This window comes from Calonectris borealis, chromosome 8 (genome assembly GCF_964195595.1).
Source record: "Calonectris borealis chromosome 8, bCalBor7.hap1.2, whole genome shotgun sequence".
In the NCBI taxonomy this organism is placed as follows: domain Eukaryota; kingdom Metazoa; phylum Chordata; class Aves; order Procellariiformes; family Procellariidae; genus Calonectris; species Calonectris borealis.
The window spans coordinates 30,223,066-30,293,778 of NC_134319.1; the positions used below are offsets into that span (position 1 = coordinate 30,223,066).

The following is a 70,713-nucleotide window of genomic DNA, read 5'->3' on the forward strand; positions in this document are numbered from 1 at the left end:
TGAGACATTACCTGTCCTCAGAGTGGCTGGCAGAGACTTTCCATGGGGACGTCCTTGCATGTTCCCAAGAGCCACATGGGGAAAATTTGCAAAGGAGCGCCATTTCTTTGGGGTTTCTCATGGGAAGATGTAAGCTGGCCATTTCATGCGCCGCCCGAGGCTACGGGGAAGAGCTCTGACAAGGGTGAGAGAGGCTGCGGCTGGAATTTCAATGCACGGCTCCAGGAACCTGGATGCAGCACAAACATCCCAAACATTTTCAATGGATTTTATTTTGTTTAATAAAAAACACCAACCAAGCTTGCATGTATATCTTATATATATAAATATATACAGTATATATAAAACAAATGCATCTGGACAACGCCTTTCCCTGTGGCGCAAACTGTAAGGCATAGAAAGGAGTGTCCTAACAGTCCTATTCTTGGCACTACAGAGCGATCCCCCCACTACGCCCCCCCCTGCTCACACCCCCACGTTTTTCTCTCTTCTTTGGCTTTTCGAGGCAGCAGTGCCGGGAATACTCAAGAAAGCAATGGAGTGCTGCAAAGCCCAAGGAGGTCTTCCTCACGTCTCGGACTGGTCCAGGCAACCCTGGCAGGACGACCCCATCTCGTTACACTAACGGGCTTCTCGCAGACTTCTCGCGTTGCCTCTGCGGCACAAGGGACTGGAGGGATGAAGGGTCAGGCAGATACAATGGAAAGCGGTGACCAAACAACTTCTTCTTCTAGGGTGAGCTGGGGCAGAGGGGAGAGGAGCAAGCTTTGCATCTCAGCGTGATGGCAGGTGGGACACGTCCACAGGCTGAGATCGGCAGGTTTCTTTTTGCAGTCCCATACGAAAATGGAAACCATGAAGGGTGAGACTGTCCTTTACTGAAGAAGCTCGTAGTATATTGAGCAGAAGCAATAAACCTGACAATAACAAGAAAAAAAAATGGTGGCATTATCCCAAAAGGAAGGAGGAACCTTGTCACTCACGAGCGGTTCAGTTTGCTCCCAGTTTGGTCCCCATGTTCAGTTCTGGGTTAGGGTTGGCTTTTTTTCTTCTTTTTTTCTTTTTTTTTGTGTTTTTTTTTGTTTGAGGGTTTTTTTTTTTTCTTTCAGCACAAACAAGTTGCGAAGCAGGACGGGTGCTGTTGTATTTTCTCCTTCTGCAAGCCAGCTGCCTCCAGTCGTTAATTGACTGTGGGCACTTGATTCCTCTGTAAACTATATTCCTTTGCCTTCAGTCTCAGGTTGGCAATACTGTTGGCCATATTCATGCCCTGCGCCGGGCTGGCGTTGGTACACGTGGCGGAGTAGGTGGCCATGGCGCTGTGGGATGGAAAGAGAGAAACATCACGTTAGACGTGGTCTTCACACCATGCAGAGAGCAGACGCGCACCGCAGCGAGGTTAAACCCTGGGGTTTCCATATTGCAGGGATGTATTTCCTATGTGAGCAGGGAATTATCACTACTTTTTATTTAACACCCCTGTAAATCTCTCCGCTACAGTTCACTCACCCGGGGATAGCCAACGCCAAAGTTGGTTGAAGTCAATAGGAAAATTTCCATTTCCTATTTCCTAACCCAAAAGGTTTACAATGAGGTCAGGGTGCCCAGCCTGCCAGTTAAGACCATTGTCCTTAAAAGCACTCCCACTGGAAGCAATGTCTTTTTGATGAGAGCATGATGCTGGTTTTATTGCTTGTGAAATCACGTCACTTCTGAAACACATGTTACATTAAAGAAACACTCTGGGAAAAACCCATTTCAACAATTGTGATGCTTTCTGGTTTCAGCCTTTTGGAATGAAAATTTCCACATTTTTTCCCTCAAAACTTCAGCTGATCATATAGAGCATGCCTTAAAGGCTGAAGGGAAAAAAACCAAAACGTTTTTTCTCCCTTCACATCATGTCTTTATTCATGAAAAACATTACTTTTGGCAGCGGAGGATGAACAAAGATCTCAGAGTCCTTTCTTACCCTACCAAAAATTTGCAAATCTGCTTTCCAGACCACTAGAAAACTTGTTTAACCGATGCGTCCCAGGTTTCTGCGAAAAGCAACCCCTCCCACCCCAAAAAAGAGCAAACTATCTGACGTGTCGCATTTCCTATATGTGGGTCCACAGATCAAAACCAGTTGAAAAACACCGAGTGAACTAGAGACACCCATTTAACGCAGCCAGCATGTTCAGGAGGAAACCACAAATGGTCTCCTGGAGGCAAGCTCAGGTGTGGTGCTGACCCCTTCCAACCGCCTGCCTGGTGGCTCACGTCCGAGGCTCTGGGAAATGCTCTCCTCCACCCACAGCCCAAGAAATAAGATAGCTTGCTCTTTTCCTTTTTTCTTTTCCTTTTTTTTCTTTTTTTTTTTTCTTCCAAGTGCTGACCTCCGTGACTGGAAAAGCCTTTGCCACAGCAGATCTTCCTTCAGGGAGGTGGGTGTTTGCTGCACGCACAGATCCAGGCCGTGGGCGTGCATGCTCACCCCAAAGCGCTGGGGGTATCTCTGACTTTGCAGGGCAGAGCTGACCTGCCAGGAGTTTAAATGCAATTCAGCGCTGTCTGAATCCTCAGGCTTCCAGGAGATCCAGACCAGGCAACACTAGTAGGTCCCATCCCAGGCCAAATGACTCCTGTTTCTCACTTTAAAATCAGGGAAAAGAGCTTCTTCAGGGAGAAACTGTCGTCTCTGCATCAGCACCAGTGGAAACACTACAGCTTACACCCACGGAAATGACGGGGAAGATCCGTGGATATACAGCTGCTTACACCCATCCAGGAAAAAGCACTGAAAACTCTCCCCAGGAAAGCAAACATTCAGGACGCTCTGAGAGTCTCTAGCAGCTACTGGAAGGGTATGGAGGATGGACATTAAAATACACACATCAAAATACAGGTATATCCTTAAAAATATAGACTTATCCTTTTTAAATTTATTCTTTCAGAAGAACCCCAAACCTTTCAGATAAGAGAGCCACAGCAGTCCCGAGCAGAGGAGCTGGTGAGGAAGAGCAGCAGAGCTCCCCGTGCACCCCGGGGCTCAGGAGCGTTCCGCGCTGCCCAAGACGGGGTGCATCGGCTGCATTTCGCCGGGGTCCAGGACGCAATGGATCCGTGTGCCTGTACCTTTCCCCAGCCAGCCGTGCACCCTCCTCGGTTCGCTCTCTGTGGCTGACTTTGGGTTGGTGACTTTACCCTCTCCCCCGTAAGTCAGCAGCCACGCGAGAAGCCGAGTGCAGGGTCTATAGCTGATGGCCCCTAAAGCACCCATTCCCACCCACTTCCACAGGGTGCATCTCCCCATGGTTTTGTGCTGGAAGAAATGAGAAGAGCCTCAAGGATGGTCTAGCTTAGATAAAATAGGAGTTTTCAGTCTCGGGTGTAAACTGTCCCCGTTCATCAAAACCCACGTATAACTGCTGCCCAAGTCTGGTCTAAAACTCTGGGGTGCCTCCTGCTCTCAGCTCCCCAGAGGTGTGGGGAAAATTACTGTTTCCCAGTAAAATCTCTGCTAAACCAAAAATCTACAGAAACGCTCTCTTTTAGCAAGTTATTCCACAAGGACCAGCGCCCAAGAAGGCTGTCTCCAAACATCAGTATGGCTTGAAGGGTAGGTCCAGAGACTCTCTAGGGTCTAGTAAGGGTTGAAGTCACCCTGCTGCCCCCTCCCTCTTCCCCATTCAGGCACAAAAAGAGTCTCCTTCCTCTACTCAGCTGCCTGCTTTCATGAAACACAGAGGAACATCATGTTTCTGAGACCTAAAATCCTTCTTTCAAATATGGTTTTCAATGTGGAGTCAAAGGTTGTTGGAGTGGGAAGTGCAGGCTGACAGCGCGACTGCTAGTCTTGTTTTCTTAGGAACCTACGCTAAAAAATGTCTAAGCAAAACATTTCAACTTCAAAAAAATAATAGTATCTGCTTGGCTATCTGTGTGACACAGATCTGCAAATAGCTTTGGTTGACCTGTGGCTGAATGTATTTGGAGAATAAACACACTGATTGAAAACTTTCCCCAGATCTAAGAGTAAAAGCAGCACCAGCCAACGCAGCTCTCGGCCCTCTCCTGGACTAGCCGTTAACCAGGGGCTGGTACGGCAGCGCCGGGGAGATGGGGAGGGGGCAGAGGGCCACGCAAACACGCTGCACGGCTGTTTTTCACCAAGTGTCCGATACTTTAATAACCCTACTCAGTTCAAAGCCTTAGTGAGGCTGTGACAACCTGGCCCGGGTGCCATGTGATTGCTAAGAGATGCCCAGCAGGATTAGAAAGCCTGGGGAGCGTAAAGTGTCCGAGGGTCCCAACCACCCCACATTGCAGAAACCAGCTGCTCTGCTCCTCTGCCAATGCCTCCCACTCCTTGCAGGGCAGTGGGAGGGTGACAGTCCATCCTGGTTTGGCGTGTCAGACAGCGGGGATGGCTGTAAGCTGCAAATACCTTTGCTGAAATGTCTTGGCTTAAGTCAAGGAGAAGACATCAAGACAGTGAGGATGCGTCTTTGCACTATGGAGAGGCACAGCCAGGTCTGGACCTCAGGGGGAGAAAACCATCCCTAAGGCTTTCCCTTCTCCCTTGGTCTCCTCATTCGCACATCCCAGACGCCTTTGGGCTTCTCATTGCCCAGAGTGGCCCCAGACATCCCTTCCCAGTGTGCCCCTGGAAGTTACCTTTGCAGGGTCTTCTCCTAGAAGCCGTTATGAAGCCCCTCGTGTAAACAACATCTTGGGAGGGACGATCTATTTTTAAAAGTGTGAGAGGTAGAAATAAGCCACGAGCTTTCAAGCAGGCATCTTGAAATGGCTGCTTCAGAGCCAGTCTCAGCGGGGTGGGGAAGGACCTGTGCTTCTCTCCCCTGAACTCACCCACCCAAACTCCTCCCTAGGATGCAACACCGAGGAGCACTTCACAGAGAGAAAGCCTAAACCCCCAAAAGGGGATTTTGCCAGACAGCAGTCCTCAGATAAAATCCAAAGGATAAGGGCCATCTCTAAGAACAAACTGGTGGTCATCAAAAGCATCCTATTCATTATCTGGAGCAGGTGAACCTATGACTTGTTCTTCTGGGTGGATGAGGAGGACCCCGTGGCACTGAAGCAGCAAACTATCAGGGAAGCCACATGTTTGCGGACCTAACTGTGCAAACAATGTTTGGGGTGCCAGAAAGGGGTCCAGGTGACCGAGGAAGAGAGGTCCCGGGCCTGGTGTGACTCCTGGAAGCCAGTGGGAAGCTGGCTGTGATCAAGCCAGATGAACAGGAAGAAATCCAGCCAAAGGCTCCAAGGTCCTGACCAACAATGAAGCCACTATGCTAAAAAATACCCACCAACCTCATTTTTAACTGCCTACAAGCCAGCTGGTTCCCCACAAACCAATACATCCTGTGGATCTTGCACCCACACCCAGTTCCTGCTGGGCTGTGGATGGTATGGAGGAAGACAGGGAGGCCTGTGAAATGCACAGACATCCCAGATCCTTTAAGCAGACTGGGATTGCCACATCTGCACTTCTTTCCTGCCACCCCTTAAGCAGTGCTGGCCACAGGAGATGGACACTGAACACCAGTCTGCCACCAGAGACACCTGGTCCTTAGAGCGGGCAAACCACAGCACCACACAATGGCACCGGTCGTTCCCAACATGCTTGTGCTCTAGTGACTAGAAATTGCTCACCAGTTCAGTACTGACCATTGAGGGGAGGGTTGGGAGCAACATGCATGGAGTGAGTTCCCAGCCCTTCCTTGCATCCCAACCAGTGACTGCCATGGCACAGCCACAGAACTCCCTCTTCTGGTCACCGTGTGGTGGCTGAGCCTCCCCAAGTGCTCTGCCATCGCCTCCCCTGGAACTGTGTCCCATGGAAAGGTTTCCTCCTTGCTTTAAACTGGATGTGCTAGGGAAGCAAGTGCAATGCCTTCTATTTTCATGTATTTCTACCTGATCCTCTTTCAAAACTTTCTGAATTGCAGAGAGAGACCACGAAAAAAGAAGCCGCAACCTCCCACGGACCCAGCTCTTGGAGAGCCACGATGATGCTGAACCAAGCCCACTTTGCAAGCCTGGCAGTGAGATGGGGTGGGATGGGAACGGGTAAGGAAAACCAGTGGGGGGTCAAACCGCTGTATCCTCCAGTTGTCCCACGCGAATATAAACAGCCCATTAGAGCTATCTGAGGGCCACTCTCAGGCTGCTCTATACTATGCCAGAAACTCGTCAGCTCCAGAGGGGTTATTCACTCACCTGTAAGGCGAGGCGGTACCCCAGGAGAGATAGTCGGTGGGTCTCGGAGCTGGGCGAGGTACTATGGGCTGCTCCACGGCGGTCACGTCCCCTGAGTAGGATTTGAGCAGAGAGGCATTCTTGCTGGCCAGCATGGCCCTCTCGTTCCGGCGAAACTTGGCTCTCCGGTTTTGGAACCACACCTAGGATAGGAAGCACACAGACCCACCAACCATCACAACCAGCTCTGCTGCGACACTCACCCTTTCGCCACACCACCTCTGCCCTGCTGGGCAAGACAGGGCTCTGTAAAAGCAGGCTGCTTTGGCATGCCTGTCACTGGAAACTCTAATGACAAGACAATCCTTATGTCTGCCCTGATAAAGCTCTTGTGCGAGGAACTGGCTCAGTGAGGTCCCTACGGGACCAGGTCTGTCCTGTGCTGTAGGCAGCAAGGCCTGGGAGTGCTGTACAAGACATCATGTTCCATGGTCTGCTTTGACTTTCAGAAGGTGCAGGCTTGCAAGCTAAGAGCTGAGCAGCTCAAGATAATGTGAGCAGCCTGAGCGCAGGACATCCAACATCCTGGCCTCGAACGAACCATATGAACACATCTGACCGGGCAGGTGGTAAGTGTGATGGCAGATCAGGCCTGGCAGTCCTCCTCAAGGCATGGCACGCTTGGGACTGCAATACAGCATGACCCAGAAGCTTGGTGACCCTACTGTGCCATGCAGACCTCGAGGATTTCTACTGCCGTACTGGAATGGCCTGATGACCCCTCTCAGGTGAGGTGTGTCTGGATACAAGCTGTGGTGATTACCTGAACTCTGGCTTCAGTGAGGTTGACTCTGCGTGCAAGGTCTTCCCGTACAAAGGCATCGGGGTAGTGTGTCCTCTCAAAGACCCTCTCTAATGCCTGGAGCTGGCTGCTGTTGAAGGTAGTCCTGTTTCTTCTCTGCTTTCTTTTCTTCTTCTCTTCTGAGTTCAGCTGATCATCTAGGAGAGACAATTGGAGATGTGAAAGGCTAGAAAGCTAAGAGCCCACAGCAATGGGGTGAATAACCCCAACGGTTTCAAGACAGAAAGGGCTTAGGAAGGGGCTTGCACCATTTCAACATCACATCTTAATGGCGCCGTGTTAGTCCCCATGTAACAAGGAGGTGGAAAGCACATTGACCCCAAGCATTTATTTTCCAGCTCAACTGCTCAAGGCTTGTACCAGCTCTCTCAAGCTATCCCATGCCCCAGCTTCCTTGTCTCTAAAACAAAAAAAACCCCAAAGTCTAAAATGCATCTCCCCATTCCTGACAATCCTAGAAACCTTTTCTGACCATAAAGAATCGTGAACCCTTGTTCTCTTGGCTTCAAATTTCTAAGGACTGCCCTTACTGGGACATAATACAGGCCTCTGGGGTGAGCACGAGTCCTGCACCAGCTCTTACTGACTGTGAGAAGGTGTGCCCGTCTCTGAGTAAGGAAAGCGCAAGTAAACAGCTATTGCTCTGGGCTTGACTACAGCCAAGGTCATGCCGTTCACTGTACGCAGCTCCACTTGGCTTAAATGAAGACGGCATTCTCTTATCCCCCCTGCATCCAGACCGAGGGGCGTCAATTCGGGCAGAGATGGGGAGCTGTGAACAAAGAGGTGTCAGACAGTGGAAACGAAGCGTGACTGATAGGGGCCTGAACAAGAGACAAGCACAAAAGCCAGTTTCACTTGTATCCAAGCCAAGGGCATGGAAATACAGTCAGACAGACATGGACAGCATTGCAATTGGGAAGGAAAAACCCAGTAAGAGAGAGACTGAGCACAAGCACGTTGGATACTGTTGACTGAAGAACAGTTATGCACCCTCCAGCATCTCCCTGCCTTGCCCAAGCCAGCAAGGTGGTAAGCAACGAACTGTGCATCCCATAAGAGCACATACTGGTTTGTGCCCGGTTTGTATTTCCTCCAGCAATAAATCAGTACATCCATAGATCTGGAGTCACACTTCTCACTACTGCCCGTGCCTACGGTCACTGGAGCAACATCAGTGCTGAGATAACTATGAAATGGTTTTTCTTAGCAAATACCTGCTCTGCACCATCTCTCCTTTTTCCAGTGCTGTTGCACAGGCCAATGAAACAGCGATGGAGCTATCAATGTACGGGCACTCGCAGGTTCCGACAAGCAGTGAGCGATGGCTCCAGGGGTTTGAACGCTCTTTATTAGGACAAGCTGGAGGCTATGTCACTGCTTTTGCTTCTACCCTACCTGTACCGAAGTCTGTTCACTCATGACACCGATCACAGCACAGCAAACACTTCAGTGACCGTGGGAAGCCACACCGAAGGAAGCGGAGAGCGAGGCACCAGCCTGCAGGAGTGGGAGGCCCCTGCTGCCTCCGTAAAACAGCCCCGCTCAGGCTGCAGGGCTGGTATGCTGTCACCTTGCAAGCGTCCCTCTTCAAGCGCTCCAATATGCGTGGGGTCCCACCAAAACCATCAAGGCTTCTCATGCTCCTGCAGCCCCAGCCTCCCACGCTCCCAAGCACACCGGGCAGAGCCCCAGGTGGGCAATGTCAGCGTGATCCCACTGTCTTATGTGGAAGAACAGTAGTTACACCTGGGAGGATCTGAGCCAATATACATGTCAGCATGCATTAAAATATACTGATCATTGTATCTATAAAAATGGATGTGCTAGTGAATTATATTTTAAGTTAATCACTGCGCACCTTGGCCCGGATGACAGTCTCACCACTGAGAGTCCAAGGGCTTGACCTGCTGTATACAGTTGCAGAATACCCCCTCGACAGTCATTCCTTTTGCCATACACAAATACGACAGCTCCCCGCATCCTCCTGTTCTCGAGGGGGTATGTAAGGCACAGGGAGAAGCTGACAAGGAAATTAAAGTCTACAGTTGTTGTCCTCACCACCTGTTTGTGTTGCTTTTCACAGCCCATCTGGTAACGGTTACTGCACCTGAACGCCTTTGGAGCGAGGCCCATCCATTTGGGAACAAAAGGACATTCCTCTTAAATTAAAGTAGGTTTTTCAAATTCCTGCAGGTTTACAGCTCCTCCGTCCCCAATCCTTCTCCAACAGCCTGACAATCCCCAGCAGACTCCTTTCCAGCCTGGGGATTCCTGGGTGCAAAAAATACACCCTCGGTTTTCTTGTATCCGAGAGGAAGTGTTTGGAGACCAGATTTTAACAGGCACGTTGAATCGTAAAGCTGAGCTGGGAAGGGACTGGCAGAGGCAGGAACGTGCAAGAAAAACAAACACGTGCAGGAATCCCGGGGCATTAAAACAAGGCTACAGGTGAATCTATCCTGCTCAGGTGGTGGGAACCAAAGCAGTGAAGCAGAGGGATGGGATTTAAGCGCTGCTTGTGCAGAAGGCCATGCACGCATTTCTACCTGCTGGGGGGTTTAGCTCCGTCCCCGGGTCCGTCCCGTATAAAGAAGCAGAAAAGTCCTGCACGTTCCTCTCTTGACTCATCATCAAAGCCTTTACAAAAAGGGTCAGTAATTTCCCCCGGCTTTACTGGCGAGCTTCAACGTAGTTGTGCTGCCGTGCACCACACAACACAGCAAACAGCGAAGAACACGCCTCGGGGCACGATCGTCCCTTTGAATGGCAGAAACACTGCAAGGCCAGCTGCCGCAGAGGCCAATGTCAACTGGGTGTCTGGCTTCCTTCTGCGTTATCCATTTGATGCTATTTTCTAATCTAAACCCTGCCTACGTGGACTGGATGAACAAATCAATAAAAGCCTCTGAGACCCCTTGGGAATCCCCTCCAAGCCTTTGAAGCATCAGTTCCTGCCCAGAAGACGAGACCCGGCTAGAGGGAGCGCGAGCCCAAGGCCGTCTGGCCATTGCTCAGATCCTGCGTGACAGTTACACATGAGGAAGGGTGAGCACATCGCTCTGGGGAGCAAGAAGAAGGGCCAAAGCCTGTAAAACGCTGGAGAACAAGAATCCCTCCTGCCAAGCACGTTAACACAATTTGCCTGGTTTCCTCCCGGCATAAAGCGAGACACTGGTGATTCACAGCTCACCTCGTAATTACCGGACCCAAAAATAGCCGGGCCAAGAAACGGAAAGTTGCAGGCAGTGGCTGTGTCGCAGTGACTCACGGTCGGGTCACCGTTGGCTAACGCACCTCCAGCACCGGCTGGCGCCGAGCAGGGACGTGAGTCACCCCCTTTTTCCAGGACGCAGCTGGATGGAGGTGGCTCGACAGCAAAGCGCAACCTGTGACAGGGGTTTAGGATTTTGAGATCTCCTCTCACTGCACCTCTGGAACAGCACAACACCGCTAGATCCAAATGTCTACAGGAGTTACTTGGGTAGCAGAAAAGAAATAATAATAGCCGAGTTAGCCCAGAGCGCCGCTGGGTTGATCACTCCTTGCGTTTTGCCATGCAGACATGCCATATGTTGATTAAAAACTGCTAACGAGGGAACGCAGACACCTAAACCCCAGGTGTCTGCAAATGTCACCTTGCTCACAGCAGTCACCGGCTGCCTTCAACATGTCAGCAGGGTATTTTTTTTTTTTTTCTGCCATTATTTCTTTATCAGGAAACAACGCTGAACACTGAAAAATGGTATTCCTAAATAGTGTTGACAGCACTAGTGACTGGAGTCAGCAGAAACAGAGAGAAGAGGAAAACAGCTCTAAAGCTTCTTAGATGGGTCAGAAGTCTTTCATCAACATTCTTTTAATCAGAAATATTTTATTACAAGCAGCGTTCTCAAAAGCTGAGTTGCTTGCAAATACGTCCCCCAGAGAGAGCGAAACGCACGTTCTCCTCTCAGGAACCCGATGCTGGAAAATCTGGGAATTTAATTTCAAAATCCCAACCTTTCATGTTGGGCTGGGGGATTTTGTTTCCTGTTTCCACATTTGTGTTTTCCTGTGTTACTTCTACATTCACCCATGACACGCAAATCCTGGTGTCATACCCAAATGCACTTCTAGGACGCACCAAAGCATTTTTAATTGCTCCTAAATGATACAATATGAAATATCCTATTCTTTTTTCCCTTGCTCATCATGTATCCTCTTGCAACGAGGCAGATCCACGCTTGAAGACACTCTGATCTATGCTCCTTATTGCACAGCGGCTGTCCTCGTGTCTGTGACTATCACTCGGGTACCATCAGACGGCTCCTGCTGGGATGCCACATTGAAAATACAATGCATTAGAAAGCAAAATAGAGTTGAGAACTAAATGCCTACATACGAGTTACAAGATCAGTATTTTTTCCACTAATACTTGCAAGTGCAACATATTTTGGATTTCCAGTTTGCAGGAATGCTTGTGAATATTTGCTTTCATTCCAGGTCAGAACAAAAACTAATTTCCAGATGGGATTTACATTGTGTGGGCAGTTTTGAAAAGTTTTGACCAGTTCTATTAAGTCCAGAACCAACTATTACAGTACATTAATTGGATCCAAATTGAAAGTAAACAATTGGATTTAATTAAGTGAGGAACAGAGACATTTAACCGCAATATCATATACGGTAAGGCACGAAAGATTTGTCACATCAGTTATATAAACTGTAAACTGAGAAAGGATTCCAGGAAGAAAATAAGGAATCACACTATAATCACAGCCTTCAAAATAAGAAGTTACCGCTAAAGTTTGAACACAGATTAAAGAAAAAACAAGACAAATTATTTCACAGGGAAAAAAAAATAATCTAGAAACTAAAAACCTACAACTAAAACCACCTTTGAAACAAAAACCCAAAAATCTGCAAGCCAAAAGAAAGAGGAAGTTTTATTCAGAGTGGTGGAGAAAGAAAGGAAAAAGGAGAATAGAAGGGAGAGGAACTTTTTTTTGTTGGGTTTAAAGTTAAAATTTAAGAAGCTTGAGTAGAAATATTTCCGCGGGTCCCCCCTGGCTCCGGGCAGATTCCTCTTCCCAACATCAGCCGTCCAGACAGCTACAGCCCTTTGCAGGCTCATGTTCCAGTTTCATTCGCGCTCTGCTTTGCTTTCGATTCATTATATCCCTCCAAAATATTGCAACTCTTCGGTTGCAGGGCAGCTTTGTCAATTCACATCATAAAAAACAAAAAACAAAACCCAAACCCCAAAAGTTTAATCAAAGCTAAAACAAGGTGCCAGGAAGGGGAGCGGGAAGCAGGGACGGGGACATACAAAATCCACCTGATGACAAAGCCCTGCCCCAACCGATCTGAGACGGGTCGCTAGTGATTTTCCACTCGCGCGGGATGCTGGAGACGAGCCAGCGTGCCGCAGAGCAGGGCTGCCCGCGGGCAGGGGGTCCCACCACCATCGCTCACGCAAAGACGAGATCGCGCCCCATCTAAAACAGCCGAAAGACACCAACAGCGCTCGGCGCCGAGCCCGGCCAGAGCAAGGTTCACCCTAAATAAGCCGATCTCAACCTGAAAAGCCACTTTCCAGCCTGAAAACATCACTTTGGCAGAAAACAGGGAAAAGCCTCGCACCTCTATTTTCCCTCAGCTTGTTTTCCGTGTCTTTGACCAGGCTGGACGGCCAGGTCCATCACTGGTTTTGCAGCTTCCCTTCCCGAGCATCGCCTGAAAGGACCCCGGTCCTCCGGGCAGCAGGAGCCCATCACCCAGCAGCATCCGACCTCTTCACCAGATGTGAGCAGGGACAGAAGAGGGGCAAGGGGACCCACACAGATAAGATTTCGTGCTCAGAGCTGCCTGAAGTATCTTTCTAAAAGCTCTCAGGAGAGAACGAACTCCGGTTTATACGTATTTCCGTGCATGAAAAGTATTTTCAAATGGAAATAAGGTTTAACTTCAGGGTATGCAAATGCTACATGGAAAAGTTATAATTATCCTACACCAGACATCGCAAATGTAGGCAATATGGAATGAAGAAGACACTTAAAAGAAAACTAAATATGTTAAGGTAGGAGATGCCCATTAAGTCACATACTGAAGCTAGCCCTGACGAGCAGCGATACCAAGCCCAGCTGTACAACCGCGGTAACGGCAGGTTTGTATTTGTAATTACAGGTCAGACTACAGAGATTTTTGAACTATCATTTTTCTCCCATTACACAACACCGGCTGAGCTTTTTTCTAACCTCTGCTGTTTATTTGTTTTGGTTTTTTTTTCTGCACCATCTGTGCACAAGACCTCAAATTATTTCAATTATACAGAAAATTCAAGTATCTGAAGTTCCGCTCTTGTTAAGATCACCGGGAACACAAGGGGGAAGAAAAAAAAAAAAAAAGAAAAAACCCAAAGAAACAGATGCTATCTTCCTTCTAAAAGCCTTCATTTTTTATTATCTCGTAAACTAATCGGGTTCAATTTTTGCACATAAAAAATAACTTATTTTGTGCATAAGCATGGAACTTCAGAAAGGCAATACTGAATTTTTCACACAAACCCCAAGTTTTAATATTAAATGGAAAAGTGTGTGTATTTTCAGCGTTACCCGCGGGACTATGGCAGTTCCTCTCCGAAGTGTCTGCAATGTGGAACCTATCAGGATAATTTTTAGCTGACCGCATACAAACAATTACATATCATTACAGAGCTGTGAATAGCTTTTGCATGGATAGCGTGCCTACGGTCTGCCGTTGCACTCGGCTCTGCCTGCCAGACTAGGGGAACTCACTGAGGTCCTGTACAACCACGGCTTCACCAGCCGTGGTCCTCCACCAGGACAAGCGCTCAAGCAAAGGGACCTCCCGCCTGTGCCATGGCCAAAAGGTAATTTCCAGGTGGGCTTCAAGGCACAGCACCAGCCCACCAGGAACAAGGTCTTGCGGTTGTCGCCTTCCTGGTGGAGAGCCTGTAGACACCTCTGAGCTCCTGAAGACTAGTTTCTAGCATGCAAACAGTCTTCACCCGGACTTACTGGGCGCTGCAGGCACCTGAGTGCAGAGGCATCCCCCGGGCTCTGCTCTGCACTTTTGTGGGCCTGCAGAGCTGCGGATCAGGTCCCCCTGCAACCCCAACCTGCTCCACTCCGGACCCACAGACAGAGCAGCATGAGCTCCTCCCGAGCAGCTAAGGGCCCTATCCTACGGCAATGTAAGACAAAACTCCTTTTCAGGGTGGTTTCAGCTCTGGTGCTCTGCCTCTCATCTGGTGGGAACCTGCAGAGCACATGGGCAGTTATAGCAACTAAGACGTGCGTCCTCCCTAACCACGTCAACGTTCCCGCTTGCTGGAGTTGACAGAAGAAATGATGTTCAGGGGGAAAAAAAAAAAAGTAATTATGATCCAATGGAAATCCAGAGTCTCCCTGGAAAGACATGATGTTAAGTGTTAATTACTGGGAGAACAATATTTGCGGGGGCAAAAGTATACATCCTTCTCCATTGGTACAAAGCCATTGAAAGTCCCCCTAGATCCCACAGACCAGCCTGAGTTCTGCTGTAACAGCTCTGCTTTTATATTCGCTAGGGTTTTCCTTCTGGGCATCCTACAGCTCATAAGGCACATGGCTTAGTCCTGCTCTTCTAACAAGCCTTTCCGCTGGGTCTTGGGGTCAGAATGTTCCCATAATACAATAAGCGCTGTATGGATCTCATAAGCTCCAAGGCACAGTATGTTATGTGTTTGGAATTCCTTGTATGCTTTTATACTTTGTTTTACATATTGTAATTTTTATATGCATTACCACATTGATCCTTGGAAAATTAATTTAAAAAAAAAAAAACATAATCAAAAGCAAACACATATTTTAAAAGCCTGCCAGCGGCAAATCATGTTCTGTGAGACTGCACTTTGTAACTGACGAAGAGACCAAACCACCAGACCGTGGCGGCGATCCAGCGGGGTGGATTTACCAGGCTCGAGAGGGGACAGGATCCAAGGGGGCTGTAGTCCCCCCTCCCCAAGTCCCTCATTAGGGTAGCCTGATGCCGCAAAAGCATTGGACCCGTGACAGAGGAGCAGAAATGCAATCGCACAGCTCCACCAGCCAAACCCCACCACCATACCCAAAGGTATCATATCTAAAACGAGTCTGTGCTTCCCAGCACAGCACTCCTCCGCGATGACGTCCAGCCGCTGGTGCCAGTATGACCACCAGACCTTCCCTGGAGAGCTGGAGCACCTCAGCCTTCACAGCCCCATGCTTATTCTTCGGAAAGACCTGGGATCAGTGCGTTTGGCAGCACTGAACACTATAAACTCACGGCTTTGCAAGGTCAGGGGTATGACTTCCAACGCCCACATCCTCTTCCCATCAGCTCCCCTTCCCATGCCATGTGTCCTGATGTTTCATCTTAGGAACGGCATTCATGCAGCCAAGATCAAACTTCCTAACCTCCGCCCTGCTCCATCGGTATTTTCTCATTTCCAAAGCCGCCTCTCTACGCTCTTGGCCCCCTCCCTGCCCTAGCTCATTCCAGATAACATCTTTCTCCTCTCATCTCTGGCACCCTTTCTTGTCCTTTCTACAAAAGCTTGAAAAGCCGGGTTGTGTAGCGCTGCCCCTTTTAACTCTAACATGCAAGTGGTGTATATCCAAACCAGCACAACGGCTGAGAGTATTCTTCTTAAGAGTCAACACTGATCTTAGCTTGACCATGTAACGAGGACTTCCCATGCAGGAGCAGACTGGTGCACCAGGGAGGCCAGTATCCACGTCCACCTGGATGCCACCAGCTGCCTCAAAGACAGTGGCGATGACTGTCATGACAATTAGACAAGGACAGGTTATTAATCTATTTTCCACACTCATATTCCCCTGCAGTGAGCTCCATAGGGTTACACGTTATACAAAAGGCAAACAGTATTATTTCCACCTGCTTTCCTGTTGGATTTACCTGGTGTCCCCTTTTTCTTTATGTACAGAGGTGATCCACGGACCTATAGCTGGACATGAATCGCAAACAGGTATCACCTATGCCCCAGGTTTCAAGAATCAATATGCCCTTTGACGCCAAGCTGCTGGGACAAGACTTTATCAACAAAACCCAGAATGTGTTAGGGAGACTCCCTCATTGCAGGGACCAAGCATGGGGTGCATTTTGATTCCTTCCACAGAAAGGAGTCCCTAGGAGAGAGCAAAAACGATGCGGTGCTGGTGCCTGGGCCAGGGGTTAATGGGGTGTACTGGAGCCAGGAGTACAACACAGGCAATACTAGGGTTCTCCAGCCCTTCGGGATGGTACATTTCAGTCTTTTCAAGGTCTCTCTAGCCCTCAGAGTACTCCCTGAGACCAAAATAGATAGAAACCACTTCCACCCTCTTCCGATGGCCACGGATTCAGAAGGTTGAGCCTCCCTGTTAGTACCCTCATAGAAGGATACATCAGCCAGAAGCCACGAAGAGGGGACTCTGCAGTCCCCCTCCCACTGCACACCCACCTGAACTCTAGACAACACTGCTTTTATTAGATTTTCTCTTCTATTTAAAAAAAGTGGCAAAAAATCCTCATGAATTTCAGCTAGAAAAACCTTCTAACAGGGAAAATTAGAGCTACTTTTGCAAGGAGGAAAAAGGGAAAAAGGGAAAAAGGGAAGAAAGATGGGAAGAAAGACAGGGGAAAAAAAAAGAAGGGGGGAAAAAAAAAGAAGGGGGGAAAAAAAAAGAAGGGGGGAAAAAAAAAGAAGGGGGGGGAAAAGAGAAGGGGGGAAAAGAGAAGGGGGGAAAAGAGAAGGGGGGAAAAGAGAAGGGGGGAAAAGAGAAGGGGGGAAAAGAGAAGGGGGGAAAAGAGAAGGGGGGAAAAGAGAAGGGGGGAAAAGAGAAGGGGGGAAAAGAGAAGGGGGGAAAAGAGAAGGGGGGAAAAGAGAAGGGGGGAAAAGAGAAGGGGGGAAAAGAGAAGGGGGGAAAAGAGAAGGGGGGAAAAGAGAAGGGGGGAAAAGAGAAGGGGGGAAAAGAGAAGGGGGGAAAAGAGAAGGGGGGAAAAGAGAAGGGGGGAAAAGAGAAGGGGGGAAAAGAGAAGGGGGGAAAAGAGAAGGGGGGAAAAGAGAAGGGGGGAAAAGAGAAGGGGGGAAAAGAGAAGGGGGGAAAAGAGAAGGGGGGAAAAGAGAAGGGGGGAAAAGAGAAGGGGGGAAAAGAGAAGGGGGGAAAAGAGAAGGGGGGAAAAGAGAAGGGGGGAAAAGAGAAGGGGGGAAAAGAGAAGGGGGGAAAAGAGAAGGGGGGAAAAGAGAAGGGGGGAAAAGAGAAGGGGGGAAAAGAGAAGGGGGGAAAAGAGAAGGGGGGAAAAGAGAAGGGGGGAAAAGAGAAGGGGGGAAAAGAGAAGGGGGGAAAAGAGAAGGGGGGAAAAGAGAAGGGGGGAAAAGAGAAGGGGGGAAAAGAGAAGGGGGGAAAAGAGAAGGGGGGAAAAGAGAAGGGGGAAAAGAGAAGGGGGAAAAGAGAAGGGGGAAAAGAGAAGGGGGAAAAGAGAAGGGGGAAAAGAGAAGGGGGAAAAGAGAAGGGGGAAAAGAGAAGGGGGAAAAGAGAAGGGGGAAAAGAGAAGGGGGAAAAGAGAAGGGGGAAAAGAGAAGGGGGAAAAGAGAAGGGAAAAAGAGAAGGGAAAAAGAGAAGGGAAAAAGAGAAGGGAAAAAGAGAAGGGAAAAAAGAGAAGGGAAAAAAGAGAAGGGAAAAAAGAGAAGGGAAAAAAGAGAAGGGAAAAAAAGAAGGGAAAAAAAGAAGGGAAAAAAAGAAGGGAAAAAAAGAAGGGAAAAAAAGAAGGGAAAAAAAGAAGGGAAAAAAAGAAGGGAAAAAAAGAAGGGAAAAAAAGAAGGGAAAAAAAGAAGGGAAAAAAAGAAGGGAAAAAAAGAAGGGAAAAAAAGAAGGGAAAAAAAGAAGGGAAAAAAAGAAGGGAAAAAAAGAAGGGAAAAAAAGAAGGGAAAAAAAGAAGGGAAAAAAAGAAGGGAAAAAAAGAAGGGAAAAAAAGAAGGGAAAAAAAGAAGGGAAAAAAAGAAGGGAAAAAAAGAAGGGAAAAAAAGAAGGGAAAAAAAGAAGGGAAAAAAAGAAGGGAAAAAAAGAAGGGAAAAAAAGAAGGGAAAAAAAGAAGGGAAAAAAAGAAGGGAAAAAAAGAAGGGAAAAAAAGAAGGGAAAAAAAGAAGGGAAAAAAAGAAGGGAAAAAAAGAAGGGAAAAAAAGAAGGGAAAAAAAGAAGGGAAAAAAAGAAGGGAAAAAAAGAAGGGAAAAAAAGAAGGGAAAAAAAGAAGGGAAAAAAAGAAGGGAAAAAAGAAGGGAAAAAAAGAAGGGAAAAAAAGAAGGGAAAAAAAGAAGGGAAAAAAAGAAGGGAAAAAAAGAAGGGAAAAAAAGAAGGGAAAAAAAGAAGGGAAAAAAGAAAAAATAAAATAGAAAAAAAAAGAAAAAATAAAATAGGAAAAAAAAAAGAAAAAAATAAAATAGGAAAAAAAAGAAAAAATAAAATAGGAAAAAAAAAGAAAATAGGAAAAATAAATAAAATAGGAAAAAAAAGAAAAAATAAAATAGGAAAAAAAAAAAATAGGGGAAAAAAGAAAAAATGGGGGAAAAAAGAAAAAATGGGGGGAAAAAAGAAAAAATGGGGGGAAAAAAGAAAAAATGGGGGGAAAAAAGGGGGGGGGGGAAGAAAAAAAAAAAAGGGAAAAAAAAGGGTTCTACCAAGACAGAAAAGCGCTGCCTTCGGGGGGGTTTTTTTTCAGTCCATATATACATTGCAGACGAACCACTTGGCATTTCGGGCCTTTCAACTGGCTCGCTTCCAAACGCTGTGGCAGCCGCAAGAGTCTGCAAACGTTACCGAGCAGTCTCCCGCCCGCACCGGGAAAGACTGACTCAAGCTGACCGGCTTCATGAATGTCTTCGCTTGTTCAGGTCCCCGCGGAGGCCCACCGTGCTGCTGAGAAGTGCCATTATTAAACAGCCCCAACCCGACTGGATCTGGAAATTCACTTGGACGTGTTTTTTTGGTACGTGGGACCCGCGCGAGCAGACAGACAAGGACCGGTGGGATGCGCGCGCCAGCTGGCCCCACCGGTAGGCAGGAACACTGTTCTCAATGGATATTTCATCTGTTTATTGTTGAAATATCCAGGACTGCAAACCGTATGGCACAGAATGACCGTGCCGGGACCACAGGGCGCCACTGGCCGGGAGAAGGGGAAGTGCAAATGACAGCGAGAACGTTGAAACCAGCTCTCCAAAGGCTGCGTTCCCCTTTCATTAGCATCCAAGAACAAATGCGTTTTGACCAAATCAGACCACCGCTGCCATCGCCCCTACCAAGTAAATTGGACTGAAGCCGCTGCAGAGCTTCGCTTAGAAATCCAGATTTTGACCGCTAATGCATTTTATGGGTCCCTCTTGATCACAACTGGAAAAACGATGGCATCTGAGATCCAGAAATAACAGAACTTGAGCCCGCCTGTGAGCATCCAGCCCACCTGCCTCTTCCAAGGGCTGAGCATCCTGACCAGGAGCGCGCTCCTTGGGTGGGGGAAAAAGGACCTTTACATCCCGCATCGCTTCGGGAGGCAAAGAGATTAGAGAGTGTAGGGACATTTCAGAACAACTCTTTCTCCTTCCCAGGTCCATAGTGAAAACCTGCTCTTCTAAGGCCAGGGGATGGGGGAAGGGACAGGGCTGCTGCTGGGCTCTGGGGGCTTTTTGCTGGACACAGGGTCATTCCGCAAAACAGGAGGGCAGATGGGACGGACCACGGGCTCCAGCGTGCTCCGCGCCCCGGCTCTGTGGGATGCGAAGGGAAATCAGGCTCAGATCCACCTCCATCCTTAGCCTCTTCTGGACGGCGAATGCATTTCACATTAGCTAATAAATTGCTACATCTTATGTTTCTTAGCCTGCTGGAATGATGAATATTTTGGAATGTATTTTGAATGGTTCCCTGCCAGAGTCGAACAATCATCTAGAGATTTTAAATCAAAAGGCTGAAAAATGGAAACCTCTGTATTTCCACAAAGTTCATTGCAGTTTGAAATGCACAACTCCCAGCAGAGGAGGCAGAATAATGATTGTCAGAGCTCCTGCGAATTGGGGCAAACAAGGGACATGTTGGAAATGACAATCCCTAATACGGAGTAATAATCTCTGCCTCTAGGTGATGAATATGTTATAGGGTATCTGCTTATTGCTCCCCTTAATCTGGCTGAAATGTCAGATACTCTAACCTGGAGGATCAGACAATTTAGGGGACCTGTACAGAGATGCAGGATATCTCAGCCACAAAGCACTGCTTTCGGTCTGGTGCAGGACTAGCAGACAAATGCTGCCATTCTAGCAAAATTTAACAGAATTTAAGGCTTTTTAAAGGCTCTGGCTAACGAATCACATCCATTACCAGACTAGGCACATCCTCACCTAACAGAGGAGCATCTCAAAACCAGGAAAAGATTTGATGGCTCACCCAAGGTAGCACAGCTGAAGAAACACAACCATGCAGCCGCGCTGCGCCCCGTCCCCCTGCTCCAACCGCCGCATCCCGCAGCTGCGGGAGCCCAGGTCAGTTCATGCAGACGACCGGTCACCACGCAACGAGGGCCGAGCAAGCTCAGCACAACCCCAAAGCTTGGATGCAAAGTCTCCATCGATAAAGGAGACCAGTAAGTGGTCTTGTCTCATCGGAGCAGCCACAGATGGAGCAGCTCCAAGAAATAAGCTTCTCTCTCCCCGGTGGAGATGGGCTGTCTAGACACATTGGCAAAGCCACGCTGCCGAGTTTGCAGTGCTGCATCCTTCTTGTATACAGCCTGTCAAATACAGCAAATTCCTGTCCCCCGGCCTGTTAGCATGGGCATTTTTTCAAACTTCCTCGTGTCAGTCATGTCCAGAAATGCCAATTACATTTAATGAGAGATTTTTAAACAGTATTTTTTTTCCCTAGGAAAACATCTTGCAATTTTTTTCATCAACCCTCTGGCCAAATCATTTGCTGGTTATTTCGTTATGTCCATTTTTACTAACCATTAAAGTAAAAATAAAATAAGTTAAGTACAAAGTATTTTTAAGCCAAGAAACACTGGTATTTGAATATGAATTGCAACGGAAAACCTGGGAAAAAAAAGTTCTCCAAACAATAAAAAACTATTGAACAAAACGTACGGGATGTTTTTCACTAGAAAAACAATGATGTTTGAGCATATTTAGAGAAAGCATGCCTAGCCTCAGGGCCACATTCAACACAGTATATAAGTGTAGGTTTAAAACCATCCCTCCCTGATCCCTCTCCATTCTAATGATTCCTGATGAACCGCAGAATGAGGGCTGTTGCTCCAGATCAAAGTCCTCCTGAAATCACTACACAACCTTCCACCAGACTCAAGTTCATGGGGGTCACTAGCGTATATATTATACAGATTTGTCCATCATCAGAGGTCCTTAAAACGAGCTAGAGCAACGTGTGTCAGGACTGGCGCAGGTTGAACAGCATGTGCAGACTGGATCTTGCCCTGGGGGAAAGGTGGACTGACACACGACTTCGGGTCTCTGCCAGACTCGTGTCCCTGGAGCCCACACCATGCGCCCAGCTCTCGGTGAAGCTGTATTTGGGGGAAGAGCTTTGGGAGATGGCAACAAAACCAGCACAAAAGCAAAGCTGGGGACAGCAGATAGAGGAGCAGGGTGGGATTTGGCAGCCAGGGAAACTCCTTGGCTCCAGCTTTCTAAACAAGTGTGAGCAAGCCAGTCTGCTCCCCTGTGCCTCCGTTTCCTTCGTTGCTTTGCCCATCTGTTTAGACATCCCACTCTTGGAGGACGTGTTGTGCCACTCTTTTTGTTCATAACACATCTAGTAGTCCTGTACTTACAGGGGTGCAGACAAAAAGCAGATCACTTCAAAATAAACCAGAAGTGGGATGCATTCACATTACAATTGTGCCATTCATGCTGTTGAGTTTCACAGCACGGAGAATAAATTAACAGCAAGTAATTTAAACACTTTCAGTATATGGTATAAAGATACACAGCAGCTATTTCATTTCAGTTGCATATGCAAATGCTAGCTGGTGTATTTGTGAGTAACGGAGACCACATTTCCTAGCCATCAGCAGTGGTAACAGTGAGGCTCCACATCGATGCTGGCTCTGCTCTTAACCCTTTGCAGAAAAACTGTCGGTTTTGATTCATAAATGAGGGCAGGTGGACTTATTTCAGGTTAACAGGGCTCCATAGCAAGGTTTAATGGCACCCCAACAGCTGATGGGCACCACCATGTCCCTGTGCTGAGGCTTCCCCAGGGCACAGCTCCTGAAGCTCAAGCTTAGTCCCCTCTGGGTCAGCCACAGCCGTGGCCGTGTGACGGCGAGTGAGCACCGAGCATCGCCTGCACGGGGCCGCAGATCGCCCCACTGCTGCAGTGCAGCGGCTCCCTCTGCCTCGTCAGCCTACCAAACCCTCGTCCCGGGGCCTGGATGTCTGGATCGATTTAGACAGAAGCGGCCGTGGGATGGGCTTTCCACTCTGCTCCACCAATGGCATCCCTTGAGGGGACTTCTGAAATCACCTTGTCCCTAGGAAAGAAAGCTCAGCTGCTCCTGGCTGCTCACAGAAACCTTGAGAGCCTTCGACTTCACTTAGGAAATCTCCGCCAACCTCTTTGGTCACAGGAGTAAATGCATTAGTGAGCGTGCAGGTAACCCCCTGTCAGAGGTGGCTTCCTCCCTCCTCCTCCTCGTGCAGCTCTCCATACATCTCCCTGAAAGGGGTACTGGGGATGGACACCATGGCTCAGGCTGAAGGCCCTCTCCTGCCAGCCTCAGGTCCCAGCCTCGCGCTGGAAGTGCTGGCAGCAATGCCAAGATGGGACTGGTGAGCAGCCATGAGCAGCCAGACACGAAGCTCCTGGCCATGGGCCACTGCCAGCCTGCATCCCTGCAGGCACGTCCCTCTGACCGGCCCCAGGCCACTCACACCACCTCTCCAGGCTCCTCCTTGGTCACAGAAATTGAATTCAAATGGAAAGACTGAGATCCCAGCATGGGAATCCAGTGTCCTAATACACCAATAACTGTACCTGCAGCCTGGTCAGAGCCTGGATTTTCCGAGACGGGTCAGCTGGGAATACCCTGCAACTCTGGGCACGACGGACAACTACAGAGCGGTGCTGGGATCTCCCCTACACAGGTCCTGGAACATGAATATTGCTATGCAAAGACCATTACCACGCAACGTGGTGTAACAAATATCAGAGCACCCAAAGAGCCACAAACCAGCTCGGAGAGAACTAAAGCAGAACGGTCTGGTCCTGAAATAGGTCCTCTTTTTCTTTTAAGCGCAGCTCATTAAATGTTTGCTGGAAAAACAGAAAAGCATTTTCCACAGAGAAGAGGACATCCAAGAAAAGCCCTTTTGGACATAAATTGGCAAGAGGCTCCTGAGCATTTATCTTCGGCATAGAATGTGCTCTGTCAGGAGGGCTGTAACTAACAATACGCTGAAAAACATGCCACAGACTTCCACTGTATTTTATTTGGCGCTAAGGGGTTATTCCTCAGCACAAAGTATTCGCAACTGGCATCGGTTAAACGAGAAATTACAACCTTCAAAAGACCTATTTAGCGTCAGCTGCAGAAAGTACGGAATTTGCCATCGGCTTCGATGACAACAGAGTATGCCCCATAAAACGCTGCAAACACGCTCAGCTACAATGCTCGGCGCGAGCTGCCAGTTCAGCGGGGGGACTGGGGACTCGGCCCTTCCTGCCCCTTCTCAGGAGGCTGCCGCCTGCTTTAGGACTGGTGACACCCCTCTCCCCGACCCTCCGGCTCACGTGCCTGCCAAGTTCAGCCACAGGGCCTGAGACACGGCAAGCTGGTTTCTGCAAGGGCCTCGCAGAGCCGACAGGCAGCCGGCAGAGCCGACGGGCAGCCAGCAGAGCCGGGCTGGCACTGGCTCTAGCCAGGCTGCAAAGAACCTCTGAGCCACACAGCAGCATCTTGCTCCATTTGGAGCAAAATACCCCAAGCTCGTTAGCCCCGCAGCTCATGAGCGCTAAGGAGGAATAAGAGGGAAGTGTCTCATTCCTCTGTGCTGGGCGTTCAGCTGGGACAGACTGAAGTCAACAGCATGGACGGGTCGGGAGGGCATGGAACCCAACGGGTGGATTACCTGGCTCTGTGCCCAAGGTGGTGATTTGGAAGCTCCATCACCTCCTGATCCTGTACAGCTCAGCTATATCCCAGGACGAGAGACAGCTGTGCTGCCCCTGTCCCGCGGGATTATTCCCACCTCTCCGAGAGGAGGAAAGAGCTCTGCCAAACTCCCCAAACTCCCTCAAACCTCCTTCCACTCCAGCTTGCCGAGCGCTCCAGAAAAGGAAACCTCAGAGTCGGGAAACCTTCCTGTTGTTTGCTCAGGACGAGCACCGTGTCCACGCAGGAGCGCACGCGGGAGCGCTCTGTGGAGAGCGTGTATGCCTGGGGAAGGGAAGGACTGTCACCCGGCCAGCGCGATCTCGAGTTAATCTGGAAAAAGTAACGGAGATTCTCAGTCCAGAAACAATCACTGCCTCGGCTCTCAGAGTGGGCTCCGGAGCGGTCAGCCTGAGCTAGGTTTTCCTGCCGCACGCCCGGAGCCTGCTCCGCGAGCTATAAAACGCTCCCGTCCCCACGCTCTGCAAGAACTTTACTGTTTCCTTCCCCAGCCCGAGTCAGAGAGGCGCAGCTACGGCAGACCTACAAAGACAAGGGTTTATTGGGCAAAGACCCTTCGCTTACCTTGCCCTGGCAGGATAGTTAACCATTCACGGGACTCGTGCAGCAACAACAAAAATGAAAGGGGGAAAAGGAGATTTTTTGCACATAGCTGCAGCCTGCGGCAGGCAGCCTGCCCCGCATTAGCACGCGCTGTTCCAGCCTGCATGGCGTCTGCAGCCTTGGAGTTAACCCCTGCTCCTGCAAGCCCAGGAATTGTCACTTGGCTTGAAATTAAGTGTGCCTGTGAGTCTTTACTGGGCTGGGGGAGAGAGGATGGCTTTGCCTTGGCTGTACCACCCAGCATTGTCTGCGCACAGCGGGAGCAACCGAAACAAGACCAACCTAAACATTCACGGACCAGAAGTTGGACCCTCCAAGAATCGCACGATTGTGTCCGTAGGAGACCGGCATCAAGACAGGCTCCGGATAGACTGTGCGTTCTCTTGGTGCACCCTCTGCTTGTTTTTAACCTTGAAGCTGGCTGAGTCTCATCCTTCTGAGATGTAATTTTTTTACCCCAGGTTTTCACATGACCCCAGAATCTGGAGCTTAAAAAAAAGAATTAAAAGCCATGGTCCTTCAAGAAGTCACAGCAATGCTGAGACCGGACTTTGGTCCCGCTGTATTGGCGTGGCACATTCATGCAGTAAGTGACAGTCCTCCCATGAAGGCTTCAGGCACTCTGTTAGCGAGCCCGGCAAAAGCTGGCATCCTGGTAGTAAAGGTCTATCATTAGCCAGTTGGCCCAATTTTAGAAGCTGAAGTGTGACAGCTAAACCCATCTGCAGAGCCCTTTGATGCTCAAGCCGCTTGCAGCCAGGCGCCTAACTACAGCCTGAAATGCCCAACTTGAGGCAACCACACGGGAAAATCTCGGCCATTTCCCAATCCAGAAGTCAGACGGCATTTTCGACAGGGCAGACCCTGGCGTCCTCTCTTAGCTTTTTGTTGGGGAAAAAAAAGGCCTTTTAAATTTACTCTCCTTACACAGAGACTCACAGGGAGACCAAGCTAACATTGTCAAATGACTGTATCGGAATCAATGTTTTATTTCCCAACAGGAGGAAGCGTATCAAACCGCATGTCATCTGCTGCCGCGGGCTCGATCCTGAGCGAGCGCCTGCCGAATTCACAGTGGACACAGGGACCACTCCCAGCTTAGACACTGCTTTTACTTTGCGGATAGTTTAAACGTCCCTGATGAATAGAGATTTTTTCCTGAATCAAAAGCAAGACAAAGAAAAACCCAAGTTTTCACATAAATTAAACCCATGTAATATCTTGACCAAATCAGTTCCCAGCATCAGAAGGATTGCAGGAGCTGGAGATGAAAAGCTCCTGTTAAGCTGGAGAATTCATCCCCTCATCCCTGATGAAGGATGGATCGGTTACTAAAACAAATATTACATGTCATTCTGGCTAACAGCACTCTGATCTTGCCTTACACAAACAGGGGAGGCAAAAGCTCTCCCAATGATTATCATTTACGCACAGACGACTTCAAGTCCTCTTGCTTGCTGAGCCCGGCTGTGATATGATGTGCAGGTTTCTCCCGCAAACCTCTTCTGTTGCTCAGGCATTTGTTTTGCAGTTGCTCTGGCAGTTTTATTGCATCTACCATCCTGCACAGAGGTAATAAAATACTAAAACTCCTCACCCCTGGGCACAGGCTGTATCTTTCCCTGGTTACCTGACAGCCTATGGCCAAAGTCAGAGTCCCATCCTCACTGCCTGCCTTGGGAGACCTGCTGCTGCACTCACCCAGAGCCATGTCCAGAGAGACGGGTGCCCCCATCTACACCAACCACACATCTGCCCCGTAGCTCCACCACCAGCTCCACCAGCACTGGCTGAAACAGGCCAGGCTGCCCCAAAACAGCGCTGAATCCCTGCAACTGCCCGGGCCCCGGGCGGCTCTGGGGTATCCTCTCCCGCCCAGCAGGTCCTGGTACCCGAGCATCAGCCTTTCCAGCTTTCAGGTACAGCTTATCACCAAAAACTCCCCGTGCTTCCAGTTTTCACACAGAAGGGGCTTTGACTTCTCTCAAATCATCAGAGAAAATGAGCTTGGGAAATTTCAAGGCTTGAAACCCAAGCACTTTACAAAGTTACTACCATTAGTAACCAAAGGGGGAATAGCTCCTGCGTTTGCTAGAGCAGAGAGTACATTTGCAGGGCAGAGATGCTGCCCTCCAGCTATTAGGTCTCCTGCTGGGGGTCTTGCCTTTAAACTGGAAAATAAAGAAAGTGGGAAAGATTGTTGGAAAAAACCCATCGAAGATCTCTTCCCCTCTCCCGGCTCTCCCTCCTCCTTGCTCCCCGTCCCGGCTGAGTTCAAGGCAGGCTGTGTCCTGCTCAGAGTGCTGCTTGCCACGTTGGAGCGAAGCAAGTCGAAGAGGGGCCTCGGCCCTTTGAAGCAGCCACAACAGAGAGGACATCCTCTCCCAAGGGACACGCCGCGTGGGGCTGGCCCAGGCACCGCGACAGCAAAGCCAACGTGCAACGTGTGGCAGGAGAGAGGCAGTGACGGAGGAGAAGCCGCGGGCCAGAGCTTGCACCAGCCTTCCATGGGAGCCGGGCACTCGGAGAGGAGATTGTGTCCTTGGATGGGCTGCTCTGGGCACCGAACCCCTTGGAGGTGCCTTCAAGAAGGGCAGCCCAGCTTCCCCAGCTGGTTTCAACTGGGTTTCTGGAGAAATCGCTTACAACGCGACGCGCTCTTTGCCTCTGATCCCCCTGGCAGTTTTTGAATCGTTGGCCAATTTTGACTACAATTTGACAATTTGAACAGAAACTGCAAAGATAACTCAGCTCCTACAATTTTCTTGAAAACCCAGTGGCTCAGTGAAAGGAAAGAGGCATTATTAATGCTGGTGAGAGACCAGGCAGCCGGGCGAGCCCAAGCTCTTACAAGACGCTTGAGAATCCAGACCAGAGCACATCGCTGCTCTGCAGAAGTGAAAGGAAACCTCAGCAGAGCTCAGCCCCGATTGCACCGTGGACATCCCAACCTGGAGGTGCACAGCGGCAGGAGCATCATCGCCAACGGCTGCCTCCTTCACACCACACTCCCTCACCTTCCTCGGCGAGGCCAGAGCTGGAAGAGGCTGGAGCTCAGGACGGGCAGCCCGAGCCCCAGGTTTCAGTACGGCTGTGCCAGTCTTTTTAACTATTAAACCAAGAGAAAGCAGAGACCAAGGCGGTGGGGAGCGCAGCACCGACCGCATCCGCGTGCCCTGCGCAGGGAGGGTGAGCAGCTCACGCTCCTGCAGGACCCCGGCCACACCACACCATCCACCCGTGTTTCCCTCCCCTTCCCCGCTGCCACAGCCCTTTCTGTGGGCTTGGACCAGTAGATGGCACCAGAATAACAGAAAAGCCCCTCCGGTTCTGCCCTCCGCATCGCCCCAAATCCTCCTGCAGCGTCATCCCCCAAACACAACGGGGCACGGGGCACTGGCAGCACCCAATGGCTTTCAGCTCTCTACTTTAAAAGCCTGTTTGGAGCTGACCTGTACGAGGACTGCTGAACATTTCAGCAAACAAATTCAGGACAGGGGAGGAAAAAAAAGTCAAAGTGGTTTCTTTCCATTTTGAGGCTTATAAAATCTATTTTTTCCCCTCAACATAGATGCTGCTTTTACATGAAAAATAGAATCAAAGTATTTATCCAAAGCATCTGCTTTCTCCGTAATTACTTTAATTTGGAGGAGATTTCCAACCTTCAGCTGGAACTGACAGAAATTTCCTACCTGCTGCAGTTGAACAGAATCTGCATTTCTCAGTGCAGAAGCAATTCACCCGAGAAGTGCCTGGCTACATTTTTAGGTAGGAAGGTGCCCTTCTCTTTGGCTGTTGTGACTGCCAACGTTATTAAAAGAATGTCTAGTATTTCTTCCCAAGCAGCTTCTGCTGTTAGCTAATGACAACATCCTTGTCGCCGGTGGGTTGAGCATCCCCTCAACTCTCTCAAAACAAGCAACAGGACCAGCTTGGGTCGGGGTGGGCATTTCCCCCTGGCTCCCTCTTGCATGCCATGTGTGCAAGAATTTTTCTCTTTACAGAGAGGCTGCCCTAAAGCAAGATTAACAGCCAAGGAACAGCCTGCCACAAAATCCAGCCACATCACGGCCAGTTTAGGATGACCCTACTTGCATCCATGCCTTGTGGTACCTCCCGTCCGCAGCAGAGGATAGCCGCATTTTCAGAAGGACTTGGGCGAAGATGATGGTGGTCTCCAGGGACGCTGGCTGCAGCGCAGACGGGACTCCCCCAGTCCCCATCTCGGCTGCGAAGCATGAGGAGGTGTACCTGAGCACTGCACAGTGATGCCAAATGCCTTGGAGCCGCGGCCACGGCTCTGCCTGGGGGAGGTTTAATGTGCTCATGGAGGCGCCAGGATTTTTTCAGAAGCTTGAATCCTGCCCGGAGTCAATCTGGGACAAATTCAGAGACCTTCTGACTTTTCATACCCGGGACTGAGTTTTGAACGTGGCTCAGCCCAGCAAAGTTTTAAGAGGAGTTTGATTATTTTGATCTTTTCCCCCCGTCCCCATTACTAATCATACCAAAGCAAAGCGTAATTCCTCCAAACCAAACCGTTTGCCAAACCATTTCTCGGCACATTTTTTACTTAACAGCCCTTCTAGGAACAGAGCACATTTGGAAACCTTTTTCGCCTCCATTCTCCTTGGCCAACAGCGTGTGCACGAGCACGTGGCCGTGAGCACTGAGCATCAGTGCTGGGAAATGCCCAGCCTGGTGGGGTGGAGGAAGGCTCCCGTCCCCGCGGGCTCAGCAGCAGAGCAGAGGGCCAGCCACGAGGGCTCCGTACTATGAACGCTCCCGGGGGAGCCACTTTTCTGTGGCTCTTTAGCCATGCCTGGTTTCAGCGGGCTGGCGACAAGCGAACGCAAAACGGAGTGCAGAGGCAGGAGGCAAAAGATGGCTCTGACCATCGTGGCCCACCCTATCAATTTGGAGACCCTCTGTGCCACGAGGATGCTGAGCACATTTATCCCCCTCCCCACCATTGATTAGATTTGCAGCTCTCTCTGTTTTCCTCATTTTACCCGAAGCCAACAGCGTTGCGATTACAAGAGACACCGTTCACACAGCCTCTCAACCTGGCCAGAAATACCAGAAATCTCATGCAACAGCCTGTTTTCTTCAGAGCCGCAGTAAACTCAGAAGAGGTCCCGAAATACGAGAGCAAGTTGGGCTATTTTCGTGTCTGATGTTCGCCCTTCGTAGCTCTGCAGAGGTTTTCCTATCCTATTTCCTAACAGCGGGATTTTGCAGAGGGGATTGTCCTATAAATGAATGTGGCAGCTGGTTCACATAAGGGCCTGAGTTATGATCAGAGATGAGGACATTGCTTTTTTTCTGTATTTCTCGCTATGTTTTGGTTCAAACCTGTAAACAGACTCGCACCGAGTGGATCTGCATTCTCCATCTGGTCCAGTGATCCAATTTCCTGGCAGGAATATCCCTGACATCGAATTGCACAGGAATGCTGCAGCGCGTCCATCCGCCCCACGGCCAGAGCCCAGCTCTGCAGTGTGCCGGTTTCTGCGCGAGACCCAGCCATGGCGTTTCACCCAGTTACCCCGCTAGTGAGACCAGTAACTCACGGCTGACAAAAGCAGCTTTTCCAAATGGGCTTCCAGACATCCATGGATGGAGAAGCCAATGCTCTCCCTTATAGTTATTTCTAGTGATTACATCGCATCCCACAGTTAAAAAAAAATGCATGTTTTCTACCTCCTCTGAACGCACGTCTGGCTTTTGCTCCCAGCCACTTGCTCTTGTTCTACCTTTCTCTGATGGATTAAAGAGGGGGAAACAAAAAAACAAAAAAAAGACCTCTTCCTCAAGAGTCACGGAAACGGGGATTCAAATCCATCATCGCAAGTGTCTGGAACGACTCTCGGCATTACACGGCCCGAGAGGGATACATCACACGAGCAAAACTGCTCCCACTTGCAGTGGAGACGGGGGAAGCAGAGCAGAGAGCAAAGGCCTTCCGAGCCTGGAGAGCAGCGCTGTGGGTGTAGGCTGCGGGAACGGCGATCCCAGCACCACTGCCGGTGAGAAAATCAGGATTCAGCACCCAGCTCTGCACAGAGTGCTCCGACCCTCTGAGAACAAGGCGTCCTCTCCACTTTCTCGCTGTAACCTCCTCCAGGCACAGACTGTCTCTGGCTGGAGGAGCACACAGCTTTCACAAAGGCAGACATGAACCTGCCCAAACTGATGAAGGGCAGCTTTTTGGGGTGGTTTTCTTGCTAATCACAGACTAGTTTTTCTTTTCAATTACACCAGCTACTTCCAGCCCACAATGCCCAAGCCAAAAGGCACGTCAGCGAGCGTGTCCTTTCCCCATCTATATGCTTTTCCTCAGCTGGATGGGTCCCTCCTGCCCCACAGGCACCCCAGTTGAACACAGCACAGCAACCTGCTTGGAAAGCGGGAGAAAATTGGAGGCAGCACCATTGTGCTGGCCAGGACAGCTGAAACGCAGGGTTAAGCACACAGGCACATTCCCACTAAAGTCACGCAGCCACTGAAACTTGGGGAAGGACTCCCTTCCCAAGGCAGGACGAGCTCTATACTGTTTATTCCTTTACGTGTTTGTCTCCATCAGATCTGTGCTTGGGGTCTCCACAGCATCCTTGCACCACCTCTTCCAGGGTTTCCCTATCCTCACTAGACCTGGGAGCATTTCCCTACCGCCTCACTTACACCTCCCTTGCTGCAACAGAAGTAGGTGGGCTTGGAGATCAGTTTATATCCTCCTCTTCTTGAGCATAAGCACTTCTAAACTCCTCCTAAACTGGATGCTGGAGCTCTCCTTACTGCTTTTCTTCTCTGGACTTTTTTTGACTCTGTTCACGTCTTCCTCGACAAACAGTTTGCCCAAACGGAGCCCACCTGGAGCCCTCTCCATGGCTGAGCACAATGAGAGGACGCTCCACAAATGAGGCAGAACTACAGGAGATGCTGGGGTGAAAAACATCTGCCTCTCCTCATAAAGATGCAGCGTTTTACATCGAGCAGGAGAGTTGGTTCAAGGCCAGGCGAGCAGATTTGCAAAAGGCACGGAGCCACAGCGCTTCAGCGTAGGCTCCTTACGCTGAATTCATCCCTGCCTAATGCAAGGCAGCAGGTTGACACCAGCGGCTCCTGCGCTGCTCTCCTTACAGGGCACCCCACAGAAACGCTCTGGGCTGTGACGTGGGGCAGATCTGCTCTGTAAGCTCATCAGAGGAGCGAGAGCAGCCACGTCCCTTAGCAAGCCCAATTTCCCCACTGGGAATCACCGGTGGAGACAAGATGGATCCATCCCATCGGGCGCCCGTGACAGGACCTCGCAGAGCACGTCCCGTGGAGGACCAGCTCTCCTGCAGCTGGAGGGCTTGGCCGGTGGCGGGGCATTCAGAGGAAGGTTTAGCACCAAAATAGGTCATTAGCGAGCGACGTGGGGTTCTTCATTCTTCTCCAGGCCCCTCGTTTTCCTAAGGGGAATGCCTCAGAAAACCCCGTGGGGGGGGGAGGAGGAATTTACAGTTCCTTTCCAAAAACCAGTCTTTGTTTGTTTGATCGTTTTTTTTTAAATGATCGAGTAACTTGTGAATACATTTTCTGATGATTCCCACATCCTCCCAGCTGGAGAACGGCTCATGAACAGACTCCAAACTCTGTAAATGAGCTTGTTAGTCATAAGTCTTCAAACAGGCTTGATAAACAACTTTCAGCCTGCAGGATATTCATCAACCATTCTGTCTGCCTGGTCTCCCGACACTAATTTATTATTTACAATGAGAGATTCCTCTCCTAAATCACAGGTGATTGTTTCTTTTTACTGATTAACTGATTTTTTTTAAAGAAGAAACAATGAAAAACAAATCACAAACAAGCAACGCATCGCAAGTACTTATTCCTGAGCAATTCCCCTAGTTTCCATAAGATGTATCAGCAGTTGTCCAAATGAAACAAACTGTAAGTGAAGACCTTTTTGGCCAAACCTTCAAGACCAGCCAAGAAAAAGAGCGCGACCGTCCCAACCAGCCGCTGGGAATTTCAGTGCCTGCCGCCAAACGCTCCAGGGATCTTCCAGCTGACCAGCACGTGCCGCTCTGCATCCTTTGGGTTTGTGGAGAGTCCAAGTATCTCAAAATGTTCCGGAGATCCGAGTCTGCATGCAAAAACCTGCTACGGAAAACTGTTTCACCCCATGGACGGGTTCACGCAGCAAACACAACTCGCCCTGAGGGCATGGGGTGCACTCAGATGCACCTGAGCAGAAGGTGGGTTCCCTGCAGGAACAAACTTGCTGGAAGTTGCTCCAGTTCATGGAAGGGGATCTCCTCATTGCTAATGAGTTAATTAACACGGAAGGTGGTCGATTCCAGAGACAGAGGCAGATGAAATAGCAATTTGCTGGGGGCGATGCAGAGGGAGGAGAATCTTCCCAAATCACTGTTAAAGCCAAGCTCTTATACAACACACATCCAGCAGATTTCAAAGCCCCTATTTAGGAGCCAGGATCATACCCAGTTATATGGGTAGGAAAACTGAGGCACGGTGAGGTGAACTCGGCCAAATTATGGCAGCAAGTATACAGAAAAAAAGACCTCAAGACTCTATGGCCAAGGCACTAAGGCATTTTGGAGCAATAAAAGACAGTCTGGGTCATCTCTGCTGACGTTTGGAGGAAAAAAAGCCCCACTGTTTCAATTTAGATTTTGGGTGTAAGCCTTTTCTGGGTAGGCTGCTCCCAGCACCAGCAAACGCTGTACCCTACAAACCCTGCCCGGGGGTACCCCCAAGCGGAGTGGCCCTACACTGCCTGGGAAACACATGGAGCAGACAAATGCCCTCCCCAGCGGGCTGCCTTGTGTGTGTGCATAAAATCCAGACCTGCGTTTCCACCATCTCCTTGGCTCCCCATCCCTGATCCACAGAGAGGTACAGACTCCCCGTCAGCGTTCGGAGTGAAGGCAGCAGGATGCAGAGCTTGGCTCTGGACTGGTCTTGAAAGTTTTTTTCCTCTCTCTCACTGCAAAATCACCAATACATTTGCTCTGACAACTTCAAGCACTCAAGACCGGACAGACTGCGCTGCGCTACCAGCTCATGTCTAAAGACAGCCTTCCCAGTGCCAAATGGGAGCAAACACACTCAGGGAAGAGACACAGACTTGTCACCAGCTTTCTCTACCACTGTCAGCATGGGAGTCATCCATCCCAAGCAGGAACTTGGTGCTGGATTCACTAACCTCCGCTCTGTATCTTCCATCCAGGGGGAAATGCGATGCCGTGCAGGACGCAGAAGGACAACAGGTATGAAGTGTTACTGGCGTTTCAAGCCACAGGGTGGGGAGAGCGCTGCAAAGCTTTACGGGAAACCAGCCCAGACTTCACAGGGACAGGAGCTGCCTGCAGAGCCACCAGCAAGGGCAGCCCTTTCTGCAGCACCAAACCCAGAGCATTAACACTCTGTTTTCACTGTTACGGCTCAGGCACTTTTCCCTATTAAAGTCCAATCCATCCCCGCAGAGCCCCGACTCTGCTGAGCTGACATGGAGAAGTGACGGCTCTTTGAAAGCTGCAAGAATGATTCTCCCCCCCCCCCCCCCGAAATGTTAGTCATATTAGTGACACTTCCAAAAAAGAGGACGATTTCCAGAAACACTGAGCAGGTCTTCATGGCACGGCTTCGCTGGCACACCGGCTGCAGCTCAGCCCAACTCACCCGCCACTCATTCAGCAGCCACAAACACAACAAAACCGAGAGCAAACAGCAGACTACTAAAGGTCCCCATGGGTGCAAAACGTACCCAACCTTGACTGGTCCAGCACCTACACTGGCTACAAGAGAGGGCTGGGAGCTACTTGGATGCTGCCTTCTGCAGCCACCCACTCTGCTCCATCATCCCCAGGCACCCCGCTTTGTTCCCAGGTCCCCTGGGAACAAAGTGCTGGTCCCCTTCAGAGCTGGATGCCATTTTCCCTCTTCAAGCCTGCCCACTCAGCACCTGCTGCTGGCAATTTTGTCTTATCCCCAGATGCACAGGGCCACGGATAACTTTGGTTTTACTTTGGTCAAGGAGGCCACAGGAGAAGTTCATCTGCTGGTGGGCTCAGAGCAGGAAGCAACGTCCCCAGGCTCCTGATGAATTCCATCTCTCGGTGCAAAAGCAGTTTTGCTGCCTGAGCAGCTCATCAAGCCGTGGAGAGGGTCCTTAGCCAGATACTGAGCGGCTCTTTGGACGTTTGCCCTGCCCAGCAGTCTCGCTGACTGGCTGGAGTTTCTCCTGTAGGAAAATTTCTCTAGCCAGAAATGGGGGAAAATTTGGGTGGAATATGAACTGGATGCTGCAATAGGATGTAGTGACTTGTTAACAGCACAGCTGGCTCCCCTCACCTCTCTTCTAACGTTCCCTTCCAGGAACACAAGGCACCAGGAGGTCCCAGGCTGCCACCTCAAGGCAAATGCTCACTTCATATGGGCACGACAAATCCAGACTGTCTGGGACAGTGCTTTAAATACTGGCGTAACCTTTTCTCGGCCTCTGGAGGTGAGAGAGGAGCCCAGAAAGCTATGTAAGCTGAAGTAGATGCTCACTGGCTTGCTCATCAGGCTTCTCTTCCCAGCTTTGGCCTTCGCAGACTCATCCTTGCAGATGCCAGGCTTTCCATTGCAGGAGGTGGCCCTCAGCCCTCAGCTTCGGGATCACTGCTCCCTTCCCTTCCCAACCAGCATCCTCCAGATGTTCTCACTTGAAAGAAACTTCTCTCAAAATTCTACCACCATAGTCCCAGCAGACACGCAGTGCACCTCTGCTGAGTTCCCATCCCTACCTCACAGCATCTTCCAGGGCTACGTGGTAGAGGCCAGCCGGGTCCAGCAGAAAGAGCGCAGGAAGGGAAACGGCAGGTTAGGTACATACCACGCGTTTACAGATCCATGCGTGAATGACAAACATGAGCAGGGCCAGCAAATCCAGGCGTAAGAACTGCAGGACTGCCCTGGAGGACACTCGGACCCCTGGCTGTAAGAGTGCTGCAGTCATAACACAGAGTGACAAAGAACAAATCCCTACGGACCCATGCCATGGGGCTGGTGGCACCTGTGTCTATGCACGTGTGAGCTTCCACTGACATAGTCTATAACGCAGAGTCTCCACAGAGACTCTCCAGTGGCTAGTAAGAGGTTGAATTTATGCTGCATCTCCCCCTCAGGGGGAGGCACTGCTAGCATCCTTCTCCGCACCCCACCGGACTGCCATAAAACCCGCTGGGATTTCACACCCCTTTGAGCTGTCTGCTCTCCCAAGAGCAGCCAGCAGGTTTGGAAGGTATTTCCCACGTGCGGGAACAACGTTTTTTTCTTGGGGAAACCAGACAAAGAACCTATGCTCTGTGCTCCACCACCCAAGCACAAGTTGAAATCTTTCTGCGCCCTGCGCATAAAGCCGTGAGGACAGTTCAAATAGAAAGTCAGATCAGAGCCTTGGACAACAGCTCCTCCAGCCAGGCTGTGATGATTCTCACTTCACATCTCCATAATCCGCCCCGAAACCCAAGCCGCCTTTAGGAAAGGCAAGTAGGGTGGGGAACCAGCAATGCAGTGATTCATCCTCCCCAGAAACAGAGGCCCAAGTCTGGAATATTGTGACACTTGGTAAATACTCGTGATGTACTTCATTATGCAAGGGAGGACCAGCAGGAGCACAGCTCCCTCAGGGCTACTTATTATGGGTTTCAAAAACGATTAAATATATCATAAACAACTTGCAACCAGGAATAAACACCTATAATCCCATCAAGCCATTCTGTTGATGTCCAAAACCATGGGAGCAAACTCAGTTACCAGGAGAAAAAAAAAGAATATATCCTCGAAGGAACATGATCCTGTAATTCTGTGTCTGCCTTGTCAAACACTCAACTCTCCCAGTCCCTCCTGCTTATACTCTGTCCATGCTCTTGCTCTTTCTTTCCAGGCTTCCTAACGTCACGTATTTTGATGCATGTTGCACCTCTGCCGAAAGGCAAAAGGATCGTGCCCCTGAATGCAAACAGCAAAACTGTTTCATGCTTGCGCAGAAATATTCCACCGGCCCCCCAAAAAAAACCTTTTTTGCATGACTCAAGGCTGCTGGTCAAGTCTTTAAACGCTAATACTCATCAATTGGCATACATATAAGCAGTCCATTGAATTGCACGCAATGACTTGTGTGAGTAAGGATTGCACAAATTAACCCTGAGATAATATTTTCCCATGCGATCACTGCTTTATACATCACCAAAAAGATGGAAAATAGACTGGCTAGTAGTGGAAACTCGGTGCAGATGACAGAAAGCTGATGTTCATTAAAAGTGTTCTAGCAGTTTAGACCAAACCTTTAAGTTTTATGAGAGATTTCAAAATCTAATTTTCATGGAAATGTTTTCATTACGTTAAGAGAGTGGGGGGGGAAAAAAAAAGTAAAAACCTTCAGCAAAATCTTTTTCAAATTAAGAAGTTGGAAGCTTTGTGCGGATGGATTGAAAACACAAATACCATCAGCAAATTATGAGACCATGAGAACCAGGAAGCAAAACTGATTATGATCAAAAAAAGTGAAATTCACAAACAAATAAAAGTCAAGTTTCACCCGTCAAAAGGCAGGCAGCATGGCCAGCACTCGCAAACTGAGTCAGCTCCCTCCTTCAAATTCACATGGCTCTTTTTCCTTTGTTAATAACACTACGTTGTCCATTTTCGTTTGATTTTTGGTGCCTTTATTTTTATTTTTTTTAAGACTCCAGTTTTATGACAAGAGTCACATTTCCATCTTTTGTCTGCATCCAGAAGCTCTAGAAATTTATGTGAAAAACACAAAATGTTTTTCCACTTCAAACTGTAGAATTCAGGGATGTAAGAAAAATATTCAATATTGTGAGTTACTTGACGGAATAACCATGCACCAGTGAAATTAAATAAATATGCCCAAGGAACATAAATGGAAAGAACTTCATCGAACTTCTAACTGCTCTGTGATAGTTATCTGTCTGTTATTCAACCTTTACTCTAGTGAACACCGTTCGCTCCTGCAAGAAGCCTCTAGGATACACGCAGTACAACTGGCACGCGTAAAGATTACTCCCGCAAGAAAAAGCAAGCTGTTGTATTTTTCTCGCAGATAACATAAACAACAAGTGCCTTAAAAATAATATTGATCTGATCCTCAATTTTTCCACATCAGTTGCTGGAAGGGGAGGACTGGTTCTGGAAAGTCGTTCTTGGCAGCACCTTGTAAGGATGCTCACCGCTGCCCGGGGGGTTAAAGGCACCGGCCGGTTTCCCTCGCTCACCCTGGGTAACCTGTGGACACCAGCAGCCAGCTGCTTCCCGCAGACTCTCCCTTTGTCCATCAGCTATGCAGGACAAGAGAGGAAGAAAAGAGCTGCTAGATTTAATCAATTTACCTTGCTTCCCACCCCCCCCCCCACCCCCGCCTTTCTACTCTTTGTACATCCCCGGTCTACAGCCTCAGCATCTTCTGGGAATAAGGGCTGTGTTTTACTAACAAAAGAGCCACTTAGTACTTCAAGATAAAGCAGAGGTTTGCAAAGAAAACCCTGCAGTTGTCCCCGGTGCTTCCTCTCACGTTCACCTTCCACGCGACTCAGCAGCCCAGAACCGCTTTTCACATTTCAAAGCAGTGGCAGAGCTTTTCCACCTCTTTTTAAGAAAGCATATGGTTTTTTTGTGAAGGGTGGGGAGGCACAACACTGCAGACAACCTCAGGATCAGCAAAAAAAAAAAAGAGAAACAATTCAATATTTACGCACACCCTTTTACTCCTCCAGCAACCTCACTTGTTCCGATTAAAAAGAGGCAATTAAAGCATAAAGAACAGCCATGTGGGAGCAGACCAAAGGTCCTTCAGCTTAGGATCCTGTCTCAGACTGCCAGTAACGACAGAGTCAGAGGGTATAAGCCCAGGCAGCAATGGAGCGATCTCTGCCCCAGCTCATCCTTCCAGTCTCTGAGACTTGCGGCTCCCTGAGCCGGACGCTGCCTCCATACACTGCTGCAGTGAAAAGCCATCCTCAGTCCTCCCTGAATTTGTCTCGTACTGTCTTGAAATCATTTCTACTCCTGATCTCTGCAAAATCCTGCGGCAACAAGATCCATCACCAAACAACGTGCCGGCTGAGAAAGCCCTTCCTCGTGCTCTCAACCACTGCCTGGGAAGAGGGGGCTGAAGCCAGCGCCGATGCTCTGCTTCATCCAGCCTGAGCAAAGAAACTCACCTCCTCCCGGCCGCCCCGGCAGGGTTTCTGCTTCCTTCGGAAGGAGCAGCAGTGCCGAGGGGTCACGATGCCCGCCGAGACAGAATAAGTCGTGGGGAGCCGCAGGCAGCCTGTGCCCCAGCTTTAATCGCGAACGAGCCCTGACAGCCCAACGTAACCTGCCAGCCTGGGAGAGAAGCGCAGCCCCCAAACTGCCATCGCTTTTATACTGAAGAGAAATTAAAGGACAGTAATAACTTCAATATGCAGAACTCGTGCACGTACTGGACCAAAGCAGGGTTTATCCATTCCTCACAAAAGAAATCTGAGCATAACAATTTTTCTTTTGCTGCTCATGATTTCTCCGCATCATTTTATGAGCCATCAACAGCGAGACTCAAACAAACCAACAAAAAAAGCAGAGGTCAAAAATACCATCTTAAAAAAAAAAAAAAAGAGCTAATAGCTTACCAGCTCTGGATTTGGAGAATTAACCCTGCTCAGAGCCACAAGCTCTGGAACCCATAGGCCACCGACAGGTTTCTGCCACCCCCAAAGAGCACGGGAGCAATAGGAGCCGATTGCCTTTGCTGGGAAGCTCAGGGGGTCTCCTCTGCTGAGTTGGGACCCGCATTTTCATCCCAGTTTTAGCCGGCGTCAGCAAAAGCCCTGCTACCAAAGCAAGAGCTGGTTGTATCTTAACAGGTGGTTTTGCAATGAAGAGGAACTCCGATTGCAAAGTCTTCCTGGCCAAGCGGCAGAGGCAGGGAGGTTTGCTGTGAATTGTATCAGCTTTTAGGGTATGGTTTTCAGAGCTACAAGTTGAACTAAAGTCAACGAGCGTGACAGCTTCGCAGCACCACTGAAAAATCAGCTCCTTAATATGCTGACAGTTCTTCCTGTAAATATTACAATCACAGCTACTCCCAGGGATGTTGTTTTTTTCTTTTAATAAGAGAAACGTTTTCTCCTGGACATCTTTAAATGAACTAGTGGTGAAATAGTTCCTTCAATCTCAGATGTCCAAATAAAACCTTTTGTCATATCTGTGTCAAACTTTTTCCCTTAATTTTGGATTTAAAAAATAGCGCAAATAATTTGGCTTTTCACTTCAGTTTGGGGCAGAAATCAATGACAGACTAGCTGACTTTCCTCCAGGTTGGAAGAATATTTTTAGTATTCTTGAGACATTCCACAATTTTCCAAACGGCTTTTACCTTCTCTCCCTTAGTAACATGGAGAATAACCGAGCCCTATGTTAGCTCTTCCACTGAAACAGCTCTCATTTTTCACCGAGAAAAGCTCATACCTCTGTAGCACTGCCTAGCTCCAGCACAGTCCTTTTCCTGCATGGATTGCAAAACACTTCACAAAACACACGCAATTGGTGGGGAAACTGAGGCACGGAGATGCATGGGATCTGCTAAACGCATCAGTGAAAGAGCCAGAAAGCCCAGATGACAGCTCTGCCCAATAAACCACGGAGAATTTATCCCCAGTATTTATTTTTTTGTTTACTTTAGAATACTTTTAAAACTTTCTAATTCACCGCAATGGCATTAAAACTTTTACAGCATTCAGAGAACTTCTAATTTATTTGAAGCTGTTTGGTGCCTGCTTGGCAATGCTGGCTGGGAAATACACCCTCAGGCTGGGATTTTTGGTCCTTTTCACGCTCTAAGAGCAGGGTGGGTATCGGGGAAACACAGCCCCTCTTTTCCAGCCTGACCCAGATAGCTCTGGGAGCTGAGCAGTTGGCAAGGGGCAGCACCAGGAGTAAATCGGGTCCAAATAAAATATGATAAACGAAAACGGGGGAAGGAATAGAAGGAAAAAAAGAGTTGTCTATGCAACTTGATGGTTAGTATCTCGGGGACTCTCTGGCCGCAGTATTGTGGCGCAGGGAGCTGAATCGGGGGGGGGGGGGGCGGGGAGCAACGATCACTGCCTTCTCCGCTAAAATATATACCTTTAGGGTCAGAAATTGCATTTTTCCGGGTCCTGGAAAGGGAAATTTTTTAAAGCAATCTCCCAGAGGCGGTCGGTCTGCCAGCTGCGCCCCGGTCCGGTTCTCCGGGAGGGACGGGAGCTGCTCCGGCAGCCGCGCACCGCTCGCTCCCTTCCCGACCGCACTCCCGCAATAAACCCGCCTCGGGATGATGCTTCCCCGCCCGCAGAAAATGTCTCGCCGGGGTTAAGCTCCGGGATCCCACGGGTGGTAGTGTAAGGAGCGGCTGCTTTTTGGAAGGCTCCCCCCCTTCCCCAGCCCGGTTTCCTTCGGGATACCGAGAAAGCCACGTCGGATCCGCGGGGAAAAGAGGGTCGAAGGCGGCTGCCGGCGAAAGGCGGAAAAAAAAAAAAAGCGAACGAAAACGGCAATTGCAATTTTCGTTCGCTTTCTTTTTTTCACCTTTTGCCGGCAGCCGCAGGGCAGCCGTCCGGCGCGGGATGGGGGCTCCCTGGGAAGCCAGCCCGTGTCTGCAGCCGCGGACCCTGCCCACCCCACGGGAGACACGGCGGAGGCGGCCGCAGCCAGCCCTTACCCGCAACGAAATTCGCGGCCAGTCCCTGCGGCCGGGGATATATATATTTTTCTTTTTTTTTTTAACAGAAAGCATAGGGAGGGTAAAGGGGGGGGGGGGTTTGCTGGCCCTACACACCCACCTCACCCCGCTCCGCCGCGGCTCGCCCTTTCTGACAGCGCTGCCCTTAGAAAATAACAAGCGGTTCTTGGAAAATGCCGCGCAAGCCGGCGCCCATCCCCGCTGCCCTCCAGCCGCTGGGCTGTTGTTTTACGGCTATTTGCGTTCCCAAGCGAGGACCCGTTAGGACAGTCAATTCAGAGGCAGGTCTGCGCCCTGCCCTGCCCGCCGGGCCCACACCGGGAGAACCGGGGCTCGGGGAGGAGGGGACCGGCGGTTCCACTTTGCAGCCGCGCACGCACCCTCGGGCTGTTTGAGAGCCGCGATGCTCCGGGCAGGTCGTCGGACAATCGGCCGGTCCCCATCCAGATCCCCGAGCAGCTTCCCGGCGTCCCGCAAACCACCGCGCCCGTCCCAGCTCCGACGGGTCGGAGGGACGGGCGGACGGATGGATGCAGGGCGGATCAGCCGCCTGCCGCGCCTCGCCCCGTCCAGCCAAGCCCCGTGCTCAGCCCTCCGGCGGGCGATGGAAAAAGGGGCTTAGCCCTCCGGCCCGATCCTGCCCGCCCCGGCTCCCAGGGCTGTTCTCCTCCGGCTCCCCCGAAGGGAGACGGAGCAGCGCGGCGCGGGCCCCGACGGGCGCGGCACGGCGGCGAAGGGCAGCTCGCCGCTCCCCCTTTCCCGGGACGCGGCTGGGGGAAAACAAGCGTTTTCGCAGGCCGGCGGGTGCCGGCTCCGCCGAGGGCAGGGGGGACGCGGGCCCCCCGCACGGGCACGGCGGGGGAGGCCGGCTCGGGGAGCGGCGCGAGCCGGCCCAGGGACCGACCGGCGGCTCCTCCGGCCGCTTCCCCGCGGGAGCCCCCTCGGGGCCGGGACCGGCCGCCGCGGCTCCCCCGGCCGCCCCGCTCCGCTCCGCTCCGCCCCGGGAGCGCCGCGCACGTGGAGCGGCGGCAGCGGCCCCTCGCCCCGGGAAGGGATGGGGGGGGTGTCCCCGCACTTACTGTCCTGCTGCGGGGTGTCGCTGCCGCTGGTCAGCCCAGGGGACTCCAACAAGCTCCGGCCGGGCTCTCCGCCGCCCTCGTCCGCCTGGGCGGCCACCATGTCGCCCGCCTCCTCCAGGTCCAGCAGGTGACTCACGGAGAAGTTCTTCTTGGCTTGTAAATTGTCCAGGCCGGCGGGGCCGTCGAGGCGGGCGGGCAGCAGGGCCTGCCTCTCCATGGCGTGGGCATAGCTGGACGCCATGGTGTCGAGCGGGGCTTTTCTGCCCTCGCCCCCCCCGGGCGCCCACCGCCCCCGCTCCCCCCCAGCCGCCGGCCCTTTGAGGGGGGATGCGCAAGGACCGAAGGGGGGGACCGGGACGGGACCCGACGGCGGCGGGAGGGGAAGCCCGAAGGGGAACGGGCAGGGCCGGGCTTAAAACATGCCGGAGGGGAGAGGCGGCGCGGCCGGCTCGGGGCGCCGGGGCGGCGGCGCGGGGAGCTGCCGCCGGCCGGGAGGCGCAGGGTGGCTGTGGGGCCGCTGGGGCGGGTGCGCCCCGTCCCTCCGCCTCCGCTGCCGGCGGCTCCCCTCCCTCCGCCCCTGCGCTGCCCTCCCCTCCCCTCCGCCCCGCACTTCAAACGGCGGGGGCGGCTCCGCGGCGCTCCGGCCGCGCCGGGCACCCGGGGGAGGGCGGCCCGCGGGGCCCCGCCGGGACGTGGCAGCGGCGCGGCCCCCCCGGGACGGGGGTGGGCAGCGCCGGCCCCGCCGCGCTCATTAGCTCCTCGTGGGGGGTGGCTGGGGGAGCCCCCGATTAGGGGGCGAGAGGGGTGCAAAGGGGCTGTGGGGGTCCCCCCCCTTGTCACCCGGAGCTGCACCTGGAGGAGAGGGTGGGCACAGTCCCGGGGAAGGCTCCCGGGGCAGAGAAGAGGAACAGAAGGAGAGAAATAGTGAAAACGAGAAATGCAGATGAAAAGGTGACAAAGAGAAATGGAAAAGAAAGCATGAACAGGAGAGAGGAAAGGAAAAATAGTGAAAAAGGAAGAAAAGGCACAACAGAGAACTAAGAAAGAGAAGACAGACCAAAAGGAGAGCAAAAGCAAAAAGGCAGAAGAGAAGCGGGGGGGGAACCAAAAAGAGAAACAGCAAAGAGAAAAAGACAGGAGGAGGAGGATGCACTCAGAGCTCCTCAGGCCAGCAAGCAAAGAGGTCCCAGCAGTTTGGCCTGGCCCGGCCAGCCCCCGTGGCCAAGGACAGGTAGAGGTGCAGGGAGGTACCCCCGGACCCTCGCTGGCCGCAGAAGGGTCCCGAGGGCAGCAGGGCTGGCAGTGAGGGACAGGGTCCTGCGGGCCAGAAAAGGCCGCTGCGTTCCCGTGGCTGGAGCCTGGGCTCCGAGCTGCCACAGCCAGCCCAGAATTTCCATCCCCCCTGATCTGGGGAAAGAACATTTGATGCCATCAAAGGACTCCAGATTGAAAACAGATGTGCTTCCCCAAGCCTCTCCATGCATTTAATTAAGGCACAGGCATGGAGGAGACATTTTCATCATTAGTTTGCTTTCAGGCCCCCCCCCCCCCCCCCCGCCACCGGTCCCGGTTTACCCTTTGCAGTCTCAAAGACACAAATGAGCATGGCAGGGCTGTGGGGCTCTGCTGTCCCGAGCTTGGGGGCAAGCAAAGCTGGCGGGCACAGGCAGGAAAGTCCAGGAAAAGCGCTGGGGCAAGGTTGCACACGTGCACAGAAATGTGTGGGTGTACATACACCTAAAACCACTCTGTGTACACAGAGCGGTGTGTGCCTTGTTGATGTGGCCCTTTTTCTGCATGTGAGGGAACATTTGAGTGTGATGTCCTGCAGTACGTGCCCACATGTTGGATGGGGAAGGAGCTGTGTCTTCACAAGGGTGTGCGAGGCTGTATCTGGCTGGCTTTTGTATGCTGGCACCTTGTACCCTGGCTCTCAGGGTCTCCAGGTTTAGGCACAGCAGGGTAGGTGGATGTACGTACTTCCATGCTCTGAAGAATGGTTATCTGTACACACCCCTTGGGCTGCCCAGCACATGAAAAACCCTTTTCTCTGCCTTTCCTAGAGATTTGACTGCCTTCTTTCTTGGTGAGCTGGGTTTTACCCTCTTTCTCCCTGTTCTCCTCCAAATGGATGTTGCAGCTGACCTGGCTGTTCCGAGTGGGTGCTGGGGAGTCCCAGCCATAAACATCCCTTTCCACTGGGGAAGGCAGGGCAGGCTGCTTTTAGCCCCAGGTAACCTCTGCTATGGGGGTGACAGCAGAAGCCACAGAAACCAGAACAAGAGCTCTCTGTGCCACCTTCACCAATATTCTGACATCCCTGCTAAGTAGTATTTATTCTTAGATGTCCCCATGTTTAAGGGCATCCTTCAGATAAGCCTCTCTCCCAGCCTCGGAGTTTGGGAATGCAGCCCAATACCAGCAGATGCCTTGGAAAGATGGTGGGTGAAAGCATGTTGGTCCTGTGGGTGACCACATCAACACGTGTGCATCTGCTGCAAAGGTAGAGTCTCTCCTGCAAGGCAATAAAGGGGCCCAGCTCCAAGACTGGCTACTGTGTCTTTACCCTGAAGTGAGCCATAGGTGCTCCCCATACCTACAGCTGAACAGCAACATGGGATGCCAGATTCACATTCTGGAAATGGCCTAAACACCTCCTTTTCCAGATGCCTCCTGCAACACAACCAGACTTCTGTGACTGGGTGGGAGAACTCTGCTGAGGAACAAGATGAACCCAAGGGAAACTCTTCCAGCTTTGTCTGTCTCAAAGGAAAGAGGGTTAGAAGAGTGGGAGGCCTCCAAGACTGCACAAAATACCACAGGGCTGTGGCTCTTCTTTCAACTTTCTATGACCAGGCAGGCCCCAGGCCAAGGCACACCTGCAGTGTAAAAATGAGCGTGGCAGGACCCCCCTGGGCTCTGAGAAGGATGGCGACTGTGTTGCCACTTCAGATAATGAACTGCCTCCCTCCCTAGATCTATAGTGCCTTTAGGACCAAGCTAGTCTTTCAAAGCAATGCTGCCTTGTTCTGCATGTGCCAGAGGGCAGAATTAGCGCAGCATCCATGATACTCCGCTCCATGGAGAGCATGGTTTGCCTGTGGGAAGCCTAAGGAAGGTAGAAGTAGAGATAGTGCCAGGGAAAAAATCCCACCAGGAGAAAGTAGTGGAATATGCTCTTTGTAGCAGGGTGTCCTATCGTACTGGGGATCAGCTTAAGCTTGAGGGAATGGGTGGGATGGGTGAAGGGACCTTGTCACATACAGGAAATAAGTCACATGAGAAGTAACTGATGGACCAAAGTGGCCCACAAAGATTATGAGCAAGAGACAAACAGAAGAGAAAGAATCAGAAAAATGAGGAGAGGGAGGGGATGAAGGACATGCTCTTTAAGCTCCTGGGTGAGCAAGCCAAGGGGTCCCAGGGCCCTACATAGCTGCAGAGTGCAGCCTGCCACTAAAACAGAAGTAGGACCATCTTTACAGGACAAGCATGGAACATCCCTTTGTTAGCTGTTTTCTTTAACTTAATTCAAAGTTTTAGAAAAGTACAGGCAGATATTAGCACCTTACCTGAATGCTCAGGGGTATTGCCTTCTAGTGTTCATCTTCTCCCCCTCCAGCCACCGGCAGTGAAGGCAGAAGAGGATGTGGATTTGCCACCCATCTCAGATGCATCAGTTCCTTCCTGTGCAAGCGTCCAATAGCCAGCTCATGCACTCGCTCTAGGGTCTCCAGGAGTTTCTACAGGATAAATAGCCATAGGATGGGTATGAGCCACACCACGGCCTGCTGTAATCCAAATATCTCAACACACTTGCCCCTGTTTCAGATGGGGAAACTGATGCAAAGGCAGCTTGTCCTCAGCAGCAAACGCAAAGCAGAGGTGATAGGATACCCCAGTTCTCATGACCCTGAGGCTGCAGAGGACTCCCATGCCACAGATGGCCCAAGACAGTAAATGCACATACCATTTCAACATCCCACAGGCCATCAAGTACTTAGTTAGACATCTATCTCCCACCTCACCACTGGCCAAGCTGAATGGATAGCTCCCGTTCCCGACCATCCTCCTGTCCCACCTTTCCTCTCCAACGTGCGCCTGCCTGGCAGCTGCTCACAGCCCCATTCCTCCACCCTCCCAGGCTGTCCAGGGAATGATTGCCTCCCGCTCACACTCCCTGCAAGGGAGGGACCTCTGAGCCTCTGCTGCTGGGGGGAGAGGAGAAAGCCCAAAGGTCCTGAAATAGCCAGGAATCTGCTAGGTAAAGCACTCACAGCTGAAAGGCCAAGCTGCAGACAGCAGCTAGACCCTAGTTTGGCCCTTCCTGCTCCCAAAAGTGGTTATCATTTTGAAGGACATCAGCGAGACTCACCAGCTGGAGCCCTGCCTCAAAACCTATCTATCTCTTATGCTGTGACCATATTTGATGCTCAGAGAAGGTGAGGCAGAAACCACAAAACCACAAACTCTACCATTCTCCCTCCCAAAGCTGCATATCAAGAAAGGGAAAACAAAAGATCTGCGCCTCTGCAGATGACCAGCACATTTGCTTCTGCTTTCTTTTCTCATAGAAAATTACAAGCTCAGTCTGCAGTGTCAGTGAGAAAATCTCCAACTTGAATATTTGCTCCAATTCCTGCAATTTCCCATGAAATCCTGCACTTGGAAGTTCCTGTGGTTCCCAGCTCCAATATATGGGCTACCAAAGTATGCTATAAGCCCTTAGAAATGTTCCCCTCACCTTCTCATCTGTCTGAATAGGGAGCTTCCTAGTACGTACAGCCACATCTTGGTGACAGCTTTCAGGTACAACAAACAGGAGCTGACAACCTTCCCAAGGGTCTTGCAGCCAACAAGAAATACTCAAAGCAGATGAGCAGCTGAGCAGCAGTAACATCCCCAGGGCAGCTCACACTCTTTGTAGTTGGCATTAGTGGGATGCAGGAAGGCACCAAGCACTGAGTGAGCCAAGCCTTCGCCTGCTCTGCTGCCACATTCAGCTCTTCTGCACCAACCACCACATCACATGCCTTTCCCAGCATAGACTACGCACTCGTTTCAGGTGCCCTAAATATCTTCTCTTCTACCTGAGTTTAAAAAAAAAAAACAACAGGCAGAAGAACCTGTGGAGGCTGTGACACACAGGTGTGGATTCTCAGCTGTCTAATAATATGGCTCTCAGGTGAAGCATTTTGCTCAGTGAGGGAAAGTAGTTTAGGTCTCTCTTCCCTACCTTATTTTCATGAAACCTGTCAGCATGTAATGTCTTAGAGCCCTTTTTCCATCTACCAAATTTGTTTCATCCTAGCAGTTTAAAAATAATATTGCAGGAGGGCAGCAGGGAGAAGGAGGAGCTAACAGCCAGTACCATTGCACAAGCTTGTGCCTTTAGGAAACCTGACCAAAATGCACACACAATTTATTATTGCTCAGCCATTCTGAGACACGCTGGGTACCCTCCGGCACCACTCTCCTGAGGACCTTGGCTGGATGCCAGCAGTTCAGATGGGTGATTCGGAGGACAGGAGAGCACAAATGGCGCTTAAACCTCTCCCAGGCCCACAGCGACAGCCACTTTGGAGAAGGAGCACTCCAAGATAGACCTCCACCCCTTTGCACCCCAAAACATCAGCCACAGCTCCTTAGGGGCAAGCTGATGAGAAGCATCAAATCAGAGCGTCTGTTTACTGCTGGCCACTTCTCAGGCTGTATCCATACTGTCCCGTCCCTTTGCCCAGCCCAGTGATATCCCCACTGCTGGACTCTGTTGCTGATGCCCCGGTGCTGGGGAGCCAGACCAGAACTCTGCTGCCCTGGAAAGTTTTCCTCCCATCACCCTGTCGTGCTGGTTCACTGAAATGTCTGGTCTCAAGCCTCTGCACTTGCTCTGCCCAGGGTTGAATAAGAACTATGCTGAGCTGGATTCAGAAAGCACCTGCAGGAACACATGTGTGCCTATAGGTGTATCACCTTACACATGTGTGTGAGCATTTGGGTATGTATGCACACACTCAAGTCTGGAGCCAGACTTCTCCCCCACAAACTCCTGCTACATGCTTGGGCCAAATCTCCATCTTTTCTTCCTTTCTTCCCCACGTAGAGGTGTGTTATTAGGTCTGTGGGGATCAGGTATTCTACAGTCATTTCAAGCTGTAAACTCAACATCAGGGTTTCTTTTAATCCCAAACATCTTGATATCATCTGGAAATGCCATGAGCAGTTTATAATTAGGGTTTAGCATGCAGATTAATACCAGCAGCTCCAGGGTGAACAGACCATCAGAGTCTAATCAAAGCTTAAATGGGGCAGCAATTTAAAACTGAGATTTATTATTCCTCTGCATAATATTTTGAACCAGGGGCTGAGTTCACATCACACACAATCATTCCTGGAAGTGCTATCACATCTCCAGTCAGAGCGAGGTGGCTTGTTACTGGTTCATGGGGGTGATAAATACTAGGCTTCGGGAACTTATTTAGGAATATCGCAGCATTGACACAGTACGAGATTTAGAACCTGAGGCAGGAGAGCACTTGCACACATGCACAACGCATGGGGCTCCAGCCCCACATGGATGGTGGGGCATGGCCATGCACTTACATTTTTTTTGCTGGGTACCAGTTGTAATAAGGGAGGTGGCCCCAGGATACCAGCTAAGGTGTTCTCTGTTTGCCATCTCCTGTGGCCACGTGTGGGTGGGGGTGAGGAAGGATAGGAAGGTATGTGTTACTCAAGGGGGGGATAAAGCCACTTCACAGCAACAGAACCATCACGGGAACTGGCACCATGCAGCAGGGCTGGTGGCATGCTCAGCTAAGGGTTGGGGAGGGAGTTCTGGGCCAAATGCAGCCAGGGAAATCTCCTCCTGAATGGTATTTCTGCAAAGTCCCACCTGGATGGCCCCTGGAAGTACCCCCCAATCTCAGAGGTTTGATTTTCAGGGTAGGGGCAGCTGGGCTGTCTGTGCAGCACCTGGGCTGGAGTTTTCACTAGCAGGGCTCCTACCTTTTCAAATCTGCCTTGCTCAGACCTTCCCCCACCCAGTTAGGGCTGGAGCCCTTCCCTTGCCGTGTCATTTATAAAACACAAGCGGAGGAGAGGGCTGGGAGAGTGGAAATTTGTTCATCAGTTTGTCTGTACAAGTCCCAGTTTTTAGATTTCAAGACAGAGTTTCAACAGTTGCCACCTAGCTTTCAACAGAGATGACAAGCACATCCACCCGCTGGCAATGGCAAGAACTAGTTTCCTATTTTCTTTTTCTATAAGCTTTCCACCAAGTGGAAGAGGGGCTGTGATGAAGGGAATGTCCTCATCTCCAGCCTGGATGGTCTGTGGATCTGAACTAGAGTTCAGCTCTCCACGTCCCTGGCTTTGCTCTTGCTAGGGCTATCAGCCACCCAAGTGGCTATCAGCTCTGCCTCTGGCCCCGGAGGCTGCCTCTGTGGGAGGTGTGTGTCAGCACTGCCCTGAGAATATCCCAAGGGTCAGCACCATGTCTGAGGTGGAGGGAGCAGACGACACATATTGTGGCCTCTCAAGACAACATAAGATGGGGGTTCATGGATTCTACCAGGAAACTGCAGCAGTATCAGTACAAACATCTCCCCACTGTCGCTTTGCTCCAGCAGCCAGGAGCAGTGTGAGCACGGGGTGACAGGGCCGAGTCCTGCAGGTGAATGGCGCTTCATCGCACTAAGCCTGCTCCATCCCCTTCAGGGATTTCAGTGGGGTTACCTGCCTCAGGAGCCAGGTCTCTGCCTAGTAAGAAACCAGGCTGTGGCCCTTTCAGGTTGCTTGCTCACCTACCATGGCTACCTGGGGGCCACCAGCAACCCCCCCGGCCAGCTAAACAGAGCTAGGCAAGCTAAATTAGGGCTAAGCCGCATGTTCCCAAGGGCTCAGACTTGAGCTGGCTCCAGAGCTGGCTGCGTAAGGAGCCGCAGGTTTGGATAAGCCAGCCGTTTAAGCGGGGTTTTATTACCGGGCAGGGTAACAAAAGCACTCAGAGGTCACCCGGGAACTTTAATCAGCACCAAGGGTCACTGGATAGCAGGCTAGGCGGGAGGAGGGCAGGGCCCAGGGCACGCAAATAAATAAATAGATGTATTGAAACCACCTCCGTTCCTCCAAGTGGTCTCCTCTCTCTTGCCCCTTCTCCATGCACATTATAAAGATCTCTGCTCTTTACAATCAGACGTTCAAATGGCCCTAATTTCCCCAGCAGAAACGCCAAGATCTCCTGCAAATTTAGCTGAGAAGTTTATCCACAAGGTTTGGTTGTTGTTTTTTTTTAAATCCCTCACTGCTGGAGATGAAAGTTCAGTCTGCTGGACTGCTCTCAGGCTGGATATCAGATATCCCTAACCCTGGAGAGAGAAAGCGTCCCACCAGCTTCTCTCCCCTGCAGGAAAGAAAAAAAAACCACGCTCCCATAATCAGAGTCTGGGCAGACAAATTGGCACCACTGTTTTTGTCTTTTCTCCCTCCACCCCCCTTTCTGGAAGAGGACTAACCCTTCGGAGCACAGTCACAACTCACAAATATTTGTGGGTATTATATTGCAAGAGGGAAAAAAATTCCAAAAGAAGGTAACTGTTAAAAGCTTAGTCCCTCTCCCATGGAAAGCAGCTTTATGCATGTCCATAAATCTCCTTTGTAAGTGGTCATTAAAATTGCGTCTTGTTTAATTTTCTTTTTTTAATCTCGTTTAAACACTTTTTCTCATCTTGCAAACGAATGATGTCATTGGCAGGCCCAGTAATGAACTGAAAAAAAATCAACTTTCTAATGTTTTGGGGGCTCTCTCAAAAAGCAAACATTTAAACACCACTCTGCTAATCCAGCCAAATACTTAAGCATGTGCTTAACAACCAACTTGTATTTAAGTGCCTTGCTCCCACGGGGACATCTGTCCACACTCATCTTCATGCACAAAGGATGTGCTTAAAGTGAAGAGCATGTTTAAACTGTTGCAGGATGAGAGTCCCTGGGCCTGGCTGCTGAGCTGTTGAACTGCTCATTGCACGAGCAACACGAGGTGACGGAGACCCCACAGCTGCTGCACGTGGGTGCCCTGACCCGCTCGCTGATGGTCACCGGTTGTCCCTCTCCTTCTGCAATCTTGAGACTGATGTTCTCAGGGTTTCCTGCGTTGCTGATTTCTTTCCAACGGTCAAGCCCACCTCTTCTTTTTGCCCACTGTCCAAAGGACAAGGCTTTCTCCAGATGCCACAAAGCACGATCATCACTAACCTGCCCGGCCCTTTGCTTCACAGATATGCCCTTGACACCCAAAACGCTGTTTGGTTGAAAGGCTCCTTGCCGGATACTTATGTTTGGTTTGGGTATGTGGCTGGGGTTTTTAGGTTTGTTTTTATTTTTTTTTTTTTTGGAAGCCGTTTTAATGAAGTGGAAGCAAAACCAAATAGTAGGCTGCGCAAATGGGGAAAAATAAATGCAAAACTTGAAAATGAATAATTGGCATGGTTTTAATTAAAAAGCGGTTAACTGTTTCGGGGCGAAGAGCATGGGTTTGGGTTGACACCGTCTGAACCCTGGAAAGAGCACGTTAAGCTGTTCACCATACTGTGGGTTAAGAAAATGGGAAATAAATACATCCCAGCCACTTGGAAAACTAAACCATCTTTAGGGCTCAGCTGTAAACTTTCTTCAGCAATTTATTAGAGTTCCAGAAAACACTTGTTGAGTAGCCTTGGCCTGTAATAAATATCAGTCCTTGTTTGTTTGTTTTTGTAATGGGAACAAAACCACATCTTTTTCTTTCTAAAGTGGATAATTTAATTACATGGCAAGAAACACATTCATTGTCCGGAATACCCAGAGAAGATTGCCACGAAACTTGCAGTTCAGTGGAGAGAGGAGGGGAACAGAGCCAGCTGATACCCAGAATCAGTTTCAGGGAAGATTTCCTTGTTGGCATGTCCACTTATGCTGGAGATGACGGTAGCACTGGGATTGTCATTACAAACAGGAGGCGGAGACGGGTGCCTCTGTGTAAGGCAGTTCTTACCCCAAAGGACGTGGAGCACTGGAGGGGCAAGGCAGACGTGATCCACAGGGAACGAGGGACAGTGAAGGGAAGGGACTTGTCTGGGCCACACAGCAGGTCCGAGGTGGCAGGGGGAGCTGAGCTCCAGCCCTCCGTTCTCAGCCTGCTGCTTGTGCTCACGGATTTGCGATTTCCTCCACAAAATGCAAACCCCAGGTTTCTGCCTCCGCCGCCAGCAAGGAGTCTGTCGCATCCGTGTGTCAGCCCCGCTCCAGGAGCCCCGCTCAGCTGCTTGCTGACATGTTCTGTCTGCCTGGTAGGGGCCTCTTTCAGATCGGTTCCAGTAAAATGGGTGTTGTTTGAAGGCAGAAAACCACCTTTGTCCTGCATCTCTCATCTGATCTCGTGTTCTCCCTCAAACCTAGCTCCAGTCCGAAAATATCAATGTTTTCTTCTAGAGGCTGAAATGCTTCAATATTTCTTGCTCTGCAGGCTGTCACCCCTTCTGTGGAGACTTGTCCTGGCCTCAATGGTAGGAGGCAGATAGTGGCGATGATCACAAGTACGTCTGGAGGTGACACGCTATGAGAACAGGGGGTGCTTGTAAGCATCCGTCCCCTTCTGTGCCCCCATTTTTGGGAGCCTGCCTTGCAGAAAGAGAAACAGGAGTCGATCCCTTAAAATCAGTTCTTGGTGGGTTTGGTTCGCCCACCCTCTGCAGGCAGCCAAGCTCGGGGTTTAATACTAGAAAAGTCTGTGAGCTGAAAGAGCTGAAGGGGGGTACTATCCAGATAAGCAATTACCGAGTGCGCTTTCCCAGGGACAGCCCAGCAATTATGGTCAGCAATAAAGAAATCTGACGGTTGTCAAAACACAGACCCTCATTCCTCCAAGCTCTTCTTGAGGGGCACAATTAGCGTGCTGATGTGATTAAAGCCACGTTCGGCTCTGCGATAGGAGAGCCAGATGCACCCAGATAACTCCTCCGAAACCAGCCGCTCGAAACCGAGGCGTTGGTTACCTGATTTGTAGCCAATCAAGTAGAAATCAACCATTCCTGTCCACATAGCTACATCATGCCGTTAAACAGCCAAACCCTCTTCTCTTACATGTCTTTGAGGGAGATGAAATCCATATGGCCCAGAGAGTGAGCGCAGGCTAGGGATGGAAGGAAGGACAGAAACAGCATTTCTTCAGGACAGAAGACAATGGAAACGTTTCCACTGATTCCAATAGGTTCTGAATCAGCGGCTGCAACCAATTTTCCTCCTAAATGGACTTCCATATGTCTAAAAAAGTCTCGCAAGCACTGGAATTTGTTACAGAACAAACCTGTACTTTATTACTCTGCTCCCCGACTCTGAGTGTTTCTCCCTTTAAATTCCTTGGTCAGCCATTTCTGGGCTTTCGAGAAATGCATTCACTTCTAAAGCAAACATTTTCCATGAAACAGAGAAAAGTCTCCCCCCTCTGCCCCTAGGCTTCACTTCGCTTTGCTGGGAACTTGTGTCTTCAGCTTCATCAGAAAAATAAGTGGCTCTATGTGCAGAGGAAAGCACGGGGAGGAAATCAAGTTCACCAGACCTGAAACCTTCTCTACTTTACAGATAGCCTCTGAAACGCAGATATTTGGGCAAAAGCCTAGCAAAGCTGATTTTTACCAGAAATTTTCCATTTTCCACTTCTCTAAAAACAGAAGAGATTTTATGTTGCCCTCTTTGTGACAGGCATCTTTAAAGATTTTTCTATTTCCTTCTTTCATTAAATCGAAACAAAAATTGGCAGAAGTGGACTTTTTCATTTTCATCAAAAACTGTTTTGTAGGGAAAGAGAGCCACTTTCCTGCCCATGATATCTGTGCCATGTACTACATTTAAAGGGATTTAGGAACCTATGTACCATTTTCAATAGCGGTTTAGGCACTACAAGGGACATTTGCACGACCAGCTTCATACCCATATTCCAGTACTATCAGTAAAGGTTAAGCAGTTAAATACCTTTTATCTTGCCCTGAGGTGTCAGTGAAAGCCAGGCTTTCTACAATGTTTTGAAAATATGTCTTAAGTTTGATTAAGTTCTTAAAACCTAATAGAATTTTTAGAATTTACTCCTAATGCTCTACTGAAATGGCCATAAACATTATAGTTTTCAAATTCATCTATCTGAGCAAAAATATTTTCTATTTCCTTGCAAGAATGAAAACACAGGAAGAAAGTTTCAAAGCAACTCCCCCAAGGAACATCCCTAAGGCCCCATTTAATTCACAATTTTAAGACGTTTCTAAGCTTCCAAGGTATTTTTTAGTTGATGTTAACTTTAGTTTAAGGGTGTTGTTTCAAAATGAAATCTCAAAACATTTAATTAGAAAACAAAGCCAAAATGCTTGGATTTCTTTTTCTTCCTTTGCCAGAAGTTCGTCAAGCTGATGTGAATTCACAAACATTTTCAGCCAACCTAAAGCACAATCTTTGGCAAATAAATAATTTGCCTAAAAAAAGAAGTAATTGTCCCGTTCTAAGAATAAGAATAAAATCCATCCGTGATTTTAAATGCTCAGACTGAACAATGATGGAGTATTTGCCCTGACGATAGAAAAAGAGAAATAAATTTTGCTTATTACTTTACATATATATTTATACACATCTGAAATTTATATACATGCACATACACACACGGCCCTTTCCGTCCAACATGAATGTTTTCAACACAGAAAAAGTAAAGAGAAGAGATTTAGTGCTGATTAGAACAAAAGTCGCACTGTACCTTACGGATTTCAGCATGTCTCATTAAAACCGGGCTTGAAATATACATATCCTTTAATAAATAAAGCTTAAGGTACATAAACACTGCAGCGGATATAAATTATTTTAACCGAAGTATGTAGGGAAAAAAAAAATTACTGGAACACCATGATCCAGGGCATTTTACAGTAAATTGGACTTCATCAGCGGTTTTGCATTTTTATTTGATTTTGGAGTTCCTCCACTAAAGCTGTAAGTTTTGTAGAGTTTATTTCACACCTTGTAATTTAAAACGTTACACTCCATCGAAATTCCTCTCAAAAAAAGGACCCGAGTAATTAATGTCTTTGGGCTCAACGTTCATTATATCCCACTAGTGTGAAAATTCATAAAAATAAGACATGGGATTAGGAGCTTAACAGCCTCACACATTTGCAGAGCTGCTGCATTGGCAAATACTTCTCTGCCCGTTCGGAGCGGAGCGCTTTCCTGTCTGCTCTCATTTGTTTCGTTGGATCATCCGAGTCTTTAGAAAGTGCCTGAAAAGAAACCTCATGTCTTGTGCTCCTATTTTTTCTTGGAAGCAGATAAATAAAAGGGGTTTGGGCCATTTCTTCCCATGCTCTTCTATTTTCTTCATTTCGTGGCAGGATGTGCTTTAACTCCTCATGGAGACAATGGGAATTTTGGCCACTTGCAGCAAGGGGACTCCAAATGCCCTTGGAAAGGAAGCAAGACCTGGGTTTTGATTACTGAGAGCTGAATCGCTTCCTTTATGAAAACGCCCTGGGTTCTCCTCCCTGGTTCCAAGGAGGTGGAACAGCTCCGGGTTGGATCACAGACTCCGTTTTGCCCTTAGCGGATTCATAGATACAGCGGGTGAATTTGTGCAGTGAACAGTAACTTTGACCAGAGTTTAATTTCGGAGGGACATAAACCATTCACAAAGTTGGGCTGAATTTGACAAGCACCTTTTGCCAAAAAAACAAACAAAACCAACAAGCCTAATACAGGAGGCTCTTTTTCAAACTTCAAAACATTTCATTCCAAAGTGTTTTCAAAGCAAAGAGGTTGACTTCATGTAGGTGTTTCTGAAATGAGCCTTTTGGAGGTTTTATTGAAAAACCTGACTTTAGAAAAAACTGAAATTAAACTGTAAAATGGAACATTGTGTTTCAGATCAAACACTGTGTCCTAGGTTGACTCAATATTTCTGGTTTATTTTATCTTTTTTTTTCCCTTTTTTAAAGACTGTCTTGGTTCAAAACAAACAGAATTGCTTCATTCCCTGGTCCCCTCCCCCAGGTATCTGAATTTGACCACAGTACAAAGCATCCTTTATTCACCCAGGTCGCAGTCATTCACCCCAGGACATGGCTGACCAGAAACCCTAAGGAGTAGATCAGCACAGCTCTCCCTGCAGCTCTGGCTACTCCATTTCCTTCTAAACCGGGGAATTCCTATTGTGCTGAAGTCCCTTCCAGAACTGAGTCACTCATCAAGGCTCCCTCTATAGCCGACGGTGAGAAATTCCAGACCAAGATCCTTAGGACAAGCCATACTCTGAACATGCCACTTGATTTTAGAGGGAACCAAGCTGTCCAGTTTGGACTCGGAGATACCTTAAGTGAGGGGATGTGAAGTCTGCAATAGATCTACTCTTGGGCAGAAAGTATCACTGGAATTTTGTGTTTTCATTACTGCACGTGGCTGTGAAAAGGAAAACCTTTGTCCAAGATAGATCAGCTATTGCATCTGCCCTGGAAATTAATTTGTCAGCAGCAGCTGGGAAAAGTGCATCAATGTTCAAGTACTTTGGTGCCTTCTGATGTTTAAGGTCACATTCGCATTACCTTTCTGCCAAGCGCTTTTTGGCTGTAAGACGGTGCACAATCACCGATCCAAGGAACGTCTTTTCAGGAAGTTCTCCAAAGAAGAGCACGCCAGAAAAAAGGCCCATTTTATTTTATTCCGCACAATTTTAAGCAATACAATTAATATAACTGTTTTAGCATCCTAAATGAGGTTTACACATTTTACCCCATGAACAGTGCTTCTAACTGAATGCAGTTAGCATGCTCTTTGGGAAAAAAAAAAAAAATTACACATATCCTTTGAGCTTAATGAAAGAAGCTCCTACCTCCAAGCTTGATCTGGAGCCTGTGTTGCAGCCTCCCTTTGCTCTCCAGCCCTAGAGAGCTGTTTTGCGCTCAGAGCAAGCCACCTTCGCGGCGAAAGGGCGAGGGGACTCTAAGAAAACATCAGGGTCTAAGAAAACATCAGGGCTTCCCAGATGGGTGAAAACTGGGAGATCTCTCAGCAAAGTTATTCTTTAGTTTGATCAAAAAATCTGTCATCACGTACTCTGGCTGGTGAAGAGGTGATAAAATCATTCAGCTTTGGGACATGGAGCGGTTCTCTCAAATTTAAATCAGATGGAAAGAGAGACAACTTGTTTTCAAAAGTAGTTAAGGCTCTCAGCAAGGATTATGACTCTTATCATTTTCTTGTAGTTGCAAATTGAGCGTGTTTCAGAGTTCGAATATAGCAGTAAACAATCACCATACTTCTCTTATGAACTTACTTTGCATCATAGCTCTGTCTCCTCATGAGGACAACAACCAGGAAACCTGGTGCTGTTGTCCATGCGAGCATGCAGCGATCCAGTGCTTTGCTTGCTCTGAGGATATCTACATGAGTTGACGCACAAGCATGAAGATGAGTCACAGATGGCTCGATTAGTGTTGGAAACTCAATGCAGATCTGAGCAAATTTTGGATGCTTCCCACCACGCATACTTCACTCCCTGTCTCACTGCAGAGCCTGCTGTGCAAATGCTTTAAAGGGTAACACAGAGAAAGGGCTGTGCCTTGGGAAGAGGAAAAACCATTCTCCTCAAACACAGTTAATGTGGCAAGAAGACCCAGGTTTAAACTGCAGCAGTGGAATTTCCAGTTAGACCTTGGAGTAAACTTCTACTGCTGAGAGACAGCTTCTCCATCGCTGCAGGGTGCAGAAACTATTGGACAATTATCTGTCAGGACAGACAGGGTGGACTTGGTTGCGGCTATGAGTTAGAGGACATCTTAAGATCCTTTCCAGTTCTGTCATTCCAGAACAGGAGGTCACTCTACCTGCACCTTAATCTTGCTTGGAAGGTGCACCCCGAAAAGATGTAGTCTACAGGTCAAGTTCACACACAGCAGCTACTGAAGTAGCAATCTAAGAAATAACACTAATATAACCTTTCAGCAGGAGCAGAGCTCACATTTCTTCAGGGAAACATCCCCACGAGCATCACACATACCTGCACAGTTAAGCAGTACCGAGACAAAGTTTTGTTTGAGGGTATCCAGGACTGGATTAAAACTGCTGTGACCCCATGCAGCAAAACACTGATGCGGTGTATACCACTCTGCCTAGTCAAATTTATCCTCTGAATTGTTATGGGGTAACTTTAGTCCAACAGAATTCATGCCAGATGGGGTATCATATGTCTTCCTGCAGCCAATGTAAAACATGAAGCCAATATAAACAGTATATAGCATGTTCTAGCTAATTCAACACAAAGCAACAGTGTGCACACACCTGATCTGGATCATATTTGTCCTGCCAGGTGATTTTGCAATACACAGACTGAGTGTTAATGATGTGGAATCCTAGCCCCATCTATTGCCCTGACAAGTCCTCATCTAGTGTTTCCTGCTTAAAAAAACCCCTCACGTCAGTTCAAGCTCACGTGCAGCATTCAGAGATACTAACACCGTCCTGACAAGTTATTCATGATGAGTTTTCCCACTTTCAAGCAATCAGGCCTACAAACGGAGCCTGTAGGGAAAGGGATTTATGCCTCTTAGTAGAGATGCAAGAAAGAACATTGATGTTCAGCACCAGTACAGAAAACCACCCAGCAGAAGAGTCTCAGCCATCAGCTCTGAGCAGTGTATGAGACAAGCAGCCCTTGATCTGCTCTTGGCAATAAAGCCCACTCATAGCCAACTGTCCAGGCTAGCGGAGCTGTAATTTGAGGCAAGTCCCCACTAACCTGAGGCTTTACATCACGTAGCACGCAAATCCAGCACACCTTCTGTGCCCAAGGCTAGGCCCTAGCAGGGCTTTCTCTCGCCTTTGGCTATAGTCATCACTCATGCCCTCCACGTCTCATCAGCTCCACTGACCACCTTGCAGTGATGTCCTCAGCTAGGGCTCAACATGCAGGATGTACCAACGCACCCTTGTCCTCCACATATAGGCTGTTGTGTCCTCTGAGAGCAGCTTCCCCTTCAGCTGGGGTGAGGGCCATTCTGGTACCCCCATTGCCACAGGCAAACCTGCTGCCCTCTCGTAACCCAGCTAGGATAGTGGTGTTGGATTCACCTCCACTTCAGAATGGATGCCACAGCTTACCTTAAACACCCCAACAGGCCTGGCATGCAAATGAAGCCAGGGCCATATTCGCTCGCTCTCCAACCCATATCTCCAACCCTACAGGACAATTATCCCTGGCCTTCACATACCTCTCTGCTGTGCCCTGATTCTTCAGAGCCCAAAGCTTTGGGCTTAACACTAGAGACTGTCATCATGCCTCTTGGCCTTCAGATCAAGGCAAGGTCTAGAGATGCCACAGGCCCATCTCCTGAAGGCAGTGCAGTTACCAGGTGAGGGCTTGACTAAGCTTGACTAAGTTTATACAGCAGGAAAGTGGCAGTGGCACGCTAACCCACCTGACATAGAAACACATCCCAAATGCACAGTCGTAAATGCCTACAGCTTGCACAGAAAATGAGCGGCCTCTCGTTTCAGGGTTAGCTGGTCATTTCTACCACAGAAACTCCTGTGTCAGCACCTGTAGGTATTTAAAATTCTCTAGCTTTCTTGTATTTGTTGTATCTATCTGCCTTCTGGTTTTTTGAGCCTTTTTGTTAGATGGTGCTGAGTTTTCAAGTTTTTCTCCACAGGGATGAGGCCACCAAGAGACCCACAGTGTGGACAGCCAGCCAAAACTCTGTGGAGATGGGATGTGAGCAGATAGGGTGTGGGGAGAAAGCCCTAGAGGGAAGAGGGAAGATCTGGCTGCGCGAGGTTTAAAATGACCCTGAGAAAATCTTTAAATTGAGAGTTTGGTAATACTGAAGGGGTGGAAGAGGAAGGAAAATTTTAGAGAAGAGGAGGAGGACTTCCCAGCCTTACTTTATGTTACTGATAGCAAGGCTGTGTCTAAACAGACTACCTCCCCTCTCTGAGCATGGAGTGACTGCGGAGGCGATACCCAAGCAGATGTGCTGCAGGACTGCGCGGCAGGTTTCCACCCGGGCTTTGCCAATGCCTGTCTCAGCACTGATTATAAGGAGCAACCCCACTATCCAGAAAACAAGGAGGCACAAATTTTGCAGAGGAGCCTGGGGAAGTATTGTCAGTGCATCTCTTTGAAGGACATAGCCCTGACAGGATATTTAGCATCTTTTCCTTCTGATAACTACAGTAGCTGGGAAAGGCAAACAGAAGAAACCCAAAGAAACGTCAGCTGTTCTTCAGGTCCAAAGCAGAAGCAGGAATCTTCAAGGCCAAGCAGGACTGGGAAACAAAAGCTCTGAGTTGAATTAGTCGTGTACCAGTCGGTCCGGTAAGAGAAGCCAAGTTTCTACCTTGCACGGATTCCCTGTGCTCTGGTGTGCAGCTGAGCCCCTGCCGTCCACAGGGTAGATGTTTTAGTGCCTGGCTCTTTTTAACTGGCACATGTTAAGAGCTTTGAATTAACAGGTGCATAAAAACTGTCAAAAAACACTTAGCTCTCAAGACAGTCTGTCGGTTGTATTAAAAATATGGTTTTATGTAACCACATTCTCTCAACACTTGCTGGGTATTACGGCATGGGAAAGTCACTCGCCCTTTCCCAATGAAAGCAGCGATGTTTAAACGCTCCCGCAGAAAAAGAGAAAAAGAAAGCAAATGAGAAGGGCTACAGTTCCTCTGATCTTGCCAGGGAATTGCTCCTGTTTTCCACACTAAAGGTAGATTTCTTCCAGCAAAATAGGACCGGCCTAAAGCTCCAGTCTAGAGGCAAGCACCCCAGCAGGTCAAAAGGCCAGTGTCTTGCAGCCTTACTGAGCTGGAAATGAGGGATTTTTGACAACTGAATGGGAAGATGTCTCACTTTCTGACTGAGGAGGTGGTATTTGCTATAAGCGTGGTCTGTGATTAAAAAAAATCAGAGTTTAACAGAGGTTTAGAGCTAGGAAAAAACCTATTTGTGCCCATGTTTCAGAAGAGTTTAGAAATGGTTTTAGTTCTCATTCTCCCCTCAGTCATGAGTCCCGAACATCTGGGATCCCAGAAACAAAAGCATCAGGTTTCCAGAGTGGAGAGAGTTGTAAGACACAGGTCCAGGAGAATTTTTAAACCTCTCGAAAGCATTTCTGAAATCAGTTCCCTTTTAAATATGTGGCAAATACATTAAAGTGGGCTTTGGATTAAAGTTTTACTGCCTCTTGATAAAAGCCATTCGCACCTTTGATGTGTTTGTGGATGGCAGCCATCCCAAATGCCTTCCCCAGGCCTCGCCCCCATCAGGAAGTCTCCCTCTGGCTCTCTCCAGGAATGCCCAGATGGGTTATCATCTGTCACCTCTCCAGAGGTGACCAATTCAAAACAGCCACCTCTGGGGTCGCAGACACAGTAGGTGAAAGCAAAGATTTCTGATTGCAAGCGTTTAGGGTGCAATGGTGAATGTAGATAAAGCGTGTGAGAAGTGGGAAGAACAGCAGGGACCTGGGCTTCTGAAACTGGCTGTGAGTTTAATCCTACTGCGTTTTAATTCTATGAATCAAAGCACTTCCAGTACCACCCTGTGCTCACCCACCTTCTGCTCAGCCTGATGGCTCTGAGAAGCCCTGGTTATTTGCCTAGCCTGCAGGAAAGATGGGTCCAGGAAGTTTTTCGGCAGCTGCTGGAAGGAGGAAGGGAAACTGGTTGAAGGACAGAAGGAGAAAACGTATTGGTGGCTTGGGGGCGTTTGAGTAATGAAGGACTCCAGTGTTGTGGGCAGTTGGGACAGAGGAGATGGACTAGGCTTTGCAAAGCAAATCGTGATTCCCCCCCCTATGAAACGCAGATTTCAAGGATGAAATGGATGTCAAGGCCAGAAAGGAGCATCATGAGTGTCCAGGCATGAGCCGGTGCAGCTGCCAGGCCAAGAAAAGTAGCTTCTCAGGTTCTGCCAGTGAGAGCATCAGAGGGACTGTCACTGACAATACCAGATATGCTGAGCAAGTCCAGGAGCGGGAGCCTGCCTGCTTGGCAGCGCTGGTTTCCTGCAGAACTGGTTAATGTCAATGAGACTGATGAACACTCCACAGTAGTTAGGGGATGCAGTGGGATGTTATGGAGAAAAGTCCATCGCTAAATATTTTGATTTGAGGAACGCAGAAAAGAAAACAATTGGTATTTTAGCAGACGGGAAAAAAAGATCTGGAAGCAAGAAGAAAATCCTGCAGAGAACCAGGCATGACTTTTTAAAACAGCTGCAAGATGTTCTTCTTGGAGGATCAGAGAAGCGTGTTGGAAAAATGCTGGAATGGACCTGGTTCTTTATGAGCACATCCTCATGCCAAATAGTACCAAAATGTGGGACCAGCTGCAGCTCACATGATAGCGAAGCCAGAGACACAACCTCTAGGAGATCACCAGCACTACAGACAATGAAATATGCACAATCGGCAACAAGAGTCATCACCTGAACAGCTACAGAACTACTCAAAACATGATGCAGGGTTTCGGGTGATATTCAGAAACCTAATCCAGATCCAAATTGGGAAGAAGATGATATCTGAATTGGATTAATCTTTCCTTGGGACAGAGGATCTGTCTACACTGGAATGGAAAAAGTCACTCGAGCCTGCAAAGACACAGCTGTTTCACCCTACCTAGCTCACACGGCAAAGACAGTCAGTATACTCAGCCCGGATTTCAGCACAGACTCACAGCATGGGTCTCCAGTGAGTTTATAGAGTTTGTTGCCCAAACTAACAATCTGAGGGACAGCCAGTTTGTGACTCTTCAGCCATACCATACACAGCCAACAAACACTTCTAGTGGAGTACTCTTGCTGGGCTGATGGCACCTCCTAAGTCTGTGGCAGTGCAAAAGGTTGCCCTTCCCCATGGAGAAAGGAAGGATGCAAGATAACAGGGCTTGCTGAGACACCATCTGCAGGATACCTAGCTCCATCCTTTAGTGAAGGAGTCACACCAACAGTGAGTCGCACCAACAGTGAGTGCTGCTGCCTAGGAATGACTCCCAGGGCTCTCCATCCCTTTAGCTCTCCTGGGGACACGGTGGTCCACAGCCATGTAGAGGCAATGGTCAAGAAGGTCAACTGCCCTTTAGCTACATGGGTAGGTGGCTGAAGGGCTTCTATTTCTGTTGCTGCTGGACCTTATAACTGCAGTGCAGCCAGGGCCTCATTTGGTATCGATTGCTAGCAAGACGCCTTATGACATTGCTAAGCTTGAAGTTCATGGAGTGACTCTGTCCTTTGTTCTACTACCTCCTTTACTGGCTCTTTGAAGGAGGAAGCTGTGTATGTGAAATAACTCAATGGGGGCTCCTTCAGGTCTTTTACGTACTAATGCAGAAGCAACACGAAGTCAGCAATTATGCATTTGGACCTGCTCCTGATATGTGTCAGTGAGACCTTGACTGCTGCTGTTCCGTTATAAACCCATCAAAGTATTTGTTGAGAGTTCCCAAGCCACAGTGAGTTCAGAGCAATGCCTTCCCAATGAACGAGCAGACTGAGATCTTGGGCTGAATTTGGCGCTGCATCATCAGGGAACGCCCACAAACCAGAACAAAGACCCATTACTGCTCACTGCAGAGAAAAGAAACGTCAGAGAGACATCTGAAGGGTCAGATTCAGCACTGATAAGAAGTACATGAGAGGATCACACCAGATGATCATATGTTCAGATACATCACCAGCACTGCCAACTGCTTCAGAGAAAAGCAAGAAACCCTGCATAGGGAAAGTTAAAGAGGGCCGTCATTCAGGGACTTATTTATGACCCATGTTTCACTTTTATTACCCACAGAGCAATTAAGGTTGGTTTGGGTGTTTTTGTCTTACTCCAACCCTTGAAACCAGACTCAGGGAGGGCCACGGCTTCAGCCCGTGCATGGTCTGGGTGAACAGTGATTCTGTTCCTTCATTCAGCCATCTTTCCACATCCTCCCCCATTCTTCAAGAGGCAAGAGACTGAAGAGGTGTTCCTGGCACCGCAGCTTTCACATTGGATGATTATATTCACTCCAACGGAATGGCAAAATAGGTTATTCCAGCTCTTGGGGTTTCATTCTTTGCTGTGAGGAACCTCCAAGCTTTTCTCTTACTGCCTGCTCAAATGGATCCCAGCACTCCACCAGAGGACTGGGCTGAACAGGGCTTGCAGGGCAACCTGTCCCATCTCGGTTATCCAGCAGTCTCCAGAAAACAGCACAGCCCTTCCATGGTGTAACCCTGGAAAAGGGAGTCAGGGGCTGGCTACCCAGCTGTAGAGTACAAACGCGGCGCCTTGCCCCCACACATGCTTTCCAGTCCGATACCACATCGAATGGCATCCCTGCTGCCGCTAGACTTTCTGCACTCGTGCCACTCCCCACCACTGCCTATTCAGTAGGACACCGTCCCCATCCTCTGACGGATGGTGTGGCATGGGGTGCTGAGACTGCCAGATCTCTGCCACACGTGAGAGCTGCATTACTTGCTGCATAAGAGCAATTTCTCCCAGTTCTCTCCTCTCGCACACATGTGCCAGGTGTGAAAACCAGTTCAGACATTAAAACCCACTGCTCAGCTCTAGCAGCGTGGAAAAATAAAATCCCTGGCCGATCAGCCGAACAAGCAGGTGGGAGTGGTATGGACAGAGGCAGGAGAGACAAGGTACTAAACCTGCCCAGTGCTCCCAAGCGCCTCGTTATACTGATTTATGTTTAGCTAATTGAGAAAATGACTCTAACTACACAATCCAGGTCCTAATTCAGAAAGGCCCGAGCTTTTTAGTGTCTCTACCTGTGTCTTAAAAGGCATGATTTAAACCCTGTAACTAACAGGCTGCCAAAGGCAAGGATTTGAAGGATCTGATGTCCTATCATGCCGAGGGGGTGAGGCTTGGTTAACTTCTCTCGTTACTTGGTCTTTCCCCACTGACGTACAAGTTTGCTGCTGGGACATAAATCAGGGGAAATGATGAAGGAAACCAGTCTCGTGCCCCATCAAAGGAGCCAACACTCGCTTTAATAGGACCATGCAGACAAGCCTAAATAGGGCACTTAACAAGCATGTGGTTTCTATTATACCAGCCCACATCTCTACACCCTGTTTGCATTGCCACTGGCAAAACCCTTTGTCCCTTGCGCACCACACCTGCTTATATCCACAAAATTAGAAAAGGAACCATGATATAATACTAAAGTGTTGAACATACGATTTCTGGGTTGGATCAGGCCTGCGGAAAAATTTTATCTAGCTCTCAGCAACTGCATGAACCATTATACACAGCTATGGCATGCACAAAAGTAGAGCATAGAGACCCAAGACTCTATGTCTACACAGAATCACATGAAAGTACCAAACTCAGTCCAGGACCAACAGCTGCTCGAAGATCCCGCATAAGGGGCATCTGGTAAAGTACCAGGCCTCAGGTTGGGACAATTCATATCACTGAGGTTTTGATCCAAGTTTGAACTTTGAGAAAAGGGTGTTAGGAACAGAAAATCTATAGAACCTACTGTCCTAAATAGAAAATGCAGAAGAGAGCGAATCCCTGTGGGAGACAATTCGATAGTGCTCTGCCCCTTTCTTTGGCTCCAGAACTTCCCCAGAATAGGGTAACTTTCCCACACGCAATCCCTTCTAGCGTGTTTTTAATAAAGCTGGTCAGGAAACACAGTACCCCCAACCACCAGGACAGTCACTACTTTTCACTCTTACTAGTTTTTCCTCATTCTGTTTAGATGGGATACAGGCTCAAAGGGAAGACTCCACTGCATCGCAGAAGGTTATTAGGAAGAAGAATGGCTGACGGAGAACTTAAGTCAGACAGCTACCCTAAGCTGAAACCTCTTGAGAGCCCAACTTCAGCTGGCTGGATATACGATCAGATTGGGGATTGTCCAAATGTTTTACACCACGCACTAGACATCCATGGGAACCCCAGGCTGAGCCATGACCATCTGTGCTCATTTAAACATATCTTGACAGAGGAGGGAGTGTTAATCCCGACATCCTGGCCAAACTGCAACATGGGCAATTATATTGTGCTTTGTAACACTCTCTCAGTGGTGTATATCGGTGTTTTCCACTTCCTCCCATAATGGCAACACAGTGGCCCAACACAGAAATGGCTACATTGCCACAGGAGAACGCAAGTCCCCTGTGATGAGCGCTGCAGGGTTACTGTCAGATATCACGCGTTGCTCTATTTTCCCTGCCATGGGTGTTCAACCCCAGCATGCTTCACATTCAGGCTTCTACCTCTACCTGCAAGAGGCCTTCACTTAAAAATCTGCCCACCCAACCCATTCCTGACTTACGCTGAATTTTTAGTTTTTCCATTTTTCTGAAGATACAAGACGCTAGCAGAGTGGACAGTGCACCTGCCTTCAACGCGCTCCAGTGACAGCAGAGCCACACAATATAAGATGCATCAACTACTACAAAGGTAGAAATGGCTTTTGCTTGAAGAGCCTCAATTCCAACTGTTCTCTTCCCTTAAAGGAAAAACAAGGAAAAAAACCAACCCTTTTGTTGCACCAAAATCATCTCCTGGCATTTCTGACCACCACACATGTTGTTACAATTATGACTGGACTGCTTGGCTCCGGCATAGGGGGAATGTTAAACCGGCACGCTGGCACCCATCAAAACATTTGCAAACTTCCAAAGTGGAACTGACACCATGGTAGTGGTTTATATCACACGTCAGAGAAAGGCTTCATATCTCAGATCAAACAATTTAACTCTTGAGCTCCCTGTCTAGAGAGAGCGACCAAATGCTAGGCTGCCTCTTGTTATTTCATGTGGCTGTTTCATGTGGCTTCCAGCCAGTTCACTTTATTTTGCAAGCTCAGAAGTTAAAGACAGAACTGGCCAGAACTTTGATGAGGGACTTGTAAGAGAACACAAACTGCTGATTCTAACAATGGCATCTTCCCTGTCACCCAGAAACAGTGCCAGCACTATCAGGATGGCACAGGAGAATTTTTCAGCTTTTAAGTGATTTTGTTGGATGTAAACTTATTCCCTTCTAGGAAACTTACATTCTTACGTAGTTGTCAAAAAGATCTTTGGACTTACAATTTTTTGCCTTTTTTGGTTTGAGGAGTTCAAACAATAATCTTATCCGTAACAACAAGGTGCAATCAGTAGGACTATTTCAACCACATTTTAGCCTACCAGAGAACCACAAATTATATGCAAAATGGTACGCATGTGCTTCCTGTAAATACCATTACAATTCAACTCTTCTGTCAGATGCTCCTCTGTATGTCCCCTGATGAGCTGAATACAGCTGTAATGAGGAACAGACCTATCCACTAGGACTTAGATTCTCTTGAGGAGCAACTGGGGACAGCTGCAGAGGATGGAAACAAGAATGGTACAATTAAATTATTATTGCACTTACTGGTATCCAGTTTTGAAAACCATAATCAGGTTGCTACAAGCTGTTCTGCAACTGCAGACAGAGCAAAGGAAGTCAGTCACTATTTTCTCACAATACAACCAAATCTTCGGCTTTTAGGCCAGGTTTTCCAGCAAAATAACAGGGGATGCAGTGTAGCAGCAACTACAGAGCAATGCTTCATACGTATCTCAAATGTCACTTTGGAGTTTTGTAACTTCAGTCAGCCCTCATTATGAGTGGCTTCTCTAGGAAACAGATTCATCCCTCTTTCTCCTGCGTATGGGAGGCACCAGCAGAGATTTTCCACTGTTGCCTTGGGCCACGGTTAGTTGAAAAGACTCCTGCCAAGCTGTATCCTGCCATGTCTTTGCTTCATAAGTTTTCGTATTTTGGAACAGCCTTTTTTGAAGTTTCACTTTCACACAGCGGAAAGTTGCCAAAGGACATATCTGATATTGTCATTTATCACGTCCTGTGGAAAAACAGTCTTGGATACGCGTATTAGTATCAGATACCAGAACTGAAAGTAAACACACTGCGTAGAAGATGCACTGATTTATTAATAGAATAAAAATGAAATGTAGTGACATGTTTTTCCACTATTAAACCATAGAGACAATCGTGTCCCATTTATATACTCAATGGTGTCATTCAGTAACTCATTCATAAACTCTGACTGATACGTTCAGGTCAGGTATTACAGAAACCATTTCCACAATGAAAGCAGCCTTCCTCTGTTACAAGGTGGATAGCTATGGACACCGTCCCCACAGTTTGCAGCTGCATCACTCTATGGGACGTTTTCCTACGTCCTCTATTTTAATTCCCAAGAATTTCTCCACCTGGAATAGCTCTTTAAAGACCTTCAACAGCAACAGAGCAAACCAGCTGAACTTCTTGTGGGGTACAAACCCACTCTTCAGGCAAGAAAATGCATTGAATATTATACGAAAATGGGCTCACTTCCACCATACAGTGGGGATTACTCATTACAAGATCCCTTGCTAATTATTGGAGCTTTGAGGCAACTACGACAGAGAAAAATGTTTGTAATGGAGCAGCTTTAATTGTAAGAGTCTCTTTTGTCTGTTTCTACTTCTACATCATATATTCTGCAATGTCTTAAACTGTAACCCATCATTTTTCTTAAATCATAGCTGCTGTAATTTCATAGAAAATAATGTTATCAATAGATAGCTTTGTGTGATCTAGCATAATCTGAAAGAAATAGGCAAAGTGATAAATAGGAAATATTACAACTGACTTTGCAATTTGCCTCAATAAGCGAATTTCCTTTAAATCAGGTACAGGAAAGAGTATCAGCTACGAAGATAATTAAAGTAAGCACTTGGGTTTCACAGGATTAAAAACTGTTGAAAACTAATCCCTTACAGATACAACGGAAGACAAACATCCTATCGCAGTTGTCAGGGGACAGAATGTGTTCAGAAGCAGAGTAAGTTGCGATGTTTCCTCCTGTAGATACATATCTCTTGCACACTGCTTGGAACAGGTATCTGTGATATCAATATGCCAGAAGCCTTTGGAAAAACCCTACTGTTCGCTTCCAAGTATCCTGTTTCAGGAAGGTACAAAAGCCCCATGAAGAACTGGGCATTAGAACATGAACTTAAACCAGAATGATGAAGACAGACGGTGAACCCCAAATGAGAGTCTTGTGAAAAAAAGACCCTCTAAAATTTGAAAACAATATTAAAGGAAAAGAGAAATGAAGTGCATATTACTGGCACGGCAGAAACCCAGATATAACATACAGCACACGAGCCCGCAGAGAGCATATCATCCATAACTGGCTGGCTTATCTGAATATAGTAATCATGTATCAGAACAAGCTGGGGAGTTTCCTGGAGTCACATTTACTGCTTGAGTTTGGCTGTCCATATTGGAGAGGGATTTGGTACCGGAGTTTTCAGATTGAACCAACTGTTCAGAAATAGCAGGAGAAGCGACAGCACGGTTAGCATGCTCACTCTCCCGCGCCGAAACACTGGGAGTGGGGTTTTCCTTAGCTGTCCCCGCATGATTGTGTGACTGGCTGGCTTGTCTCCCTGCTTCTGCCTCCTGCTGCTGCAGCATCCGCTCCACCTCTATCTCAAGTTCCAGATTTTCCTCATCTGCCTCCACTTCCAGCTGCTGCATTAACTCCTCCAGCTTCCTGGCCTTGCGGAGTTCATTCTGCTGTATGATCGTGCACAGGTGCTCCGTGAGGTGCTCCTTAATCTCCGTCTTGTGTTGGAGGTCCAGCTTGGCTGCCACATACTCCGACTCAGCCTTATCATACCGCTTCCTGCAAAATCATCATCATTTCTAGTGGGTTAGTTCTCAAAGCACTTTACAATCTGGCACACGGACAGATACTTCAAGCATCCCTGAAATGCAACGTGCGCTGCAATGCATTATGCCAGCTATTTCGTGACATGCTGCGACATTAGTAAAAGGGAAGAAAATAAGCGTGAATCGATCAAATCTTCTCCTCTTGACACATTAGCCTCCACTGCTGCTGTATTCCGA

General features: G+C 49.0%; 2 protein-coding genes across 4 annotated transcripts in view; both read right to left on the reverse strand.

The window, feature by feature from the left end:
- Positions 1 to 210: 210 nt before the first annotated feature.
- On the reverse strand, positions 211 to 42,989 carry PRRX1 (paired related homeobox 1). Of its 2 annotated transcripts, XM_075156712.1 has the most exons (5): positions 42,749 to 42,989; positions 7,034 to 7,209; positions 6,232 to 6,413; positions 4,663 to 4,731; positions 1,194 to 1,319 (listed from the first exon to the last, which is right to left on the reverse strand). In XM_075156712.1, the coding sequence occupies exons 1-4, from the start codon at positions 42,987 to 42,989 to the stop codon at positions 4,680 to 4,682; spliced, it is 651 nt and encodes a 216-aa protein (XP_075012813.1). In that variant the 3' UTR covers positions 1,194 to 1,319; positions 4,663 to 4,679. The 2 variants fall into 2 exon arrangements, with proteins under 2 accessions (XP_075012812.1, XP_075012813.1); XM_075156711.1 differs by lacking the exon at positions 4,663 to 4,731 and having other exon boundaries at positions 211 to 1,319.
- A 25,732-nt stretch (positions 42,990 to 68,721) lies between these two features.
- The window catches only part of GORAB (golgin, RAB6 interacting), a 10,285-nt gene continuing 8,293 nt past the window's right edge, over positions 68,722 to 70,713 (reverse strand). For both annotated transcript variants that reach the window (XM_075156708.1, XM_075156707.1), the window contains exon 5: positions 68,722 to 70,489. In XM_075156708.1, coding sequence (XP_075012809.1) covers positions 70,018 to 70,489 — 472 coding nt within the window. In that variant the 3' untranslated portion in view covers positions 68,722 to 70,017. The remainder of the gene's footprint in view (positions 70,490 to 70,713) is intronic.

What these genes read in the sequence shown, in the direction of transcription:
- PRRX1 (XM_075156711.1), bottom strand. Translation starts at nt 42,989, where the DNA reads ATGGCGTCCAGCTATGCCCACGCCATGGAGAGGCAGGCCCTGCTGCCC. An exon ending in CGACACCCCGCAGCAGGACA is followed by an intron (nt 7,210 to 42,748) that starts GTAAGTGCGGGG and finishes TGTCTCTCCTAG; the next exon opens with ATGATCAGCTGAACTCAGAA. An exon ending in TCACTGAAGCCAGAGTTCAG is followed by an intron (nt 6,414 to 7,033) that starts GTAATCACCACA and finishes TTCCTATCCTAG; the next exon opens with GTGTGGTTCCAAAACCGGAG.